The following is a 70628-nucleotide window of genomic DNA, read 5'->3' as shown; positions in this document are numbered from 1 at the left end:
ACGTCGGTCTGGAAGAACACGTACTGTGGGTTCGTCGAACGAACAAGCTAATCCCGTCAGTGACGAGGTTTCGACGTGGACGGCCTCAGAGCATTCGACTGACCAACGTGTCTAATCGAACTGTGTACCTACCAGCACACGACTCGATCGCAATGTGGATTCCAGATGGGGATTTGCCACGAGGTGACGGCTATGTGCGTCTGGAGTCCAAGAAGTACCAAGACTGGCAAGTATTGGCCTACGAAGGTTGTAGAGACCGCGAGCTCTTTCAGCGTGAATGTGAAATCTACGAACAATGGCTTGCAACTCAGCCTTCAGCAGCTGATCGACCGAACTATCCAGAACCCAGTGGGGTGCTAGCACGACCTCTAGAAGACTCGCTATTGGATTCCAGTGATCGTCTGACGTGTGCAGAGCGCTGGGCACTGATCCGGGAAGAACGTGAACGAGTGGAAGCCTGTCTGGCGTCTGGGGTGACAGCCGGGGATTCGACCGACGGTCAGCCTTCCGCAGAACCTTTGGACACGTACACGACAACCCATGGCGGAGGCAATAACGCGAACAAAGCCTCGGTAGTGCGTACACACGAACTACTGAGTCCGGTAAACGTAATACATACGCCAACGAGTGTTAGTGTCCAGTCACGGGTGACCACGGAAGCGAGAAGCAACGGCACTGGATTGAATGGAGTCACCCGTTTTGACGAAGCTGTCCCGGCCTTGTGTCACCAAATCTGCGAACGGGCCATCGGTGGTTGATCCAGAGGATACAGGCATCGCGCAGAAGGTGTTGAGTACGGCACCGAGTATTCATTGCAAGATTGGTGCGGATTTCGAAATGTCAAGACAGCGGCAGAGAGGAGCGGAGCAAAAGTCAACAACCCAATATGTCGGCGGCCCACGCATTCAATATTGCGAACGACGACTCGGCAGATGGCCCAGAGATGGGAAACCAGGATGGGAAGGAGATGGACCAAGTACCGACTGTTGAAATCAAAGCGGATGCCAATGTTGAGTCAAGGGAAGAATCCGTAGCGGCGTTGGACGGAACATACATCTCGGTTGCTCGAGTGTTAACAACCGAGGGAAATGAAGCAACGGAGGATACGAGAAATGATTTCTACGAACACCCAGCTAACAACATTGGCTTGGACGACTACGCGAAGAAGCTGGCATTCCTGCCGGATCTGACCGAAGAGATCAACACGACAATTGACTACACTGCGCCTAATGTTGCTGATCCTGAGCTGTCGGCTGAACGCCGAGAACGTCTGGTCGCGACGCTAAAGAACCACGAGCACATCCTGATTGCTAGTGGTAACGCACTACCGCCGCCAGCCTACGGTGCGGTATGCGATATCGACACACAGGGGCACGCCCCAATTAAACAGCGTGCCCGGCGCGTGCCGCTACGATTTCTCGGCAAGCTGTACGAGCTGCTGCGCGCTTTATGGCGTGCGGGACTGATCGTCTTTTCAGACAGTCCATGGGCATCACCGATCGTGATTGTGATGAAAAAGAACGGGCTGGACATCCGGCTCCAAGATGGTGAATGCTATCACCGCGATCATGGAGTATGCAATGCCGCTAGTCGACGACCTGTTAACAGATCTCGAGCGCTACCTATGGTTCTGCTCGCTGGATGCAACAAGCGGCTTCTGGGCAGTCATGATGACCTTGCGAGCACGTAAAGTATCTGCGTTCGTCTGCGCACTCGGACATTTCGAGTGGTTACGCATGCCCTTCGCATTAAAGAATGCGCCGATGATCTACCAGCGTATGATCGACAACGCACTCTGGGGGTTCGTTCAACCTAAAGGAGGTTGGCTTGAATACTCGGAGAAGATGCGTTTAGCTGAAGAACAGGCCAAGAAAGGTCGTGGGCCAAGCGCCGAGGGTTCGTTTCAAACGAAGTTCGCGGCAGACCGCGAAGCACCGGTAGAGACCGACCCTGTACTACAACTCGTCAACAGCCCCGTCGCTGACCTGTTTACGAACGGGGAACCGGACGAATCATCGCTGGTACCGGTGTTTGGTCGACGGTCGTTTTTGGATGATATTTGCTTCGGTGGCGAGGATTTCGACAGCTGCCTGGCGACGCTAAACCGGTTGCTGGCAAGATTTGCACAGTGTCGGATCAGCATTAGTCTCACCAAGAGCATCTTCTGCCAGCCCAAGGTGGACTTTTTGTCGCATAAAATATTGTCAGAAGGAATCAGGGCTGTACCAGCTCAAGGATGAAGACTTTGTCGTTGAAGGTGGCCTTTCTGTGGCACGTCGTTCCTTCAAAAAAATTAAGACGAGTGTTTCACATCCACCCATCCTCAGGCACTTCGATCGGTCGAAAGAAGTTCACGTCATGCTCTTTGCGAATGAATGGGCGTTGAGCACGACGCTAATGCAAGAACATGAAGGCAAGTTACACCCCGTACGGTTCCTCGGTCGGGTGCTCAAGGAGGCCGAGATGAACTACCATCCTGCTGAGAAGGAAGTTTTGGCGTTACTTCTGCTGTTGAAGATCTGTTACGTCCAGCTGGCAGGAAAGACGCTACATGTCTATACACGATTCTCGACGTTAGAGTGGGTGCATAAGTCGAAGTCTCTCTTCGGACGCGCGGTCCAGCTCGCAGTGCTGCTATCGCAGTGGCACCTAAAGGTGCAGCGCGTGAAGGAGAAGGATGTTGCCTTTGTGCAGCTACTGCAGTCAAGCATCACGAGCTTCGTTGACCTGGAAGACTCGCTCGCGCCGGTGGCGCCTCCAAACAAGGGTTCCCCGACTATTCGAATGGACCCCGCGTTGCTGTACGCCAGGCTTTCCCGTAATTACAGCGGATTCGTCATGTCTTTTGACGGATCAGCGAAGACAGAGAAGTACGGTGGCTACGGGAGTTGTTCATGGGTGCTGTGGTGCCTTCCTGAGTGGAAGGTAGTGATTGCTGCGAACGCTTACCTCTCGGCTACCACGGTGAATGAGGCAGAGTATACAGGTATGATAAACGGTGTCAAGGCTGCTATTGCGCACGGTGCCGAGGATTTAGTCATCGTTGGGGACTCAAGGCTCGCGATTCAACAATCACTAGGGGTGATCGCATGCAGGAAGGAAACTTTGCAAGCGCTGCTGAATACTCACAAGGAACTCACGGCTAAGCTTCGATCAGTTAAATATCTTCACGTTGTACGAGAATACAACGCGGCCGCGGATTCGTTAGCCACTGAAGCGCTGGAATCAAAGGTCAGTCGGGTAATCTTGGCTGAAACTCGCAAGTCGGAATTGGCATCGCTGAACCGCATCCAGGAAATGATCTACGAGCCGGATGAAGACTCGGTAGATGTTTCGTCACAAGGAGCAGAGCGTCAAGTACATGTACTGTCAGGCAGCGAGTCTTCAAAGTGGAAAACTTTCGAAAATTTCGTGGTTGATTACAGCTCACCAAAGTGCGATTATGGTAACATAGCAGTGATGACTCGGCGACAGACGAAAGCCAAGAAACGCGTCAGGTTTGCAGATGAACACTCGGAGGATGTCTCAAAAGCTGAAGAAGAGCATGAAGAACGACGAGGGACGTCCACCGAAGATTCATTCGGCGAAGATTTGCCAGACCATCCTCACAAGACTGTACCATCGGCATTTCCCGATGCGGAAGATTTTGATCCGGTAGCGATACAGCGGGAACGACGCAGACGGATACTGGTGGCACAAGACGAGGAGCAGAAGTGGTTTAACATCAAGAAGGTGCTCCAGGGCCAAGCAGAAGAGCTGAGCTACAAAGAAGCTCGAGATGCCTGGAAGTATGCTGACCGGTTCGTATTGTCTGAAGACGGCGTGCTTCACTATCTTGGATTGAATCGTCGGTACGACCACGGTTGGCAAGAGGAGACCAAGCTGCGGCTTGTGGTACCAACAACGATGATTCAAGAGGTCTTGCAGAATTGTCACGACTCGCTGGAAGGAGGACATCAAGGTGTGGTGAGAGCGTTCCAACGCGTTAAGTCCGATTATTATTGGATCGGCTTGTACGCTGACGTGGAGAAGCATGTGAAGTCATGTCCAGATTGCAGCTCGAGTAAAAGCCGTCCACAGCTTCGTGGATACTCACCTGGCAACGTACTAGCCGAACGACCTTTCCAGATCGTCTCGATGGATTTTATGATCCCACTACCGAAATCTCGTAGGGGCAACACGGCGTTGCTCCTATTTCAGTGTTCGTTCACGGGATTCGTTATTGCCAAGGCTATGTCAGATACGACTGCACTGAGTGTTGCCCAAGTGTTCGAAGAATGTGTGTACTGACGGTTCGGAGCCCCATCATTAATAAGGCATGACCGCGACCCACGCTTCATGAGCGAGGTGTTCCAAGCGTTCGCAGAGATGATGCAGTCAAGATCAAGAGCGACTTTGAGCTATCGGCCACAGGCTAATGGACAGCAGGAACGCTCGGTGAAGTCAGTGATGGGGTCCGTACGGGTGTACGCGGAAGACCCTCTACAGCAAGATTGGGACGAAATCGCATAGAAGCTAGTATTTGCTATTAATACTTCTCAAGACACTACGAGGAAGGAAACGCCGTTCTACCTCGTTCATGGTTGGGATGCGCAGTCGACGTTGCGGGCAATGTCGTCATCACTCAAACGAGGACTCGGCAAGCAGTCTGACGCACTCGCGTGGCGGCGTGAGATCAATCGACAACATGAGGTCGCCCTCACTATGGCCAAGGATTATCAGGCTGTAGAAAAGGAGCGAAGGGCTAAACAGCATAATGATGCTCTGAGTAGACTGGAAAAAGCTGCTGTACCTCAACCAAGTGGAAACGAAGACTCGGCGGACCCTCCAGAAGCTTCGGAAGAGATGGAAGATCCTGCAAGAGCCCCACCGAGATCTCTTTTCGAGATTGGGAGCCAGGCGTGGCTGTACATGGAACGCGTCAAACCGGGCTTGACGAAGAAATTAGCTCACCGATGGCATGGACCTTTTCGGATCAAGCGCAAGGTGGAAGAGTTTGCGTACGAGCTGGAACTGTCTGATCGAAGTGGGTATCGCTTTTACCCAGTAGTGCATGTGTCAAGACTCAAAGCTGTCAACGAATTCAACAGTCGACCGAACACTCGGTTGGTACTTGACGCGACTAATGAAGCAAGCCTCGACTTCGATGAGGAACTACTGCCTGAGGACAGCTGGGAACCAGACCAAGTTGCCGGTGAATATGAAGTCGAGGCCATCCTCGACGACAGAACACCACTAACGACGAGCATGGAGCGTGCTGTACGCGAGTTCAAAGTCAAGTGGGTGGGCTATGAAGATACAACTTGGGAACCATCATCAAACTTGTCTTGTGGAGGTCTGCTGTACGACTATTTGCGAGCCAAGAAGAGCGAGAATCGGCTGCAGATGGCGCAAGTGGCGGACGAAGACTAGCGTGACTGGATCACGTATGAACTGTCCACAGGGCGATGCAGCCTGTGGTAACAGACGAACGTTACTGCAACAACAAATTGTATATGCATTTGAAGAACAACATGAACATGATTACGCTGTGGAAGTGGATTAAGAATAAGAAAACATGAATGCCGACCGGAGAGCGACCACTGAAAACGAAGTCACGCGGGATACCTCAACAGTTAACTGAGATGCTGGAGAACGTCGTGGAACACGCAGCGAGGAAATCATCGAAACCAACAGCAGTCTCGAGGCGACGCTGAGTGTGTATATTGCCGTGGAGAGGAGGCGCAACGCTGAGCTGCACTTGGTGACGAGACATTACAGTCAAGTACGGGATTATCGAGGTCATCATGTGATCGACCGATGCCTCCTTACTTTCAGCCAGCATGGCGCGCAGCGAAGCTTCAATGAGTAGTGGTGGACCACCAGCTGGGGCAGGAGGAGCAGCAGGAGCCATCTCCGCGGATTCAGCGACGACGGGGAGTGCTGCAGGAGCTACCGCAGGGAGTGAAGAGTCCGGGGCAGGAAGCGCCGAAGGACCAGCTGATGACGCCGCTGTCGGGGGAAGTGTAGCAGACTGAGGGACGTTCGAACCCTCGGCCTTGCCCTCCTGAGAAACAAGTCGAGTAATGCGAGGTGATGAGCAAGGTGCAGATGATTCAAGAGAAGGATGAGCTGACGTACCTCCAGCTGTTCACGTTCGCGACGTCTACGAGGATTGAGACGCTATGAAGCGTCGGACACGGCTCGATTCAGACGCTTGGACATACGGTGGCGAGATGGTGAATTGAAGAATGAAGAAATGTCACAACGGGCACCAGTACCGTGGCTTCCATTGCGACAGGGGCAGTTGTGGTGTAGTGATCTCTCCGAAGTTGCGGATTATCACCCGTCGACAAAGACGTGACACCGCCCAAGTTGTTCAAGCGACGAACCCTCGGTCAGGAATGTACGGAGACGCTAAGGTGCAAGGGACTCGACGGCGTCACCTCCGAACGTTCAACGAGTATTAGATACGGCCCTATGTCACTGAATCCAGGCTGTCCTTATTATGAATAATGGACTGGCCGGATTCGCATTCAGCGGACCATCTACGGTACGAACCCTCAGTGGCGGTTGGGATGAGTTTGCAGAAGACTCAGCGACCCTTGGAAGGCACTTTCACCGTCTGGGACAGGGCGCGGACCGTTAAAGATGCTCATGCGACGGTGCAGACGACGCTTGGCATGCAAGAAGATCCATAACGGATCATTGTTCACTTGATATTTGTATACTTTATTAGGACTTCTTATTAGGAATAGACCCGAAAGGGTAAGCTTAAATACAGAACAGAATTTCCACTCAAGCACACAGAGCGACGTCCGGCTTCAAGGTAAGCGTCAGGTCAAGCTTGTTTGAGTGTGTTATGCCTGTCGGTGAACTCGAAGCTCTGTAGCGAGGGTTCATCCGGCAAGGCCAAGAGACTTTGTGTATTGGCCGATTATTATCGGGAGGTTTTACGTGACGGCTTATTGTTGCCTATTTGCACGACTGGGAGTGCTTGAATTGCCTCCCTTTTATTTCTTCCAGCCGAGTGTTGAACACTCGGTGATCTCGTAAAAGGCTTACCCGTGCCTGGTACCCTTCCGCTGTTGGGACCACGAGGATTCAAAACACCTGCTAGCTTTGCTCGTGCTAGTAGCGTGTTCTTATTTTACTGGTTGGCCTATATAAGTAGTTTTCTAGGTCCAGTTTGTCCCGGTGCAAGGGCAGAACTGGGGTCTTCAGGTCCGCCCGAACGATCGTTTACTATCCTAGTAGACGTATTGTTGTGGGAACATCCTAACTACATCTGTAGCTAGAGTTCACGTGGGATTTCCAACACCACAGTCCGCTTTCGCACCTCTCTTTTCAGTTTCAATAACTCTCTCACCAGACCCCCCTTGAAAGCGTCCCATATTGTCGCTGAGGCCACTGTGTCTGCTGTCTCTAGTGTCCCCCGTAGCCTCGTCAACCTTGCAGGAATCAGGCTCGTGGTTGCCGCTTGGGCGCATACTGGCGCCGGGTAGAATTTGGGTCTTTTCACCACCCTTGTGGCTCCGCTGGGAGAATGCAATTCCAACAGGACCTCTCTATGATCTGCCCCACACGGAGACTCTTCTGTCACCTGCCCCCGCACCAACCTTTTAGCCTTTGCCGCCACATACCATCTGTCCAATCTTGATGTTCCGATTCTCCCTGACGCTGCTTTGTGCCAATGTGTGTGGTGAGTCTGAGCGTACGACTCCACCTCTTGGCTCTGCTTCCTTCCTGGCATGTTGTAGCAACCCGCATCCAGGAGGTCATTGCGTTGCAAGAAGGCCGATAATTCCACCGCACCAACGTCGTATTTTCCTGATACTCCTGTTCTGTCAATGTCTGTTTCCACTACGCAGTTAAAATCCCCCCCCCACATACCAATATCGCGTCCTCCGGGAAGACTATGTTGCGCAATTGTTTGAAAAAGGCTTTTAGTGCTTGTGGATTGGACGGGGCGTAGATGTTCACGAAGACAACCTGTTGATCGCCCATGTATCCTGAGATTATGATCAGATTCTCAGACCATAGCTCTCTCCCCCAAGCTTCAGCATTCTTAACCGCCCCATACGGGTTCACTAGTATCGCCACACCTGCACTTCGTGAAGTTCCTGAATTCCAGAACGAGAGAGCGTCCGCCGTGCCCCTTTTTAAACCCCCACATTGCCGCATATTGGGCTCCAGCTGCTTCATGTTCTTTCGCGTAGAGATGCGTTTATTGTAGGAAAACAATATCCCGGTTTCCTCTCTTGTGTTGTTCCGTAATACCCTTCAGATAGATGCCAAGTTGTTGTATATGCGTAACCAATCCTCTCACATTGACCGTCGAAATGCCCACAGTCCGATCATCACGGTGCTGCCTGCTGCTTTTCCTTGAGTGTTCTCTGTTTGTGTGTCGCCTCCCCAGTCGCTTTATCTTGGTTCCATATCTTGCAAATTCTCTCCTTATATTATTGAATCGAATCTGTGTATGGACTTTGTCGTAGAAGTGTGTCAGTTCCAATTGCCCTTGTCCACCCCGTCCTTCCTGTATGTTTCCTTGCCTATAGAGAGACATGGTCATGAAATTGGGTCTCCTCGTTCTTCGCGCCCTGCTCCTTCACCCGTCCAGTAATCCTTTTTCGCTCCGCCGAGACAGGCAAACTAGGCTCAATTTGGACTGTTAACGGCTCTGCCAACGGGCCATCATGCTTTCTGTTTGCCTCTCCAGCGCTCCTTATCGTCGTGTTACGCTCAATTGCCGGTTCCGCCTGACGCGCCTCCGCCAGGTTGACGCTAAACTTGGCAGCAGTAGGTGGCCGCTGCCTTACTTTCTGAGAGTCCTGCAGATTAAAGTCTCCCCTACCTGCCCGTAGCCTCCCTTCGTTTCTTGACTGCCTAGTTGCTTCCTGCACGTCGGGGCTAATTTCCTGTTTTCACCTTGCCGTGCGATCGCCACCTCCAACACATCTGTTGCTCCCGTTACATTTCCGTCTTCTTCCCCACTGTCTTCCAGTGACATTGAGTCCTGCCATAATTTACTCGCTCTGCGGAGCTCTCGAAGCACCTTTGCTGTCGTCGCTGTGAGCCTCTCTTGGTCGCGCTGTATATTGTCGAGCGCCGCAATGCCATGCTTTAGTAGTATTTTGCTCCGTCGAAGTGCTATCTCTACCATTTGTCCGCTGTACCGTTCAAACCGCTCCGGCCCGTCGTTGACCGCCTGGAAGTGATTGCCCTGCTCTTGCCATCTTAATATTAGTATCGCCGGGAGGATACCTGCTGTCATGAGATCTTGTAGCATCTCCGTCGCCACAGTCGTTGTCAATGGTTGAACTACTCCTGAGTCGAAAAGGTCACCCGCTCTACCTCTCATTCGCTTGTACGAATATGCTTGCATCCTCGCTCTTCCATCTTCCTCCACATCGAGCACATATTAATAGATCGGTTGTCTTGCATGGATGGCCATGCCTTTGAGGTGAGCCGGCCTAACCCAGTAGTGAGTCGAAACTGTCGCTTTGATCGATTTATTTCGTTGCGCCACATAGTGATTCGCCAATCCGCATGCTCTTACCTCAAAGGGGGAATCCTTTGGAGTCCTGATGCCACTTTCTTCTAATTCCGTGTCCAGATCGCTGGGCTAGGCAGCGAATTCGTCCTGGAGATTGGCCAGCATTCCATTGAGTACGTCCTTCTTAAACAGGTTGATGTCATCCGCCAGTTTGAAGCCTGGATGAAGTAACCCTTCAGCTATATTCTTCAGTGCGGCATAGCCTGCAATCCATCCGCAGTGCCCTGTTGCCGCAACATCTACAATTGTACCCCCTACCAGAGCCATCCACGCATTGATGTGTTTGCCTTCATTCGTCGCTGGCAATAGTTTTGTAATTCTGCACTCTTCTCCTTTGTAGCTGCGATCTGTCAGCTCGGCATCTGATTGGTCCTTCTTCAGAGTGCTGCTGTCACTGCTATTCCTCCGTCTTCTGCGGTCATATTCTTCCATTCCAATTCAGTTTTGTTCAGCGTTTTCTCCAGGAAGAGGTGGATGTACTGTTGTCGGCAGCTCGAGTCGCCACTACCTCTTCGAACGGAGCTGCGTTTGTTTGGGGATTCTGATCGAGCCTCCTGCCTGGTTATACCCTGCGGGATTCGGGTCTCCTGCCTTCTCTCCTTGGAGGGGCGATCCTCTGCCTCTTTCGCTGTTGGCAGTTTTTGTTTGGGTGACGTAGTTCGGGATGTCGTCGTTTTGGCTGCACCCTGAGCTTGAGCCTTCTGCTCGGTGTTTGGGAGTCTCTCAACGGCCTTCCGTCCATTAATTTCCTGCTCCTGCTGTGGTCTAAGCACCAGCTTGACTTGTGAACGTTGGACTGGCTCGAGCTTAATCTTCTTGTCCACCTTTTGCCGATCGTACGCTTCTTGTTCAGCCCCACCTCCACTGTCATGGCCCCATTTGTCCTCACAGTCCCATGTATCAGCCAGCCTTCATTTGGGTGATGGTGTTCTAGCCGCTGAGCGAAGCTGGTCGTTGTGTTCCTTCTGTGACTGACATTCCCAACCTTCGCTGGTACTAACCCGTAGGGGAGTCTGTTTTGCTCGCGGAGTCGTCGTCCTTTTCTCGTTTGTGGACGAGCCCAGCCCTTCGCGCACTGCCTGATCTGTGGTGTCTCCTCGGTGGAATGCAGCCCCATGGTCTGCGGGTTGCATGTCAATGTCGTCGTCAACTGCTGTCTCACGGACCATTGAAGCCGGAGACGCCTGCTTGTCCTCCAGCTCGTCATCTTGCTCGACGTTGCTTTCGTGACGACATTGTTCCCACTCGCTCGGTAACGACGGGCGGTCACCTTCTCTGTCTGTGCTGTTCCTCGTTGTACTGGCCGTCCTCCGCCCTGCAGTCTTTTAAATCTGCATTATCAGCTCCTCCACTGTCTTAGGCATTGTCTCTGGCTGGTATTCTCTTCCTCCCTTTCCGGTCGTCGATGGGACTTTGCCGTCCAGTACTAGGGTGTGGTTTGCTTTCGTTTCGTCGATCTGCTCCATTGCTATCTTGCAGTAGCGTGCCGGGTGATCTGGTGCCGCGCATAGTGCACAAGGCCATCCTTGGTACACCGTGTGGTGGAAAACCACTATAGTGGTGTTGGCTAGCACCACCTTCGCGACACGTCTTAATTGCTGAGGGCAAGCTGTTGCATAAATATCCACGTCCCACTGTTTATCATTGATACTCGCTCCTGCTGCTTCCGAATGTGCTAGTGCCTGAGCCTTGAGTCCCAATTTGTTGGATAGCAGCCAGTACATGTCCGTGGATGTCATCTTTCCGGTTGTAACAAACATTTTGAAGCTGGAGAGGTCTAGCTGCACCACCGCATGCGTGATCTGCGCTTGTTGCCGTTGATGTTCATAGTCAACAAGCTTAATCATCTTCATCGCCAGTGGGACACGCCATCCCACCCATTTCTGTGCTGAACGCTTCCCTTTGAAAGTGACTTTCAACACTCTCGCGTCTGTATCGACTTCAATTCTGGAGATTGCTGCTTTGAATTCCGCAATCTCCTGCTTCTGTGGAGGGGCTGCCTCTGCTCCCATATTCACGTGCTGCAAGATGGCTTGCTTGGTCATGTTTGGTCCGAAGCGATGGCCTGGAAGCAAATGCGCGTAGAGCGGGTATTCGATGGCCATAAATATGTCTGTGAAAGCCGCCAATTCTCTTGCATCCATCGACTGTATGAGAAAGCGTGGAGGTACTGGCACTTCCAGCTGTCCCTTGATGATCATGTATAAGGCTTTGTCCTCTTCTGCAGTTCTCATTCGAAGTCTGGTGACCTTTTCTGCGGTCTGCATGCAGAGTTGATACAAGCGCTGGTATTCCCGTCGTTCGTTGAATTTGAGGTGGGTGTACCCACTTCGTTATTAGTGACAGCTTCTTTGTATGATTAAAGGGTTTCATCTTGTTCAACCGATCCGACTGGCTCAAGTGGAATGTTCTGTAGTGTGAAGTACCGTAGCCGCGTTTCCAACTCAGCCTGCGTCATCCTGTCTTTGAGTATCCAGGTTTCCAAGAGCGTTGATAGACGTTGTCGGTGTTCCTCATTGGCACAGTCCCACTTGCAAGTCACACCTCTATATTTCTCTTGCTCTTCCTGCGAAGACGTGTCGTCCCATGTCTCCCTCATGAGCGCCTTCTCCTCCTCATTAGCATAATGTTTCTGCATCTTCCTGAGATATGCCCGGAACCTCCTCTCCGTTGCCAGTTCTCGTAGTCTCGGCACCGTGTGCAGCACGTAGGTGCTTGGGGCTGTGTTTAGAAGATACATTATGAGCTGAGCGTAAACTCTGGTGCCATCGCCTTGATCTGCTTCTCCAGCTTTGCGCCCACTGAACTTAGCCTGAGTGCCTTCTTTCCCTTGCCGTCGAATCGGAGAAAAGCTGCGTCCTCCCGCCTTGCGGTGCGGGTCTTCCTGTGAGGTTCTCCGGTCTCCGGATCGCTCTGTAGTCTTCCCTGCCTTGTTTTTTCTGCTTGCTGTCTGCCATCCTCCGTCGTCTACCTTGGGCGGGCCTCCCTGCCAGTTGCGGTCGTGTCCTTCCGCATCCTGCTTGAGCTCCGTTTGTTGGACCCTCACCTCCTGCTCTTGGTCCTTGCTCGTCTTCATCAGCTTCCTCGCACCTGTGTGCTCTCCACTAGGCCGTGTTCTTTCCGCCGATTTCTTATCAGTCGTAATTTGACTTGGTTTGTGTATGGAGCCGGGGGTTTCAACGCACTTCCGGGCGCCCCTCGACTCTGTCTGCTTTCAAAATAAACAAGCTTTAAGAAAATGTGGTATCCATGCTCTCACACAAGCCACAAGACAGCCACACTTATTACAGACACCGTCTTGGCACGGAAGAGAAGCTGGAGATCTTTTCCGATGCGCTGCAGCTCCTCGTATACCTCAGGCAAGTGGAAGACGCTCGGTTCACACACAAGTCGACTGCTCGCTGCTAGCTCAAGTCCGGAGTCCTGAGCAGTCGCTGGCAAATTGGGAAGTGTGCACCGCGTTGTAGAACGCAAACTCAACAACTGGAAGCCCGTCGACCACGTACGGGATGCTTCCGCACACACACACACTGCGCAGAGTGGCCTCGAGCACTCGATTGACGCGCTTCGTCTGGCCGTCGGTCTGTAGATGGTACGCAGTGGACATCTGCAGACGTGTTCCGACTAAAGGAAACAGCGTTTCCCAAAATGCGGCCGTGAATGGCGGGTCTCGGTCCGAGACAATCGTCTCCGGGAGGCCGAGATAGCGGAACACGATATCGACGAACAACCTCGCAGTCTGTTCGACTGTGACGGTAGCAGGTATCGATACACGAGCACCTAAATCCCGCTGTTGCCGTGTCCGTCGGCGGAAAGCCCAAAGATGAAGTCAAGACTCATCGACTTCCAACAGTCAACCGGAACGGACAGGCTCTGTAAAGATGCCGAAGCGTGCCCTGCGGGTTTAGACCGCTGACATGTTTGGCATGTCTTCACGTACCGGGTGACCCACTTGTACATGTGGGTCAACGAGAAGGCCTGAGAGACCGACAGGAAGGCGACCCAAGTGGCCGCAGGGGGGGGGGGGGCATCGTGCGCCTCCGCGAGGGTGTCGAGCTTCAGATCCTCGTTGTAACGGGGTTACATGGTGTGGAACACACAGGGGTACGAAGTACCCGGAGAGCTAACAAACTCTCAGTACATAAGTTGGAGAGTTAACAAGGTCTCTCAGTACGTTGGCCGAAAGCCACACGTTATGCATTTGATTAGGTTTAACTATGCTAGATAGTTAAACAGATACATTTACCCCTAGGCGGCTTGGCCGCAATAATAGTAAATAAAACACTTCTGGTTTTGAAGCATAAAAGTTAAGGTGTTAACTTTGAGCCCTGGTCTTGGGCTGTAAGTTCCTTTGGACAAGGAACTTAGTATTAGTGACTCTTTGAGTCGAACGTCTTCCTCTGACGCTAAAGCTACGGCAGCCCCGCTGCACTCGTCGCTGGGTACAGCCACCCGTGGAGGTTCACTAGGCTCCACCCGGTAATAGAGGAGGTTATCCCTCAACTCATAACGGTGGAGCTGGATACGCTGTCTCGACGAAAGCCAGTCGGACCTTTCGTTCGTTCCTGCTGCAAGGAGCTGGACGATAGGCGCGACCACATCGTCCCGATACGCCATGCGTATCCGATCATATAGATCCGTTGTCACCCTTGTGATGTGAGGCCCCGGGTCCTGACCGAGGTGGGAACATGACTCACCAATGCTCTGTCGGACTTCGCAGGGCGGCTGGAACCAATTGCCTTGCCTCGCCAATCGATCCAGGGCTCGTGCTTCTCAAGCCAGGGCATGTCCAGGATCATATCATATGGATCCATGTCGAGAAGAGTGCACTGTTCGGGGCTGTCAAAGTCGTCAAACCTGACGGCCAGATCCACTTGGACGTTGGGGACAGTGACGACCTTTCCGTCGGCCAGTCGCACTGACACCGTCCCGTTGCCCTTGCTTTTTCTCAAAGCATCGGACTACTTGTTGCTATTACGAGCAACCGTCTCGCGGCGTGCGAAATTCTTCGACGCCACAGATTCCATCAAGGTTCTAAAGGGGTGATCGTATTCCCGAACACATTCGTGTACTACGAGCAGCCCGCCGCTGCTCTTCGCCGATTCGAGAGTGCGAAGCCTCTCAGGGGCTAATTCTTCGTAATACGCGCCACCCGCGCACCCCTCACGAAGCCTCAGTCCTTCCCCAGTAGGGCGCTTCGCCCCTACTGGTCTCCGACGTCCCCTTGTCCCCGGGATCCTGGCTTCTGCCAGCGACCCTTGAGGACGGGTTTGGGGAAAGTCCGCCTGCGGTGTCTCTCCGCGGCAGAGTCACGCTTGAAGTGGACCAGCTTCCCGCAGCCGAAGCAGCGAATATCGCGCTGCTCGGCGGACCCCAGTTTCATAGGAACTGGTCCGGTGGGGTTTGCTCGGTCGGGATTCAACACAGAATTCCCTGGCCATACTGAAGCCGGTGTGCGCGCCTGGCTATGGTTGTACTCATCTTGAGGAGCCACTTGAATCGCTTCTTCGAGGGTGCTTGACTGCACCAGGAATAGCTGAGTGCGCGCCGGGCCCACTCGAAGGCCGTCCATGAACACAGACATCTTGATGTGTTCGCTGAGTGGGCTGCCAACTAGGGACGCCGTGTGCTCCCACATCTCTTGGGCGTACTCGCTCAGCTCACGCCTCCCTTGTTTGCATGCGAGGAAGCGCGAACGCTGTCCGTACTCGTAGCTCGCCAGGAGGAACGCGGCTCAGAGCTGTTCGCACAGCTGAGCCCAGGATGTGAAACATTCAGGCAATGTCGCCTGCCGCGTGTACGCCCAACTCTTAGTACAACCGCTAAGGTTTGAGAGCGTAAAAGCAACGCAGAGTTGCTCGGTCGAGATCAGAGCCGCGTCCATCGCGAGCTCTACCTCTCGAACACAGAGTGAGGGTTCTTACCTTCTTTCCCTTCATACGGCTTCACCTTCAGCCGTATTGGCTTCGGGTGTGGCAGACTTGTTTCCGCCGCCGGCGTCTGCAAGTTTTCCCGCACATGTGCGATGAGCCCTCGCTCGTAGGCGTCAAACGCATTGCGGTCGGTGCTGACGCCACCAGGCTCTGTAGGGCCTCCATCCCGAAGATACCAGCCGTCTTCCGAACCGACTCGAAATGTGAGTCGTTCAGATGGGATAAGTCGTTCCTATCCATGGCGACGAACTTCAGAGAAGCTCAGGTAGTCTACGCGCGTTGGCATGGAATGTCCACAAGTGCTATCAAGTGTGACGAGGTCACACAGCACCTTGCGCTAGAGGAAATTGGCTCCGAGAGTATACAAACTCTCAGTGAACAGTAGTTCACAGGCCCCTTTTGTCTAAGGGAGCGAAGTGACCAATTTAATGTAAATTGTAAACTGAATGTATTTATAGGTATGCCAAGCTTGAGTTAAATAGAAATACTATAAGCTACCTTTAGTAAAGCTATGTCATCAGCCAATGGTTGGCCTCTGATGACCCTGGTATCATGCACCAGATATCAACTAGGGGTACACTGGGGGTTACGAACCCCGTTACATCAGAGTGCGTGGTACCATGTACCACACGTCGATGACGTGGCGGTGGTGTGTGCTACACCACATGTAGGCATTCCACCCGAACTTTATATTTAACATCATCTTCATGAGTGCTACAGACAACCCCCTCGGTGGTAATCCGTGGCACGTTCAATACCAATAAATGTGCGGCTCCCGATGACCAGCAGCATAAAACTTAAATTAAATTTCTTCTCTCATCCCTCAGTTGTAAAAGGATTACAATAACATGCATTGTGGGATGATTAACTATGAGTAAGTCCAATAATACAGGACATCGGAATGCCAGCATAGAATAGTTGCAGCTCCAATCTTTACTCTCACGAACGTTTCTGGTCGTTACCGGTATATCACTGATCTCCTCACAAGGTTCTTTATACCCGCCCACGGAGCAACCCAGCCCCTGACAACGTGGACACAACAGCTCGTTCGCAAGATTAAACTTGGTGGCTGCGACGATGGCGAACGAACATGCCAAGTTGTTGGAAGCTATTGACACGTATGACCAATTTTAAAGGTTTGACAGTCTTCATAGTACTATTTACTGCTGGTTAGATTGTGGCGAGTTATTATTAAACTATGATCCCTTTTTATGGTACATCCCGCGGTTATGAATATAGGTCCCTGAAATAGGAATAACTGCGAGCTCCCGACGCTATGACTTCCGAGGGAATTCTCTGCATTACGCTCGTTGAGTATCAGTGAATAGCTCTAGACCTGGTCGAAAACGGCTATAAGTAGATGACCGTGAAGTTCACGGTGAACATTACATGCATGTGTCTGTTCCTTCTTACAAATCTGAGGACGTTTTTTAAAACGTGACAGGAAATACGTCCGGCATGGAATCCATGACCATTCCACCCAAGCCCGCGCAGTCTCCACTACAACGCCGTTGTGAGCTGCTACCAATCGCCAGTTCTCACCCTCCTTCGCTGCCCCGAGGACACGTGCACGAACGTCTTCAGGGTAAGTGCTACCCATTCTGCCAAAACGAAAGGGGCGCGAGGCGAAGCGATGAATGGATGGATGCCTTTGAGTTCTCGAATGGTTTCGAAATGACAAAAGCTGGTACTTTCGCAGTAATTGGCAAAAAAAAAAAAGAGACACCTGTGCGTATTGAACTCAGGCATTGGGTGTTTTGAACTGAGATTTGCCCGGTCCTATGTGCAAGTCGGCTCTGGGGTGGTTGTATCGAACTCCTGCGGTGGGAAGAACGAACCTAAAATGGTGTAGTGACGACTGGAGACGACACGGGCGTACTGCATCGTGGTCAAGAATTGGGCATTATGCAAGTGGCCATTCGTAAGACTTTTTTAGTATACATTTTCCAACACCAGCATCAAAATTCTCTTTGTTTAGTAGGTTTCTTTTTCAGACAACACTTCCACATAGTTAGCAATCCGTGTTATTTGACGATTCCAACTTTCGACGTCAAGATTCCAGCTATTCTCTTTGTAATCTGTCAATCGTCGGACGCAAACTTGGCGGTTGGCAAGCGATGGCGGCGATGCAGCACGTTATTTACTTTACCTCTCTCCAGCCTCGAATGTTTCTGTAAACTCGATAGTCCTGGACGTAGTTTACTAGCATTTTTGCAACGCCTTCGTTGTTGAGCCTTTCTTGACCGAGTTTCAGCTTGATGTCCTCCATCCTGTATTTGTTCCATTTCTTAAACATCTCGCGCTTGAATGGCTCATTTTGACGCATTTTATCGACAGTTTCTGGGGAGACATCGTTAGTCAGCTCCTTAGTTGCCTTCTCGCGTCTTATGTCTGGTACCAGTTTTTGAACATCGTTTTGATCCATTGTTTGGCATCAGACAAGTTGATAGCTCGTTCTTCGGTGTTGGTGTTGTCGCCATTGTTATTGTCGCAGCTCGATAGAGGTCTATCGCTGACATTCGTGGAGGTCGCTTGCCCAAGTAGTCTGGACTTGTCAGAAGGCGCCAATGTGGCTCTGACGCTTGCAACATAAACGACTATTAACACCACGAGAGCGTTTGCTAGGCGCATTGCTTGGTCTCGACTGCACTTAGCGAGTAGAGGAGAGTGTGCTCTCGAAGACAAGATGGAAACTGGAAGACCTGATGGGAGTTTTCAAATCTCACATTTATCCGCCCAGATTGATCACTTTGAATTACTTGACGTACCGCATTGCCCCTGTCCTAAGCGAAGTTTTGTCCTAAGCGAACTTCGATTATGGCCAATAACAGCGCTGTATTCATAACAGATGGCTGCCCATTAAAGGGTCTTTTCGCGAGCTAATTATAGACAGCAGTCTGAGTCAGACTCTGACCGGGGTTGATAAAGATGCAAAAGGAAGAGCGACAGCGTACAAATAGCCTGAGGTGTTCGACCGAAATACTATTAGCAGCTCTCACCAGCGGACCACTTTGGAATTTATGGAGGCAGGTCTTTCACGAACGGAACGTTCAACTGGAATAGTGTCGGATAATTTTTACTTTTTAGCTCTCATTATGAGATTTGCAAGTAATCTTACCCGTAAACGTCGAACATAGGCGTTCGCTTAGGACAGGGGCAATGCGGTAATAATGGTTATTTTGTCATTCGTGCTACGTACCGGTACAGTAAATACTAATGATTATTTTGTCATTCGTGCTAAGTATACCGCTTTTTATTCCCATTTCAGGGACCTAGATTCCTATCGCGGGATGTCAGTTGTAAAAAGGAGTACAATAATATTGTACGGCCAGCATGGTATACTTGCAGTTCCAAGCTTTACTTTCATGAACGTTTATTGTAGTTATATTACTGATCTCCTCACAAGATTCTTTATACCCGCCGACGGAGCAACTCAGCCCCCTGACAACGTGGATACAACAACCCGTTCCGCAAGATCAAACATGGTGGCTGCTACGATGGCGAACGAACATGCCAACTTGTTGGAAGCTATAGACACGTATAACCAATTTTAAAGGTTTGACAGTCTTCATAGTACTATTTACTACTGGTTTGATTGTGGCGAGTTATTGGTAAACTATGATCCCTATTTATGGTGGGGATTATCTTAAATTTGTTTGCAGCTGGTCATCGGGAGCCGCAAATTTATTGGGGAAAATGACACCAGGTGAGTGGATACAGTACTGCACTCCGTTTTCGCGGGAATGAAATATATAGGATTTGCAAGTAACTCATATTTTAGATAAAACGCTTTACTTCATTTGGATTTAGAATTATAACATCCGGAAGTTTATCAAAGGTCCAAGGGCGCGAAAACGGGGTGCACTTCTGTACATGAAAGTAGTGACAGAATGTGTAAAATGATCACAGACGAAGATGGGGAACACAGCTTTCGTACCGACTCACTTACTGTCACAACTTGGCATTTAGCAAATCCCGTTGTTGGTCGGTGGGAGCCAATCCCAATTGGGGAACGATACCGGTAATCACAGAACCCCCAGTCTAGTTTATCTCAATACTGTTTTTTTTCATCCCCGCAGGGTAGACTCCTTGACGTTTAGCTCTCGCGAAGCGTCTGCTATAGTCCATTCTGGATGGGCTTTCCACTTTTTTCAGCAGCTCTATATTCTCTCTCGGTCCGCTGGGTGCACTTGCGCTTGGACATCGCGCCCCTAATTCGAGATTGGCCACCGGAACCAACCGTTCGAAACGAATCAGACTCAGATAATTCAGATCAACTCGTGCGACTTAATCTGAATCAGGGAGAAAGTCAGGTTAACTCGCGCTAATTATTCTGACTCAGGGGAGATAACCCGTGCGAGTTATTTCGACTCAGGGAGATATATTACAAACATAGCCACGTCGTGTAATAGGCCTGCAGATCGCTCACTGCAAACTCATCCATTTCCTGCTCAAGTACGAGCTGGGCTAGGTGATCCGGACCTGTAGCTGTGAATTCTTGTGGCTCACCAGACACTGGTATTGCATGATGCCATGTTATGCTGCAAAGGTCGCAGTACTGAGTGTAGACACGCACGGAACACTCGTACTGTACAGACCTCCCATGAGATAAAGCGTAGTCTTGAACAGCATGACGAGCATGTGAAGCAGTATCAAAAGTCATTCCGACTTGAATAGTGTTTTCCTCATCACCGCTGCTCAATCCATCAGCGATGTTGTCGATGTCCTCCGCCATATTGCATCCCTCAGTCGTAATAAGTTGTTTTGGGACTTAAGAGTGTACGATTTGGGTCTTCATACGCAAGGCGAACATTAGTATACAATGGTTATTTGGATTTAAGTCCGGCCCACTTTGTTTCAGCCATTCAATCGATTGGACACACATTGTGACGTTTGTTCCCTGAATTTCTCACTTACTGACGCGGGTTTCACTTGGTACACCTACCGGCGATACCGACCCCACTTTGCTCACGTTTTGGCACACCTTAAACTTTTTGTCACAGCTTTAGTGTATCCACTCACATTTTGTCATTTTCCCCATTTATTGTGCATCCCTGTTCTAGGGATTACTACCGAGGGCATTGTGTGTACGTTTTTATCGAATGAAAGTTAAATAAGTACCATTACAAACTTGCCGGCTTGAGTAAAGAAGAATAGAACGACGTCGAGACATCCCGTGGCACCTCCGATGGTCGCTCCTCCTAACATCGGCGTCGCGTACATTTTTTTTTTTCGATATTACTGGTACATGTCATTTACCAGTAGTATTACAGGTACCATTTACATGTAGCTAACATCATTGTCAACCGGTAGTGTAGCAATACTGAGCTACATGTAGCACACTTCCAAATCAGAGGCCGACTGCTCAAGCGATCGCCCGAAGACTAAAACACGTGGGGACTGGCAGTGATCCACAACGAAGAGACAAACGAAAGAGTATTTCAGCTAAGTACGAACGTTTCACTGGAGAAAACTAAACTGACCTCTATTCGGAGCACAGCGATCTTCCAGCAGCACTCGAACGGATAAAAAGCCAGCAGGAACCTCCTGCGGGAGGAGGACCCAAGGGGCCGATAACGGAGGAGGACATCAGGAATGCCATCTCGGACAGAGAGATCATTGATGTCACGACTCCAAGCGATGGAGAAGAGGCAGAGACTGAAGCTAGAGCGACACTAACAGCCAAGAAACACACAGAAAACAAAGAACAGGAAGCAGAAGTGGAAGCTATGTCGGACACCTCCGAACCACCACGGTTTGATGAAGCCACAGCAGAACCATTATCGTTTACAGACATGTACGAATACGTGCGAGGAGAAATCAAAGGAATGACACTGGACCAAGCCCAAGTGTCGAGAGCGTAGTAGCGTTTATACAAGACATGTTCGCGGACGTGTTTCTAGCACGACCGGCGGAACCACTAGCACCGAACCGCAATCACTACCCTGAGCTGGAGGAGGAAGAAACACGGCGAATGTTGCAACTGTTTCTGACGGATATCCAAGAGGAAACAGCAAATGCACGCAAATGGAGAGCACGGATGTTGGATCTAACGCGGATAATCTATAAATCAAGGAAGAGTCTGAAGGAAACACTGGAGTTCACGGAACAAGCGGCTAGGGTAAAACCAAAAGCGACAACAAACCCGTGGCTCGAAAAGCTCGTGCTACCCTCAGAGAAAACCCGTGGCTCGAAAAGCTCGTGCTACCCTCAGAGAAGAACACGGAAGATGACGAAATGAACGGTAGAGCGAAGTTTTCCACATTCAGGTTCCTTCGATCAAGTTATCAACCTAACGAGATCGAGCAACTTAAGAAATTATGCGAAGATCGCTATGGGTTTCAAGACGCACTGAGACAGCCAACCGAAGCAGAATAAAAGGTATGTGAAAGGCATCCTTGAAGGCACGATACTCTGCATGGCGAAATTCCCTGATTTTCTAAAGAGAGTATGCACGAACGAGGCACTCAGGATGATTCAGAACACGATTAGGGCTCAGGTGAAAGGGGACCTAATGTTCATGCTGTCACCACAATTTAAGGTGTATCCGGCTTTCGATCGCGAAAACGACTCACAAATGAGTTCTTCATGGGCATCAAGAATAGCGCAAATGACCCTAAGAAGGTAGGACAGATGCTGCAAGAAGCTAAGCAAATTTGCTATGACCAAGGGCACCACACAGCTCACATCATCTGCTGGACTAGAGAGATGGCAGTAGAATGGAGCAAGGAATATAAAACCCTTAGCTTTAGAAATCGCCAATTTCCACTCAAGGACGCGCATCAAGAAGAGGAACCACTGCCACAAGACAACACACAACGAGCAACTCAACTGTGGGTCAGACAAATAGGATTGGATGGCATCAGAAATGAACAACCTTAAGACAGATATCATGTGCGCCTCATGAACATTTCGAGGCTCCTGGATGAAGCTGCCTTCGATGCCTACATCAAACAAAAAATTTCCGGGATTAACATTACATGGCAAGAGCCAAGTGATGACAACAAAACACTTCAGACAGACACGTGGGATATTCACTTCAGGAGTCCGCATTGTCCGCAGTTCCTGGAAGAAAAAGGGTCATCAACTGATTAGGAACAAAAATATTGGTGCATCATGTCAGCAAGAACAGAGCATCACCTTGATTTTCCTGTGGAGACAAGCACATGGTACGGAGTACACTCGAGGGATGGAGAGCATATGCTTATTAGCCGCGTCTAGGGCTTATTAGAACGAATTCGCCTTAATTTTTTGGGGGGGATATATAAAAAATATATGGGGTTTTTTCGGGGGAAAAACAGAGAGAAAAAACCCCCCGAAAAATATACATTTCCCAACCAGGCGAGAGAAATCTGGAGAATATATTTTTGGGCGAGAGGAGAAAACCCCAAGAGCGGTGTGAAACCTTCCAACAAAACTTTGGCCCCCGGCCAAAACTTTTGGCCAGGAGCACAAGCAAAACAACCAGAGACGAATGGAATATGGTAGGAAAAGGAAAGACGAGCCGACACCAGAGAAGCCAACTACAGGAAGGGAGAACACAAGCTCAGCAAAACGGAGAAGCAAAAACAGAATCTACAGCAAAAAAAAACAGAAACAAAGACAAAAAAACAGGAACAGAAATACAAGAAGGAAAAGGAAAAGCGATTACAGAAGAAGTGAAGGACAGACTACGAGAGAAATCTCAATCAATGGAGAAGATACAGAGGTTGGTAGCCAAACAAATCAAGGCGAAAGCAAAGAGCACAGATTTCAAGCACGATGCAGATTGTTTACATGTTCAGCCACAGGAAACGGAAGGATGGACCGGGAAACAAGTGCTACAGCGGACAGGGCTCAAGGAAATAGCAACACCAGCAACTGAAAATTGTCAATACTACGCAGTAGCAATGGCCCTATTACAACAGACTTTTGACACAATGGAAAACAATAAAGCGATTGAAATCCTGACCACCAAGCTGAAAAAAGGGATGGTAGCAGCGGCAAATCATTTCTTTGAGCAGGAATTCCCGCCTGACATCAGGGAGGCTATTTTGACGACACTTGATGACGACAACGGAAAACTTACACCACTTTAATCAGGCAAAGCACTCAAAGTATACCTAAAAGCTCTTGGTCAAACTTTCTCTAAACAAGCAGATTACGTGGACCACAGATACTGGGGATCGGAGATGACCCTAAGAATGCTAGCAAAAATTCTGAATCGAACGATTTACGTAGTGGTGTCACCGGGAGGCCTGAAAAAAACGTGTTATCAGATTTTTTATCCGGCAGAACGAGCAGTGGAGGGAGAAACGTTTCGAACGGTCAAATAAAAAAAAATCAACACAGGAGCAGCGGCAGGATGGATCGAAAGTACTCAACAGAAACTCAGCCAAATTAATGAGAGTAACCAAGGACCGATCATCATATTATACCAAGCTTTACATTAGAGCTGGCTTCAAATTGCACCACACGAACAGAAGCAAAACCAGGAGATGATAGACGATGAACCAACCCCAATAGAAGTGGATGACACAGAGTACAGCCACGAACTTTCAAGCGGAATCACAACTAGTGGCAACTCAGGTACAGATACCGAAACAAAGACTACATGCACGACCGATCAGCATATCAAGAGAAAGCCAACCACAGAAAAAGAGGCAATTGACAGCTTCGGAGGATATCGGAAATTGGAACTAGAAGCATTCCCGACAGCAGGACTGGAAGAGCTATCGCCCGGAACAAGGAGGGAGCTGCGAGAGCTGGACTGGGGGGATGAAACCAAGGTAAAAGAGTGGATAAGGTGTACGAAGTAGCGGACACCACCCTGCACCAATGGCAAGCCGAGCTACAAGCAATTGGGAGCACATCTACATACACAGAATCGCAAAATTCCAGTCAGGTAGAGGAAGGATCGAAGTGGCTGTCACAAGACACGATTATGGAAGACACAACGGAACCTGAACAGGAACCACCGAAGAGCCAGCAAGATGCGGCTACAGGCAGATTTCAACAACTCGAACAGCAGCAAGGACTTCACATGAAGCTGATCAAAACAGAGTGGAACCAACTTGAAAGGCAGTGGCAAGGCCAAAGCCCGTTCCCGAGACTACCAACTCCAATCGCGACGTGGAAAAGGGTAGTACATGCAGACTCCATAGCACTGCTAAATAGCCTGCAGCGGCTCCAAGCCCCAGGATACATCTTAGCGGAACTGACAGATGCAGTACTGGAAGAATGGACTAAAACGGCACGCCTAACGGTTTTCCTGCATTGTTTGGATCAAATTGAACAAGACATTCCCGACCCAGAACGACGTACATGGATACAAAAATGGATTGAGGCTCTCAGACTACAACATCAAACAAACCCAGATAACACAAACTTATACCCCAACGAGCTGTGGACACCACTGAAGAAAAACCATTTTGAAGGGATGGAGTTGTTGAAACTCTGTAGGGCAAATAAAAAAGAAAAGCTGGTGAAGATGGTTCTAACGGCTCAAGTCTACTACGAAGGACTCATGATTGTGGCGGGACAGCAGTCGCAAGAGCCGTCCTCGATTTTGGAGTACGTGGAAATATTATTGGAAGCAATGGGGAGCTCACCGGAGCTCCAAGCAGCTCTTGAACAGAAAGAGACAACAAGGTACTGGTGAAACCATACTTAGCCAAGTCACGTCGAGGGCTAAGAAAGGAGGGAGCAGAAACGAATTTGAATGAAGGACAATAAATCAAAGTTTAGAGAATTTCCGAGAGGAGACTACTACTCGGACCTTCACAACATAGCAGCATTATTTGAAGATACAAGAATCCGTGAGCAGATAAACATCGATAGACGCCAAGCAAAATTTACAATAGCAACACAGAATTTAAGAGGATTCGCGAAAGCATCCAGGCGAAGGTGGTTAAATGGATGGAGGAGAAGACGAGGAAACCCAATACCGGATATGATATTGGTTCAAGAAACTAACCCTCACACCACCGAAGAAAAAGAGGAAATTAGAAAGCAGTGGAAACGGGCATGGTAAGTGGAGAAAACGAAAAACCCGCTGAGGCACTGGCAACTATCACAAACTCCATTTAGTGGGATGGGGATATTGGTATCACCAACAATCAGTGATAGAGTGAAACCATGGAACCAAGCGTCATGGACAGAAAGGATCATGGCAGTTGAAATGGACGAATGGTTGATAATCAACGTGTATTTCCCAGCCAAAAAAGAAGAGCAACCACAATTGTTCAAGGCGGTACTCCTGCTCCTTGAAGAATGCTATTGAATAATTTTGTTAGAGATGGTATCATCATTTCTGCAAAGTCCTTATAAAATTCATGGTTGAGTCCAGTCGTTCCTCTCGTTTTGTGTCGGTTGAGGTGGTCAATGGCGAGTTTCGTTTCTGTTTCCGTGATTGGGGTCATCCGATCTGCTTCTTCTGTCGGCGTTAGTCGTTGTTGTGGTGGTATGTTCATGAACTGCTCCATCATCATAGGGCTGCCTTGGTTGCTGTCTGCATGTGATTCCCCAAATATATGGCTCCACTCTGAGGCCATCCTTTCCGCAATGGGTGGTCATCGCTGTAGAAGTGGCCAGCGGAGGCTTGAATGTCCGTGATTGACTGGTCTCTTTGCCATTCGCTGTTCCTCTTAAAGAAGCGTCTCGTTTCGTCATCTCCTCCTTTTCGTCGTGCTCCAAATAAGCGTGCTGCTCCTTTTCTGGCTTGTCTGCTGTTGTCGGCTAATATTTCTCCTCTTGTCGTTCTGGGTACTCTTGTTTCCGCCTTTAATTTCTTGTAGTAATGCTCCGATGGTCTTTGGTCCGTTTTTCTGACTTGCTGAAGGAGTTGTTGGATCTCGGTTACTAAAGTGTCTCACTGTGTTATTGGTTGCTCCGATACATCAAACACCTCAAGGAGGGGCAGGAGGCCTTCTGCAACCATTGCTTTGATTCTTTGTGGTCTTCCACTCCGAATAGGGTCGTAGAATCTCCTGGTTGTCCTGTGTCTTATTGCTTTTCCTGCTGCTAATTCCAGTCGTAATTCCTGGTTATCTGATTCATGTGCTGCGTCCATGACTTTCACTGCTTGTGTGGCTTGAAATGCGTCTCCTTTGACGTAAAATCGATCTAACCTACTGGCTCCGTTCTTGCTCCACCGTGTGAAGTAGCGTAGTGCTTCAATCTTCTCATCTTCCTCTTCTAAATCATGGTGTAGCTCCACTCCGTCCGTCATATCATATTTATCCATGAGGTGCTTTAAAGGTAGGCTTTCACATGCTGCTGTGCTGGGAATTTGCCTGGTGATGCGATCCCGGCTAGGTTTTCAGTTCAAATCTCCTCCCAGAATTATTGTGTCATGTTGTGTCAACCACTGCTCCAAATATTGAGGTCAAGCAGAAACTAGGATTGACACCAGCAGGAGAATACGGTACAGTTATCAAACCACCACTTCAAGCGCAGATCTACAAGCTTTGTCAACACAAGCAAATACTCAGATGGAGCCGAAGCTTATTACTTGGTCTGCCCAAACGATGCTGGAAACCCACAAAAAAAGAGTTAGAACCATTCACGGCCCCAAAGCTAGAAGAAAAATTAAAATGGGAGATAGATAATGTAGACAAAGCCGTATTAATAGTAAGAGCAAGAAGGGATACAGCGAGGGAGGGACACAGGCATGACACTTACAAGAGCATCCAATGGATGGGACTGGCAGATCACGTCGGTTTCAAAAGAATATGGGAAAACAGCGGACGCAGCAAACTGGGCAGCGTGGGAGAATCGAGAAGGTATAGCGTTCAAGGCCAGCCCCAGCATAGCAAAATTCCCATGGAAAGCACCTGCAGCTACGAAAGCGAGCCACCTGCAAGAAGCAATACGAAAACAGAGATCGAAGAGAATCAAGAACAACCTCAAGCATAACTTAGCAGCAATGCTGAAGACAATTCAAGGCCGCCAAAAGAGGTCAGCTTAGAAATAACACGCAATGACCCAAACTACAACTCGGATGTGGAACAATGGAATATTCTCAGATTACCAAAATCGGACCATATACCGACTGGCAATTGGAGCACTTAACCTGTTTCACGAGGGATGGCCTAGCAATCGCCAATGCCCGGAGCCACAATGCATGGAGCAACAAGAAACAGCGAAACACATCATCTGGGAATGTGAGAGGGCTCAGCTAGCGTGGAAATCGTGGATGGAAAGTTGGTTAGCGAAGACAACAACACCGAACGAACGAACAGCACAAATACCACAGGTAGCTGCTCGACAAGCGCCAGCCATTACAGCGCAAATTCTCACGAAAGCACAACAATGTATTCAAACCATGAAGCAGCAATGAAGACACTATGGAGGATTTGGACCACGGTAACACCCACGATTTTATGGAGACTTCGGAATAAGTACATCTTCGAAACTTTACACACCACGTCCAGTGAAGTAGTACAGATAGTCCGGACAGCAGGAACCTTCCAAGTGAAAGCAGTAGTGAGTGCATGGACATCACAAGAAAAAAACAAGAGTGGCTGGCTACTGTTTGGAAATCTGTCAAGCAATGATGAACCAGACATGGGAGACAGAAAACCAGACAATCATCGCAGTATGGCAATTACAGTACCACACGATGAAAACCAAAGCGTCAAGTGGATGGCTGCTGTATAAGCTGGAGAATAAACAGGAATGGCAGCTGCAGGCAGCAAGCAGCATAGCCTTTCCAGTGCAAATACCACCAGCAGAATACAACGACAGGATAATCCAAACAGGAAGCAAAATCATCAAGAACCAGGAATCAACGACGCAGGTATTACTCCAAATTGAAGCAATCAGCACAACACGAACACGAACCAGCCAACAGAAAACAGTTCTGAAGCGAGATACTTCAGACAAGCCACAATACAGCTTTTTCGCAGTACAGATGATAAAACCAACAAGGAGATCGCTCGCAGTTGCAAGATTCCTTGCACAGAGACAAGAAACCAAGAAGTACAACAAACCAGCAGACATCAACTTGGAAAGGTGGCCAGACTTCCTGGATAGAGTGGCAGTCTGGCAGCGAGCGACTACTGCAGAACAGATCGGAAAGACAATCACATTGATTGATCGTCCCAATACATATCAGGCTTCTATAGGAAAAAGATTAGCAAAATAGAAGGCCAACTTACCACCAAAATACTGAGTTAGCACTTGTAGCAGAAGTTGGAGATAAACACTATATGATACCTGATACATGCTGCGATTCTTGTTCTTGGGCTTGCGCATTGCTAATCGTGTGGGTGGCGCGCGCGAAACTGTAAATAATGCGCGCGCGTCCTGTGATAAAACCTCATAAGGTTATCTTTTCAACTAATGATTCGAGCAAATAATGTTGTCTCAATCCGGCCGTATTTTACGGTATGATCTGCCTTTGAGTCAAGGACTGTCTACGGCTGCATTCCGCAGGAGGCAGCCTCATACAAGAGAGGCGTGGCGTTGGTCAGATGCAGACTAACAGAAAGATGTTGAAGTAGGATGAGTGGATGGCTGCGTGGCAGCAGCCAGCCCTAAATAAGTAGGGACTCAGTCTCGAAATGACAACAGTCTACAGCTCTGTCTACTGCTAGTGCTGGATCGTAACAATATCGAATGCCACTTTCATGAATGATTTCCCAGACGACGCTCTACATGTAATTGGTTGCTTTAACAAGAGAAAATGCGAAGCCGATGAGATTGCAAAATGCTTATTTACAAAAGGGGGCAAAAATTCCGGCCAATATATTATCAGACCGTGGAAAAAAAACACTGTACATACCGTTTTTTTAAGCTTGACGAAACTGTAAATGTCGAGGAAGGGGAAATGTCAAAAGCGATGACAGACAAGAAACTCTACTCAGAATGGAGCAGAGGGTTTCTACCTGATAAAAAGGCTATCTTTGAAAAATGAATTGACTTGGAGCCAAAGCAACTGTGAGTTTTGAGAAACGTAACAATCTGTGCTATTTCAAGTTGCTAGTCGGGTCAGCAGAAACGCCAACTAATAAGCCACTTTATTATCCATTTGATGGCGCTCAATGATCATGACACAGCCCCATCGCCCCCGGAGCGAATCTTATCGCTACTGGGTCTCGAAAAATCGTCGATAGCAGATGAGCTTCGCCTCATGGTAAGCAGTCGCTTCCGACAACCCCAGCAAGCGCAGCTAGCAGACACCCTGAGCGCCATGCAACCCACTCCTGCTCTTTCCAACGTGGCTTCGTGGTTCTCGTACCAATTCGACCCCACCGACGACGTGGAATACTATCTACAAGATCTTACTCGCATGCATCACTATATAGCAGCACACGATCGTCAGCGCCCCCTACGTAGCAGACATCTCGACAGTTCTGAATCTGCTGCTGACGGTGCAGTGACAAGACAGCTCCTACACTTCTACGCCTCGTTCGCAGACAGCAGAGACCGCCATCTCCTCACGAAAATCTACCAGACTCTTGGGCTATCAAGAGCCATCACGTACTGCGTCGTGGCCAAGACGTTGCCCTTCAAAGTCCAGAAAGAATTTCTAGATCTCTTCGCTGACGACCTACCGGAACTTCGTGAGTGGATCAGCTGGCTAGACGAACTAGAGCACGCAGCAGTCAAAGTCGAAGGTGACATGGCGTGCAGACCAGGCTATGAGAGCGCCGTAAACTTTGTGAGTAGGGCGATCAAAGAGCACTGCATGCTCACGTGGCTTGGACTACTACGACCACTGGACTCTATGAAGAGACTTTCTCTTATCGACGCTATCCACAGACTACTCGCAGCTTCAAATACCAGCGGCTTTCTACCCACCACAACGAGTACACTGAAGAAACTGGGTCGATTCTACGAAACCACCGGCATCTCGGCAGCCAAACTACTGGATCTGGACGTCGCTGTGCGTTGTGAGCTCTCCTTTCTTCTCGAAGAGTTTCCGACCATCATTCTCATCACTCTGTTCACTAAATTCAACAGCGAGAAGATGATTCACTTGGTAGTCAAACGTGGTCTGCCCTACTTCCCGAAAAACGACTTGTTGAAGATGCTGGACGCTCTCGCTCCCGCCGAGATTAACGCCATCGAAGTGTTCGTGACAACTTTGTTCGCTTTTGGCCGGAAGAAAGCTGATTTTCTACTGCGTTTTCTGACTTTTTCTCCTCCAAGCCAACTCCGATTTCTCGATCTCATGATTACAGCGTCGAGCTCTCCTTTAAACGCAGATACGTCGAGCTACGAAGAAGATCCCGAGGACGCATTCGCGATTCCAGCTCTTACAACAGGAAACAATTTTCTGATGAAATTCTTCCTTTACGCTGGTCTGAAATCTCCAGATCTAGTTATCCAAAAACTGTCGTCTTTGCCTACTGAAATGATTCATCAAATACTGTACACTATCGCTGTTCACTCAGCAGAAGACTTGGCGGTACTGGGTCGGGGTCTAGAGACTGTAGAGCTGCCGTGTCTGCAGCCTTTTCTACGTTTATTCCTCGCTATCCCACTCGGTTGGCGAGAAGTGTTAGTCCCGCTAGTCGAAGAGATGCCAGGAGAGGAGGCACAGCCACTTTACGACACGCTACTTCACCTGCAAGCCACGTGTGAAGACAAAGTCACGACTGTTCTTCAAATGCTCGGAGCTCTCCATAAGAAAGACAAGACGATACTTTGTCGAGATATCCAAAGCCATCACGAAGCTCAGCTCGAAGGGCACTCTTCGTCCATCGGAATCCACGCCAAAGTTCTGCTGTATCTCTGCGAATGCGACCTCGCTCGTCATAAAGTTCTTCGCCTGCTACGCACGATCCCATTCGACAAATACGATAGTCTGCTTTACTTCCTGCGTACCCAACGGATGCCGGAACAAGTCGCGCTAACGCGTCTTATGCTGAGTATGCCGAGTGGTGCGAACTGTCGATTATTAGCCAAAATGTCTGCGTGGCCATTAGAAGCACTCGATGCCTTCTTCCAGCTGTTGTTGATGCTCGCCAAAGTCGAGTACAAAATGTTCGCCAAGTTGATGGGGTCCCAGTACGTTAGTGCAGAGCAGCTACAGGTTTTCATCACTGTGGCCGTGGACATGATGAACCAGGCTTCTAGTCGAGAACTCGTCATCTTCGCTGCTGGTCTGCCAGTTCATATTCGAGATCTCTTCTTTGAGATGCTAACGGATCGTCCGGAGAAGGGGGTTCTGCTCCGTATCATCGGCTATTCCACGCGAGTGCCACCGGAACTTATGCACCTCTTGATTGCGATATTCCATCGAATGTCGTGGGAGATTCGCTCGGCTTTCATCGAGCAGCTTCGAGCGTTGGAAGGCGTTAGCAACGTCGAAAACCTGGCAGAAGTAGCGTCCAATCTCCAAGACAACGAGGCTTTACGGCTGCTGATTCTGCTGCTAAGCCCGCTTCAAATCCACATTCGAGTGAGTCTTGTAGCGCTCTTCCTGCAGCTTAATGTCCAGGCACGCACGCGGCTTCTCGCTAGGCTTGTGAAGATGCCAAAGAACTCTGTGGGGGCTTTCTGTACGGCGATTTGTAGCTCGTCCTGTGAGCCCGTGAGCGCTTCCTTCTGTCGCGTGATTGGCCTGGTGGATGCCAGGTATCACACGTCTCTCCTCCGCTTACTAGCAAGCGAACCGCTGTGGTTCTTTCTGCGTCTAATGGCTGAGCATTGCGACGTAGAACAGCGTCTGGAACAGTCCACGGAGTTGCTGAACCAAGTGGCAAAGACCGTGTGTTTGTTCTCTCTCGACGACAATTTATTGCTCTTAAAAGATGTGATCCGAGAAGCACTGGGCGACGCTATGCCCCTGAGTGATACAGTCGCCGTACTTGCGTTATTCCCTGAAGTATCGAAGCTTCTTGACTTCCTCCGATACGTCATGGGGTTCGCAAAATGCGCGCGTACCAGCTTAATTTTCCGCGTTCTTGCAAAGTATCAACAGCCAGAATTTATCTTCGAAATGTGCCGAATTCTCGACTTGGACGACGCCATATTCGCCTTGAAGCGACTGGATCGAACGTGGCAACGGCGACATGAAGAGCTAGACAGAGCGATGGAGTCTCTATGTCGACTGTAAGTCCTCGGCTGTATCCCTCTGTTAACAAATCTAACAGCATATTGTCGTGGATAGCTGTGCTCGAGGAAGTGTTCAAGTGAAAGACGACTTCTGTGACCTCATCGTGGGGTTTAAAAGTCTATCGGCGCTTGACGTTGGGGAATCCAACGAATCTACCGATCGTGTAGTTATACCACGCGTTGTGGAGAGGGCTCCACATGAAGTCACAAGTGACGAGGTCGATCGCCCCCTTCGATTGCCCAGTGCAACGCCTCCATCGCACCAACCGGTCGCTCTTAATCGTCATCTACAGCGAACGAGACCAGGTCAAGCGTTCTTTCGAAAGCGAACCGAGAGAAAGGCATGGTGGCAAGATCTGGACGACGTGTCCTGCCTGTTTCTTCCGAGTGATCGACAGAGCGAAGCTTCACCTGAACGTCGGGAACAGCAGGAATCCTCGCCGAATACACTTCCTTCCGTCTTCGCTCTAACCGAACAACCTCTCTCCGTTCGTATAAGCGAGGACACTAAAGCACTCGATCCAGAAGACACAACCATGTCACTGGAAACACTCCCACACATCGACCAAGCTCCGGTAATTAGCAGTGTTACCTCACATCCCCACGCTAATCAACACAGTGATACCTGCCTCAATCGATCCGAATCTGCGCCAACTACGCTGTCGTACGAGAATGATTCGCAATGGAGCAAGCAGAAGCGATCACGCGGCGTCGCTGCAGCTCTCAACCGCCCTCTGGACTTCCACGTTGGTCGAGACAAAGGCGCCGATTTCCTACAAAGGCAACGCGAACGTGTATACCACGAGAAAGGGGCATCAAGCATCCGACACGCCAGGACATCGGCTGCTCAAGATAACGTTATGGAGGCTCGAGTGTGTCGAGCTTTGGGCAAGCGAGTACCGACTTCGCAGACGATCTTGTCGCCTCTTTCTCGACCAGATTCCCAGACGGTAGAAAACGCCGTTAGCATGCTAGCAAAGGCTGCTCAGCTTCGCGATTCCAGTCCACAAGGATTCGTCTCGGAAGCCCCAAAACGCAACCAGACACCGGCAAAGCATCACATGCGTATGCTCCCAAGCAACCCAAAGAATCCAAGCATCAAAGCGGAGACGGAACTAAACTGCGAGCCTGTTGCTCCATGGTAGTCACTGACAAGATTGATGGAAAGGGGGAGGGGGGTCGAAAGCCCATTTTTCAACATTGCAATGCAGGTACGCCTTGATTTAGCGCTCTAGAATATCTGTTCCTTAATGACTGACTCCTAAAGCAGAGCGAGTCAAGCCGGTTGAGCCTCACGGAGTTGGCTGCATTCGTCAACGACCACATTTTCACTCTCTTGAAGCAGAACGAGGAGTTTCTCGCAATAGTGGACGCAACCGGCGAAGAACTGACCGAGAAAGATGTCATGCACACAAGAGACTTTGAGCAATTTAACGACCCACGCAAGCTCCACGAGGTCAGCCCCCGACTCCAAGTAATTATATCAATAGCGACTCGGTTAGGATACAACGCGCCCTGCGGAGTCGTGGCCACTGTTGCTGCAACGACAGCGAAGGCGTTTGTAGAACGCTTTGGGTCAAAAGACAAAACTCAACCTTTTACCTGGACAGAAGATCAAATAAGGCTTCAGGTCGGTTCACAGAAAGTCCGTACATTGGTGATGCCAGCACCGAGTTTAACGAGTACGTGTGGACGTGCTGGACAATGTACTGTGAGCTGCCGAACACGTTCGTTGCCCCGTCTGTGGCGGTGGTTCAGAGCTCCGGCTTCGGTAAGAGCCGAATGTTGTTTGAACTCGCACGAAAGGCGAGCGGGGACGATGCCAAGATGAAAGTAATTTACACGTGCGACCGCCCGCTCACGTCGACGGGGTATCCGAAGGCGACGAAGGAGCTTCGAGAGTGGATGTTCAATGATATGTCAACTCCGGCGAGTATCGCGGATCAATTGAAGGTAATATATACATGTAAATACGCCATAAAGTACTGGAATACGGTTCAGACCGAGTGGATTAAATTGTTTACCGACCCCGCAGGGTGCTGACAAAACTGCAAGATATGTCCGAAGATAAAATTAAATTGACGGAGAATTCGAGTGGAAGGATAGTGGTCTTGGTGATTGACGAAGCGAGGAGTCTGCTTAGTGAGGATGAAGTGAGTCATCTCCGAATGTTGCTACGGGCTCTCGCCAAAGCAAACATGTGTATGCCCAAAAATAGTGGCGTTGTCGCGGTGCTGGTAGATACAAGCCCAACGATCTTGGACGTCGCACCACCGGTATCGTTATCTCAATACTCGACAGGCCAGGGGTTGATTTCGTTTCCGCCTTTTGTTCTCACTCACACGATGGATGCACTTTGGCAAAAAGATTGCGAAGACAAAAATGAAATGTATCAAGCTGATGTGATTTCTAATAAAAGCATGAGATCCGATATCGTCCAATACAAGAAAAATGTGACGGGAAAAGAAGACGCTGCTTGGGAATCGCTATTGAAAATGGGTCGTCCATTGTGGCAGAGCACCGCTACGGAGCTAGTCGAGAGGTATGGAATCATTCCGTGCACGCGGGACGAAGCAGTCGGACTGGCAGCGAATAAACTGTTGCTGGGACTCCCCCCGCGGCCTCGGAACTACCGGAAAGATACCATGTTTGGTGTCGCGTCCATGCTTTGTAGACTAGGTGTGCGTCCGCGTTCGACGTCGCCGTTGGCATCTCAAGCCGTCGGTAATTATATGGCAGTTCTGGCGTATGTAAGCTACGAGACAGAAGGCTTGGTATGCAGCTACGCGTCGGACCCGATACTAACTCTAGGCGCAATGAAGGTGTGGTATGGACTCCGAAACGCTCTAGAGGAGTTCATTTTGCCTCAATTCGAGACGTTAGTGCTTAACGAATCCCTTGATATCGGTGGTGTTGAGGAGGTAGTCGCTTGTATCGTGCTGCTCCTCGCGATGGACAGGTGTGTGCTGAGTACCACTTCCTGGAAATTCAGGGGCCAGTTTCTTCCTGTTTCCTCTTTCTTGGAGATGCTGGGAGCGACACAGATGGGAGTGCGGATTCCGGGAATGCTACCTGCAAACGCGGATGTGGTGGACTCATTTCACAGCTGGCTGACAGGTTGGGATGGCTGGCAAATGGGATTCACTCATTTCGTACAGCTCCGAGTGGAGCCAGACGAAAACACGTTATGGTTTCTACTGGGCCGTCGGGCCGCGGGGATTTTCCCTCGCAACAAGAGATCTGGAGCTGATCTTCTCATTCCGATCTTTCGTAAAGTATCAAACGATGGAGTTGGGACGGATCCGGAAAAAATATCGTTAATGTTGGTGAAAGTGAAACCCGATTGTGATTTATCAAAGTTTGGATTGGAAAGACTGTCGCCTTCGTTTGTATTTGGAAGCGGTGAGAGCTCTGAAAAGAGCCAAACAGAGCAGGGTCGTGGGAACTCTTTGAGTGAGAAGCTTATCAGGGACGTAATCCGAATCTCCATGAACATGCAAGATCGTAACCAGAACCAGCGCTTCGTTTACGCAGCTGGGGATGGCGATTGCACGGGATCAGACACGAAAGAGGCTGCTGCTGCATCGTCGGACTTTGGCTTTACGCTATGTTTCCAATCAGTGAGCAAGAAGACATTTACATTCTTGACTGAGGGCGTGGCTTGTAGATTAAGAAGCCTGCTGAAACCTGCTTGGGATCCCATGGTGGCTGTCATTGGCGACTTGGAATATCGTAGGGACGAGGAGAAAAGGAAAGCCGGTGATCTCTTCACGCCAAAATTGTCACAAGCGATGACAGACAAGAAACTCATGATGATTGCAAGTCGGGGGCTTTTGGATCCACCTGGATTAAAACCCAACACTGCGAAACCAGCTCGTGAGTTTCCAAGAGATGCCTAAGCATTCACTTTTGCTGGAAACGATGCTGCGCACGTGGTTCTTACAAGTACCAACGAGGAGTCTTTTTTACAAGAGGATGAGTTGATGTCAACTCGAAAGACGATGCAAGGGCGGGTAGTCTGTCAGTGCACCCACGTGATTTACTCTATTTATCTGGTATTAAAATGATACTATTTCCGTGCATCCCAGTATTCAACTCTTCACTCATTTTTATTTGCAAGAGTAGTCTCCCCTTAGTCTGCGACGGTACTAATGCTACCAATATCACGTCCCGCTGGAGCCTGAGCGTCTTGGGTCTTCAAGCTTTGAAGTTCAGATTGTCCTTCGCCTTCAGTTTAGCAGGACTTGACGTCCTTCGTGTTTCTTCCAAGTGGTCGACGGATCAAAATTTCACAAGAACGGCAAGAGCATCAACAATCTCCACCAAGCAACTCTCCTTTTTGTGTTTGTTCTACCGCTCACTCCGTTCGACAAAAAACCAACGACACTAAACCACTTCCACGTTGGTCGAGACCAAGCCATTGAATCCCTCCAAAAGTCACGCGAGAAAGGGGTCTCAGGATGCCAGGACACCAAGATCATGGAGGCCAGACGACCTTATCGCCTCTTTCTCGGCCTGCTTCACACTCGGTAGAAAACACCGTTTGCATGCTAGCGACGGCTGCTCAACGCCGCGGATTAAGTCCACAAGGTGATCCCAGTAACTCCAGCGAATCCAAGCACCCAGCCGGAGACGCAACTTAACTGCGAGCCTGTTGCTCCGTCGTGATGCGTGTGTCAATGTTCGACCACGTGTAATGAAGCGGCAAGCGAAGCTGCGTGATCCGCGTTCCATCCCTCGCGTTCCTACTAGTCGAAATGACGGCGTGGAACTGGCAAACATCATGCAGTAGCATCCGGAAGAAGCTGTCACGCATCGCCAGTGTAAGTGTACTCGTCGAGACCTCCCACTTCCGGAAGTGAGGCAGCTCGGCACATGGCTCAACATCGTGTTCGAACACGGCGATCTGAGCTCGACAAGCCTCCGTTTTACGCTGAGCAAAGAGCACCACAATCTCTTCGAGGCAGAAGAGGAACCGGCGATGGAGGAAGCGCTCTAGATTGCGAGTGACACAGCCAGCGGTTGCAGCAAACCCATCAACGGTTTTCTTCTTCTTGGGTCTCCTCTTTCGAAGTGAAGGAGCAGCTTCGCTTCGCTGTCGTTGCGCTTCTTGCTCCTTGTTGAGCGTCTCAAAGAGGGTTTCAAGTCGAGTCGAGTCGATGCATTGGCGCAGTAGCAGAGACGGTTGACGCCTTCGCTCTAGAGCTGCGTCGGAAACTGGTCTCTCTCCTGGTGCGTGGAGTTCGTCACACGCCTTGCTGTTCATAAACACACGGGCTTCTCCCACTGACTGCATCATCGCCACTAGCGGCTCTCTCTCGGGGATTTTACAGGGTTTAATCGAAGCATTGAAGTCATTGTCACCTGAGAATGCAACGTCGTAAAGCATTGTGCAGATGACGTTAACCAGCACATTACTGGGGCGATTTGAGGGCGTCGAAGTGGTCGCGACGGCACTGTGGAAGCCCACGAAGGCACGAAGAGTGTTCGCTAGTCCATATTCTTCTTGCAGTCGAGCAGCTTCGTGCTCATTTCCCTGAATTAGCTCCGCGATGCCCAGAGAAACGGCACATTTCGCCAGATTCGCTACCGAAAGAACACGTTGTCTCTGTCTCGTGAGTCTCGCTGGCGTCACCATCTCCGACTGTTTGTTGAGACGTAGCGACACGTGTGGTAACGCTAGTGATAAACTTAATCTCTCGGACAGTACTGCCATTCCGTACACCTTGAAGACTTCAAAAATCTCCCTCGACGTTCGTAGAATGTGCTCTCGATCCAGCTGCTTCATAGCCACTCGTATAGTATCTTCCTTAATCGTATCATTTCCTACAGCAAAATAATGATGTGGAGTAGTACTATCCTTACTCCCCACTGCTTCGTATTCATATTCATCCTTCTCTTCCTCATCCGCCTCGAATATGTCGACCCCTTTAGTGACGATCAGCTCCCCTGTAGTCTCGTCCAGTTGTTCCTCGGGCAAACACGCGAACGGGTTGAACGCCACACTTAGCGGTCCTTTGGCTGCCATCACCGTCTCCCCTTTCTCCTTGGCTGCTTGACTTCTCTCTGTAAAGTGACAATGCAGCATCGAGGCCAATACCGTGTCCAGGTGAGCTCGATAGCCGTCCGCGTCGTCCTTGCGTTGGTGCAACTTAAGCACCAACTCACCCACTACCGCTTCAACCACATCTGCACGTTGCTTCAACTTAATCTTCTTCCAGCTTGCATCTTCCTGGAGGTTTCGACGCTGAACAACAGCGTACCCCATGGCACCGTACACCTGCGCTAGGTTGCGGTTCGTCACCACTGCCAATCTTAAGTTGCGGAATACTCGCGCACTCAATGGCGCTTGGTGGAACTGAGACAACAGACAGCGGCCCACCAACTCGCCAATGACGGCGTCTCCCAGCCACTCGAACACGTCGGCGAGAGCGGCACTGGAAGAACAGCTCTGCAGCGCGTGGAAATGGGCCACCGCGGCCGCCGACGTGGACACAGAGATGTCCTCTTTGTTGTGCTTGGCTTTCTTCACTCGCGCTTGCACATCGCTCTCCGAGAACGAGCGGCGGCGCGTATGCCCATTTCGCCGTTTCTTGGTCATGCTTTTGGGTCTCCCTGTAGAAAAATAACCAATTTCTAGAGTACCGGTAGTACTGCAGTTTGAATTGAAAATATTACTCGTAGTACATGTAATACGGTGAATACCCCACTGGCAAAATAAACCAGAAGTTGGTACCATGGCGTCCTGGGCGGCGCTGAATGTGTCTGGCGGCGATGCCCGAGTCAACCTCGCGGATCAGCGCGCCACAGAAGAGGCTCAAGATGCTGACAATGCCGCGGTGTACGAGCGAGCGCTGCGCTGCCAGCAACAGCGACAAACGGTGGAGGCCAAGACCCTCTATCTGCAGCTACTTAGCGGCCATGTGCGCGTGAGTCCGCGCCTCGAGTATCTTTGCAACAAGAACGTGGCCACAATGGAGCAAGAAGCACAATCTTTCGAGCACGCTCTCGAGTACTTCGCCGCAGCGTTAGCGCTGGACGCCACAGACGTCGTGGTTTGGTATCAAATGGCTACAGCTGCCTTGGAGACAGGTAAGCTGTGGCTCGCGCGGAGGACTTTGGAGGAGGGACTGAAGGTGGATGCCACATACTGGCCTCTAGTCGAGACATTGGCTCAAGTTTTGAGCCAAATTGGAGACGAGGAAGAGTACCAGAGAGTGGCGCAGTATCTGCGTAAGAACGACCCTCACTGTGCTACGTTGAAGGCGCTAGACGGTCCGAAGAAGAGAGCGAGGCCTCCCACGACAAGAGATTTAAAGCTACTTAAGAAAGCGAAGATAAAATTGCAACATTTAAAGGAAATTGCAGACGATGGCGTGACGAAGAGGAGACTACTACTACAAGCGATGAATGACGAGTTGAGGAGTAGGATGCAGCTTAGGAGCTACGAGCTGCAACAACCGTCATGGACTGCGTTAGGGAAACTACTATTGGAAGTGTTCGAGGAGATTAACAGTAGTGAGCACGCAGATGTCATGCGGACGGCGGTGGAGATAAAGGTGGCGTTCGATGCGCAGGAAGTGGAGAGGGCTGTGGAGATGGAGAGGGAAGAGAAGGACGAGACAGTAGAGAAGGACGATACAGACAAACACCCGACGCAACGTAATTCTCCTCCCGTAAAGCGTGCGAAACATAAAGAGACAGCGAGAGTCTCTGCAGCGTTGGAGAGCGCTCTGTCGACAGGGATCTCTGATAACGACACACAAGATAGCAGTACTTACTTAAGTGAACTATTGGCGCTACAGCCCAGAAGAAAGTCACGTCGTAATGAGGAACGATTGCGGGAAGAACATGCTGCGGCAGTGAAGAAAGCTCGCGAACAGGATCTGGCTTATCAGCTCGGAGGCTTCCTCCCTGACTCTATGGACAAGGAAGACAGGGACTCTACCCCGGAGGCAGTCGCGATCGACTGGCTGGCACCTCTGAACGTTGAGCTCGTTGATACCGAGTTCATTATCTCGGACGCCAGCAAGGAAACCCTGTTAAAGACGGCGTCGTTCGTGCTATCGTCTACAGCAGGATATGCGAGTAGTACGGACCTGCAGTCTTCACAGACGTCGCCACGAGAGCTGGCGACACCGACAGTAACGGCACGTGTCGAGTGTGTGACTGGGAGAAGGATTTCGTCTTTTATCAGCGACTACGACGCCCAGACAGTGTCACCTCGTGGCGTTTTGCACTGGATACGGCACTATCTCAACCACTGCGGTACGTGGTCCCACTTGAAGCTTGATAGTGACGAAGAGCTGAACCAAGTGTGTACGTGGCTGGAAAAGGCTCTGAACGGAGAGCTAGATGTCGCTAAAGCGACAACCTCGACGCCGTCCTCTGTAATTACCGTTGCCGATCACTCTCTTAGCCAAAACAGTCGCTTCCTAGGGAATGGAATAACGCTCGGTGCTCAGCTTTTTCTATTGGAATTGCACTTCGATTCGATTCTGCAGCAGCCAGTTCATAGGAAAAGGCGACGCCGGATGAGAAAACTAGTGGAGACTCAACTAGCTCAAGCCCAGAAGCTGCTGTTCGAGTTTGGCTGGCTGGAGGACTCGGAGGAGACTTCACGCTGTCCAACAGGAGGTGAGTTTCTGCGTTTATTCTGGCTCACAGCACGTATGTACGACCGCTGCGGGAACCCTAAAATGGCGCAGCATTACTTCATCAAATGCAGAGAGAAGCTCCTTGAAGTCAACGAAGGAGACGACGACAGTGCTGCCTCGTTTCGAGTTGATTTACCCAATCAAAAAGCCGAAAACGAGATCAGTTTGGCCATTTTGGACGAGAAGATCTCCGGTCTGCGTTTCTCGGACGTGTGCTCCGAGGCTCGACGTTCGTTCGAAACTGGAGATCACGATGGCGTCGTCTCGGTCCTGATAGGACACTTTTTCCCTTCGAATCAAGTCCCTCGGATGAGTGACTTTCTGAACGAATTCGAGACTGACAGTGACGAACTCCCGCGGGGCGAGAACAGCACAAAGCTGTTCGAATTGTTGCTAGAGTCGATTGGCCAAAGCTCCAAGTTCTCGGATGAAGACACGGTGCTCTTTCTACTGACTTCGCTTTACTATGTGGTCGAGTTTTTGGACGGATTGGAAGTCAAGAAAGAGCCCTGTACGACCGATGACTCGATAGACGAAGCGTGTGCGAATGCGCTCGCTGCAATGGACTTTTTACTGTCGCATCTAACCCAGAACAACTGCGAACGGATAGCTACCCGTGACCATGAGTTGTTGCTGCGTGGACTGTGTGTGAGGTGTCTGAAGCCATCGATTTTGCTACGATTCGACTCGCCAAACGACATCTTGACGAGGATACGAAGTGTGTTGGACATGGAGAAGTCGGCGGATGACGAGAGAACGCAGCGGAAGGTCGGAGTGGATGCTATGGCGCGATTACTGTACGTCATCCGGTCGCTATCGTGTGAGGAATTCCGGGATCTGTTCACACTGGTGCCTCATCCTGTCAAGAGGAAGCAGCCACGTCGTGATCGCATCCGGTCGGTTCTTGTGGAGCTGCTGCGCTTCCTGAACAGAGCCTTCCAGGCCGACGACAAGCTCGCGATGTCGTTTCCACTGCTGAAACGATCTGCTATAATGACCTTGTGCTGCACGTTGATGAAAGAGGAGGAGGAGACGATGACACGGAGCGATGCTAAGACCCCAAAACAGCTTTTCGGCAACGGAGCCATCTTGTTCGTGCTCCTGTTTGAGAGTTTCTATCGCCCCGACACGCCTGCGTTGCCTACTCAACTCATCAAGTTGGTTCATCTTCTTCACGAAAGACTCGGACAGCGCGGCATCTGCGGCTTGACGTTCTTTGCTGAGACCTCAGGAGATTCTTGTAAGAGCGCGTGCTTCCTCGAAACGTGCACAGTGCTGTTGAGCAAGTTTGTCCAGCAGAAAGCAAGTGTTCGTGACACAGCAAAGTCTCCGATTAAATCCGACGATGACAGCGCTGAAGAGGACGAGGAAGAAGCTGCTGATTGGTTCCAGAACGAGCTTTGTCAGTGCTATCGTTGCTTGTACGACGTGCAAATCGTACCCGGGTGTGAAGACCACAAAGCAGGGACCACTTTCACGTCTCTCCAGAGCGCACAACAGTCTGTTCGACACGAGGACGCGCTGCGTTTGGCTCGCTTTGCTGTGCCAATTCTATTAGCCACGAAGCCGAAGAATAATGGACAGAAGAAAGAGCGACTCAAGCTCCTGTACGCTGTTCGCGACGCCCTCTCCGACTCGAGCTTCGCAGCTCTATCGGAACACCCTGCTACGGTCTCTCCGCTGTTAGAGACATATCTAACCCCACGTGGTCTGCTTCAAGGGAATGTTTCTCCACCGCTCCCTCTTGATTTCAGCAGCATCACAACAACGTCACCAGATGAAACCTGCTTGGGCCACTTGTGGTACCTCATGGGGGCGAATTTCATCCTCGGACGCGTCAAACGACGAGGAAATCTAAGCGAGTTGACGGAGATGGAGCAACATGTTCGAGAGCGGGTGGAGTTCTTGATGAAGGACGTTTTGTACTATCATCCGGATCGCATTGACTCGTGGATTCGTTTGGGGAAGACCATGAAGGAACTGTATCATGCTGCCACGGATGCGTTCGCGGCGGTGCTCGGACGGAAGCTCCGGATCCAGGCCTTCCAGTGGTACACAACCAAGTTCCTCGCCCGTGACTCGTTGGAAAACACTCGAGGACAGACTGATCTCGACACTTTTTCGTTCCGGAATGTGGTTTTGGGCTGGGATTTGTTCAAAAGGATCAAAGAGTGGCAAGGTAAAGACGCGGACGGACACAAAACTGGCAGCAAAGTCGCGAAGGACTCAACGGAAGAGTCGAAAGAGAGTTCCTTCCAGGACCTAAATCCTCAAATCAAGGTCTCTATTGAAGAGTTTGCCACGACATATATCATGCAAGTGATTGAGTTCGCTCGACGCTGTTTCGAGATGGCTGCACGACTGGCTGAAGAGGCTGTTGAGCACCACAAGACGAAGCTGAAAGAGAAGCGAGACAAGGCTGCAATGGAAGAAGAGACCGACTTGGACGAAGAGCTGGAAGATCTGCAGAACAAGATGATCGAGTGTAACGAAGAGAGCGGTCTACTGCTGTATAATGTGTTGCAGGAGCTCTCGTTGATGAAGGAGATGAACGTCGCACTGTTCCCTCGCGACGTGTACTCTCGCTTGGTCACCAAGACGCTCGCGTATTTCCAAAGAGGATTGGAAGTCCGCGAGGCCAACGAAGACGCCCATGAAGATCTCTTCCGTCTACTGTACATGATCGGCAAAACGTTGAAGAAGAGACGATGGTGCGAGCTACGTCGACACGATCGGACAGATCCCGAGGCTTTAACGACTGCAACGGAAATGGCTGACTGCTTTTCTAAAGCCGAAGCTGCTCGTGAAGAAGGAGACCGAGAACACACTCTCGTCCATGCGTTTTATTCCCTTCAAGCGTTGCGGATAGATCTCACTATCAGCGAGTCTCCGTCGACATCAGCGTTAAGGCTGGTATGTAGCCATTTCTACGAAGAAGAAGAAGACGATGAAGAAGAAAGCGCTGATTCCACTGGGGAGGACGAGAAGAACAGCCAGACGTCCACCCTCTCTGATACCGTGGAGGTCAGCAGCTCCAAGACAACAGAAGCCAGCGAGGCCCAAACCTCCAGCTTCACCAGGAAGGAGGAGATTCTGACGCTGCTGGCGGATGCTGAACGCGATGCTACCGTGTGTGAACTACACGTCACTCTGGCGCGAGGCTGGCTTGCTCTAAATATCGCCGAGGCTCTCGAGTCCATTCCAGACGAAGATCGATACTTCCATCCGTCTCGTTATGTGCTGGCGCGTCTCGTGTACTGGCTGTCAACTTTTTACTCGGCTCTCGAGCAGAGCTCGTACAAGAGCGATAGTATTAACGCACTACTCGAAGCTTTACGAGCGCGTCGAAGCGAAGACCAAGTGGTGGGTCCCTCGGACGCCGCAGCTAGAGCGTTGAAGGAGATGGCCCCCATCTTCGACAAGAGACGCCCGCAGGTGGTAGCGATCTGGTTTTCCGAGTATATTCCGACCGCCAAGAAGTTCGAAGAGCTGAATCAACGACAGATGAAGTACGACTACTACCGACTAAAATATTGGCGCTTCTACGTCGCTCTGCTTCGAGAAAACGCGGCGTATGGGCGACTGAAGGAGGTGGGGGCCTGGGTGCTTGCCTGCAAGGAAGAGCACGACGTGATTGATATCATGCTCGGTATAGTACTGGAAGCAAGAGGAAAGGTGCTGCGTAGTCGACTCCAAGAGTTCCTGACCACAACGGCTGCTGAGAGACCGACGACTGTGATAACGTCGACACAGTTGCCAGAGACTCGACCAGTAGACGCGCTACTTAAGCAGCTAGCCAAGACGTACACTTACTATCTGGAAGTGCTGAATGCGCAGCAACGTCTAAAGCACGTGGTGGACAACTGCGAGTTGTTGTTGGAGAACGCCGAGCTGCCAATGGTAGCTGTGTTCTTCATGGGAGTTACCACGTACTCGACCGAGATGTCGTTATTGGCGAAGGACGCGAGGATTCTGGATGGCGATTTCAACGCAAACGTTGCAGTTATCCTGAATGCTCTACGTCGAGACGAACTGCCTCCTCGTATCTACGACGCACAGGGCGGCGCAGCGTGGGAAACGTACTTAGATGCTGCTCGGTCGTTCTGCGAAGACAAGTGGCCAGAACGTTCAGGCAAAGGCAAACCTGCCAAGAAACACGCGCGCCCAAAAGCCGCTGCTCCAGTCACTCCCGCTCCTGTCTCAGCAAGTCCGTCAGTAACGGACTCAGTTCCCAGTAACATTGGTGCAAATTCAAGTCAGTCGACCGGATAGGAAGAAATTAAAGTCATGTAGCTAAAAAAAACTGATCGTGTAGTCGCAAGGTGTTGCATTCTTTGTAGCGAGAGGTGTTTCTCGTGCAATACCTCACTTCCTGTTTTGCCAGCTACGACGGTCCACCATGCCGCTTATGCTCTCTCAAGTCCAGCGCAACTCACGCAGCTTGTATCGCCGTATTCTTCGCGAGAGCCGCCAGCTAGAACCCGACACGCGTGAGTTCTACCGACGATATGCACGATCCGTTCAGGTAACGTCAATGACACGTTAGTCTGTTGTACGGAGTACTTCAGTACGCGTTGCTGATGCTCATTGCACTGCTTTTTACAGGGCTTTCCTAGCCACGCGGACAACACGAATCCGACAGCCATTCAGAATCACATTCGCCGCGTGGAGCAGGACATCCACTGCGTACTAACGGACCGAAAACTGCAGAATTACATGTAAACGAGAGAAATATCATTGTCATTCCAATTCTCACACGTCGCATAAAACTTTAAATCTTTAGTTAAGTTGCAGTGCGGAGCAGAGTGATGGTCCTGTTATGCATTTCATCCAATCGTCTGCCCCAAAATTGGCGCCAGATTCAAAGTCAAAAGCTGCCGCCAAAGGCCGCGATGGGTGTGACGGGTCTGTTGCCGGTGCTCAAGAGCGTCACGGACCAGGTGCACATATCCAAGTACACAGGCAAGACTTTGGGCGTGGACGCTTCAGACTGGCTGTACAAGGGCGCGTATAGCTGCCCCGTGGACCTCGTGCTAGGGAGACCGACAGACGCGTGCGGAACGAATTAACCTCATTTTTAGTATTTCAAGTCCTTAAATTAGTGCTAAAAACTGCAACTACACGTCACAGATACCTGAACTATGCCATCCAGCATATCAAACTACTGCAAACGCACAACATCACGCCCATATTGGTGTTTGACGGAGCTCCATTGCCGTCTAAAGCCCAGGAAAACGCTAATCGTGGCAGGTCAGACAGTTGAAGTTTCAGCTAATAGTAATCTTCACATTGCTAAAGAAATTATCGCGGCAGATCTCGTCGAGACTGGCAACTCAAGGCCGAGAAGCTGCTGCAGGAGAAAAAAGAGGATCAGGACCCTCGCGCAGTCTTCTCAGCGTGCGCCAGAGCTGTGTCGGTGACCAACGACATGGTCATGAGACTCGTCGCTGTGTTGCGACGGATGAACATCACATTCTACGTCGCCCCATACGAGGCGGACGCTCAGCTGGCGTTTCTATCGAGGCAGAAGATCGTGGACGTGGTCATCTCGCAGGACTCGGACTGCGTGCCGTATGGGGTCAAGACGGTGCTGTTCAAGCTGAGTCCGGATGGATGGGGCAGTGAACTCAAGAGACGAAGTCTGGGCGCCAACGAAGAGCTGTCGCTCGCTGGCTGGACCGAAGAAATGGTGCGTGGTTTGCTGAATCATACTGCTGAGCCTTGAAGGCGGGGTGGCTAAAGTAATGTCGCGTAGTTTATTCAGCTGTGTGTACTCGCTGGATGCGATTACTGTGCGTCGGTCAGTGGCGTCGGCATCATCACAGCTTACAAGCTCGTGAACACGTACAAGACGCCAGCGGAGGTAGGAATGCAGCACCTCGACGTGCATGAGGCCAAAAACGCTGACAAAGACCGGGATTCTGCAGGTGTTGGTAGCATTACAGCAGCAAAAAGGCTCAGCGGTGTCTGAAGATTATCCAGAGCAATTTTACTCGGCGATCCTCACATATCGCCACCAGCTCGTGTTTGATCCGCGTGATGCTGTGCGTCCCCACTCGTTCAATCTGAATTATATCGTAAATTTTCTAACGGTTATGCTTGTTTGATCTACCAGAAGCTGAAAATGTTGAGCCCTCTGGACATTTCCAAAGACATTCTGCCACATGTGGATAAAGGTCTTCACTTCCTCGGCAACGTGGAGCTTCGAGACGACGTTGTCGCGTCCATCGCAGCAGGTGAAATCCATCCAACAACGCATGAAAGTTACGTGTGGAAAGACGCAGCTGCCGCTGTGTTACTTGATGCACAGCAGACAATTTCCAAGACGAAGACGAGCAGAACGCGGTCCTCTACGTCATCGGAAAGCAGCGGCATGCTACTGCCCCATCGACGAGATGACCGAAGCACGAACACTCCAGCCGACTCGTCTCAAGAAGATCCGGTCAACACACGCACAGCGATGCCACGTCTCCTCTACGAGAAGCCACGACCGTCATCGCAATCATCCTGGACGCACCTTGACAGCGTCTTGGGCTCTTCCGACCACATCGTCAACTTCCGTAGTCCAAAGGTAAGCGAGAACTTCAAGCCGCTCCCTGCTTTGCACGACCGTCCCAGCTCCAGTATCAACGCGCAAGATTTAAAGGATTTCGTGCGACGTCCTGTACGGGACCACATTAAGCGTATCCGCAACCCAGTGAACCGAAGACGAGATGGCAAAGGCAGCGGCTTTAAAGGAGAAGTTCTATGCAAGGTCGACCAAGGGCGCAGGTCCAGTCTTGGCGACGTCTCACAAGCAATCGGCGATACCGACCGCTTGACGGATGAAGAGAACGCTCCTCCTCAAGCCAAGCGATCTAAGCTTTCAGGCTGTCCCTCGTCGACCTCGTCGCTGTCTTCAAGGGTATCGGAAGCCGGCAGTCAGTCGCAACTCATCCGTCCAACACCGTTCGGCTGCGGACGACCATCCAGTCCTACAACCAGCACCCAGTTCAACTGGAAGCTGCCACCTCGACACTCTCAGCGTAGCATACAGCAAGTGGTAGCTAGACATTCTCAGAGCATCTTCGCTATGTCGGCAGAGGAGAAATGGGACCGTATTCTAGGCGGCGAACTCGAAGATACCGACCACCAGGTAGGTGACCAAGGAGCGAATAGTGAGTCGCCTCAAGCTCCGATGAATGAGGTGCGCAGAGACCCTAACTAGACACTCAACGCCACACAAATGGAGAGAAAAGTCCTAGCAGTCGTCATTCCTACGACATAAGCGCACTACATACCTCCTCCTGTGCTACAAGGCCAAGCCTTCGGTGGCCGGTCGAGCTTCGTCGTCTTTGCCGCCTCGTGCCGCTTGCAACGCGAAGAGCCGTCGCCTCCGAATTGCGTCCTCGTCTGCAATGCTGAAACTTGGAGAAGACGAGATGCCGACCCCCATGACTGCTACGGGGACAGGTACGAAGCTGGTAGGTCTGCGGTTGTCCACGGGTAGAGGCACGGGCGCCACTAATGCCGCACACGTGGGCGCCTCTCGCGTCACGAAGCTCGTCTCTTCCATTGACTCTTCTAGCGCTCGCATCCAGAGCGAATTACCTCCTTCCGCGGCGTGTGGGGCGCCGCCATCGACGCCTCCACGACGTCCGAAGCGGTCACGCTGGTAGTCCCGTAACGGGGGCATTTTCTCTAGGAATCGTAGATTAGCGGAGACCATCGCACGCTTACGACGCGGCTGGTCGTCGAGCTGGCTGTCCACGAGTCCGAGTCCCGCTTGGCGGAAATACACGTCGTCACAACTCACGTGCTTGGCACTGGGCGACGTCTGCGGACGCGCGCGCTTGGTGGATCGAGCTCGAAGCGCCATGTTTGGATAAGGGTTAGAGGGCTCAGCTGGGTCTTAGTCTGTTGGTTCGAGGAGCGCTTGAACGACTGAGTTCTGCTGCTCAAGAGGCGCTTTGCTTGATCGTTTCACGCAAAGAGACGCGATGTGTATTTTGATTCCAGGGGCTGGTCGCCGTATGGGACTGGATTGTTTCTGCTTGCTCTTGCTCGATTTGTCTTTGCACCAGGTCTTGGCAGAGGCCCCACCAAAAAGCTGGCGACGGTTGCAGTCTGGAAATATAAAGCATCAAGCTGTTCGTTTCCTCTGTTGTTGGCCATTAAGAAGGAAGCAGACAACCTTCGCACGTGCGTTGGAGAGCGCAGTGCACGCCCATGCGTTGAGGGTATTAGCTCGCTGCATTGGCTTGAGGCTTGGCCTCCCTCCTCCAAGCCCAAGATTCGTGTGTCCGACTCCACTGCCCAGCTGTGGATCGTCCGGTTGAGCGATCTGCCACTGGAAACACACCCATCGAGAACTCGAAACGAGTCGATTGGGATGGCCGAGGATCGACCGCTGTGGGTTGAGTGTTAACTCCTCTAAGCTTCATCTCGCTGCCATTGCTTCGGTAGAGGTGTCAAGCGTCTGTTGGCGATCCACTGCATGAATCCTATTAGGTGAAAAGTAGCGTTGAGACCTGGTGTCCTGGATGAAACCGAATTTCAGACACCTTATCCACAAGCCCGGGGCGAAGAGCTCCGCTACACTGTCGTTGCAGTTGTTATTATTTCAGGAACTAGCCGAGCGCCGCCGCTACGCGGCGGTAATTTAGGTTTTACTCTAGATTTTTGCCTTCCCGCCTTCGCTTCGCTTTGGCGGGATAATTAGTCCAATCCCCCATGTGCCTAAATCGACTTCTTTATTTTTATAAATCTGCGTTTCTTTTGCTACAAATTGCTGAGCTCCCAGTAAGCCGTGTAAATATTCCTACCGGTACAAAAGACTGAGACCCTAGCATCATACTTACCATGCTCATAAACGATTACGCTAGTGATCTTGGCAAAGTCTCTTTGTTGTTGTTGGCGATCACTGTACCTTAATCTTCCACCCAGAAGCACCTGCACTTCAGTCTAAAAACGCTAAATAATATATTTAGTTTAGCGTCGTGATCGATTTCACGGGCCGTTTCTGAAACCTAGATTGCAACAATGCAAAGAATATCTGTCCAGCTTGCATCAAATACCCGCTTGTACTGCCTGGTTAAGCTTGTAATAAACTGACTATTTACCACTTCGCATCTACTTTGAAAGAAAATTAAAAGTGTAACAGTTTGAATATTTAATAAAAATATTCAGGCTGTAGCATTTTCTTATGCATTGAAGTGTGTTCATTTTGTGCTGATTCAGAATTAGTCATTAGACACTCCAATCTGTGCCTGTTATGGTTATACTGTAGCCTTTGGATATAACGATGCGTCGCACGACGCCTTTTGTTGACGGCGGTATTTTTATTTGATACTTAAACGATGATTCCAGGATGGTTAAACGTAGATTAGGCTCTAAGTTGATTAACGTTTCTTTACGGGCCTACTTATAATAACCATAATTTACACCTCTCATGTTGTGTTGTTATCTTACCGCTGCATGTAAAACCTTATTCTACGCCTTGTCGGCAACGCGTCTGCCTATTAAGGAGTATCAGAATTTTGTTGTCTAAATAAACGCTTAGGAAACAATACAGTAGTAATTGTCATCAGCACATATTACTTCTTTTCCACGTCAATCTAAACTATCTATATTTGTGGATCTAGTGACAACGTTTATAAGCACAGCTTTGTTCTTACGGCAAGCCCACACGACCGGCTACTGCTGTACATGTAACATGTACGATTTAGCAATACCAGAAATAACTTATTATTAATAATGCTAATATCTTTACAATAAAAAAGTGAAATTATCATTTTAGTCAGTGTAACTCGCAGGTACAGAGTATTTAGTATACTTATACCATGTCCTCGGAAACACGCATGCTTACGTGTACGATAGGCACCCTGCCCTCCGTTTAGTACTCAAATATCAATAGCAACATGCATTATAAAAAAGTATATAATATTTAAACGATGCCTTTGGATAATGTATAGCCTTGTGCAAATCCCCATATGTAAACTGGGAAACACATGCATTTATTGATGGTAACTACACATTCTAGTTTTAACCAATTAAAGCCACCTTCGCTGCGCTCGGCAGCCAGTAGAAATATTTAAATTATTTTATCCAATGATTTGTCCGGAAAAGCGTGACAGGCACGACAATTTAGTGTGACGGACAGACAGGTTGCTGCAGTAGATGTTTAAGACTAGCCGTTCGCCGCCGCTTCGCGGCGGAGGTGGCAGGCTGTAGTCCCAGGGGAAATGGGCTCACGCCTTCGCTGCGCTTAAACATGTTTTATGTAAACGTTATGTATTAAATGCATTTGAAGTTGAACATTCCTACTCCGAACCAAAGATCTGTCTGTAGACAATATTCTGGGCGTAGACCCCATCCTCCTCCTCCAGCTTTGGGTACTCGACCAGCGCCTTGAATCTTGATCTTGAAGTAACTCGCGACATCGCAACGTACAGCTGCCCGTGGGAGAAGCAAGGCGTAGCAAGATACAGCCCCAAGTACTGCACCGTTTGTCCTTGCGCCTTGTTAATCATCATCGCAAAGGCCGGTTGGACAGGAAACTGCTTGCGTCTCAAATGAAACGGAAAGCTCCGAATGTCTCCGTCACTGATGAAAACAATGCGGGGAATCAACACATGTTGCCCTTGTCGCTCACCGGTCATGATTGTGGCGTGGATGACATGTGGCTTGAGGGCCACAATTCGAAGCCGTGTTCCGTTGCACAGCCCTAGATCTGGATTCAGGTTCCGCATCATCATGATAGGCATTCCTACCTTGAGGGTCAGCTTGTGGGGCGGCATTCCACTGATATTCATCGAGTGGAGTACCTCCTGCTCGAAGAAATTGCCATCACCGTCGTCTTGTACAGAATCGGAAGACATGTATTCCCGCGCCTGTCCAGTTAATCGATCGGTCACCGCTTCATTGATGCGGTGCACGATTGCGTTCGTGGTCGTGAGGATCGTTCGGTTAGCGAAATACTCGTCGGTAGCAACCTCGGGGTTATTAATCTCGCCATACATCTCGTCGATGATCCGATCCATGCCTCTTGGAATAACGCCCGGACGAATTTCCTGGTCCTCATCCTCAGGCACAGGTGGATTCTCAATCAGCATATCGCGCGGGATCTTCATGTAATCGTTTCCTAGAGAAGGGTTTACATCATGCCTTCCCTCCCCGACTTGCAGCAGGAACTCGGAGAACGCAGCCATTTCCTCAGCAGTGTCTGCAGTATCAGCTGTGCGCACTCGCATGTTTTCCGTAAGACGGAACGTCTGAAATTGGGGCCACAGCCTAGACGACTTGAGGCAAGCGTCAATTGTCTCGACGGGTGTTCCATTCTTAACGACCGGGAGAATCTGGCGGAAATCTCCCGAAAGTACAAACACTTTCCCCCCAAAAGGCTCGGTATCGTTGTCAAGTATGTCCCGCAGTGTTCGGTCTACTGCCTCGAATGCGTGGCGATGGGCCATAGGTGCTTCGTCCCAAATAATTAAACTTGCATGCTTAATCAACTCCTGAATATGGGAGTTCTTCCTGATACCGCACGTCGAGCTCTCGTTCAATTTCAAAGAAATCTTGAATGTAGAATGAGCTGTCCTACCACCCATGAGCAAGAGCGAGGCAATACCGCTAGACGCCACAGCGATGGCGATTTTCCCCGAGAGTCTGACTTTGGCCAGTATGTTTCGAAGCAATGTAGATTTTCCAGTACCACCCGGGCCATCAACAAAAAATAACTTGTTGCCTTCCTCCGGGCATTCAACCGCTTCAATAATCTGGTCGTAAACCACCCGCTGACTTTCGTTTAGCTGATCTTCTGTGCTTACAATTGCCTCCAAAGATGACGCGTCGTATCCAGTCAGCTCACGTCGTAGTAATCCGTTTTGGCGAAGCGCTTCACGAATCAATGTTGGGAACGACCCCAACTGAGGAAGCTCGTCGAAGTCAGCTACCGCATACCCACTCGCTTGAAGTAGTTCTTGAATGCTCATCAGCGTTTCAAATTCGACCAACGCCGACTTGAAGGGGTTCATCAAAGCCTGATGTTTGCGTGCGAAGTCTTGGGAAAGATCCGCGAAAAACCGATCCCATAGAACACCAACATTTGCTGGAGCTGAATACACCAGAATGGTGACGAAGAGCTGGCGTAGTTGATACGGCATTTGGAACTCAGCCGCTTCCGTCAAACACGAAACCCACTCGTTGTCATTCTCCAAGTAGCCAGCCTCCCGCGCCGCAATTTGGAATGTTGGGCAGACAATTCCGTTAACCGTTCTCAAGTCTTCAAACGACGTTGGACCTCTACGCTGACAGAGCAGTAGCCGAAGGTAGAACCGCTCCATATCTCGAGGAGACACGTGAATCATGCGACCAACAGCTGCTTGATACTGTTTCCGGCGAACCCACCTTTTCGGTTGCCCTTTCTCCGGCGCTTTCCAGCAGAACTCTTTGGGGATATCCTGATACAACATCGTCTTGGCAATATGATTCTCGGGCACTTCGCTCGCACACAACTCAAAGAATCTGGTCAGCATCGTGTGACTACCACGTTCCAAAACTGCCTCCGGGTTTTCCGTCTCGCGAAAGCAAATCGTCTGGCCTGACTCGAGATGAACCGTTAGCTGAGTAACCGCATGGGTTTTTCCCTGAATCGTGAAATCGAGCAGGCGCATGCAAGCTTCCACCGGAGAAATGTACCGGGCGCTCAAGAAACGTAGAATCTCATTTGGTTCTCGACGCGCACTCTGCTGCCCTCCTCGGACTTCTTCCACAGTGAGTATAGCCATGTCGGGTCCTTTGTACACATACTTGTACAGGTATTTAACCGCAGTAATATCCGTGCACACTTCCACATTGATGTGGCAGTTGTACTTCTGGGATAAGTACGGGTTGTACGGTACAACCCACTGGTTGATCGTAGCATTGTCGTATTCTCTGCCTATGAACTTTAGAACACCTTCTTGCCGTCGACGTCGTCTGTACACTGGATATCCGTTGGCATTGGCTTGTGTAACTTCTGCTAAGGGCTTCGGATATCCTTTGGTGCACTTGCCGTCCTTCATACACGCGCAGGAAGGGTTTGCAGGCCCACATGGATCATGGAGCATGCATGACATGACCGTCTCATACAGCTGAGGGTTTGTATCCTTATCTGGGATCTCAGCGCATACCATCTTGTCTACGATCTCGCGCGTTCGAGGTTTGTCTTCGTCAGCCAGAATAATCAATACGTGAGCGTGGGGGAGCCCTCGTTTTTGAAACTCAACAACGTAAATCCGCGCGCGCACTCGCCCCAGGACGCCTTGGTTTAAATCGTCAAGCGTCGCTTGCAGTTTCTGCTGCCACACGCGAGCCACGATGTCTGGTCGATCTTGAGCTGTCTGGATATCGGAAGGTATCGCTTCAAGAATCTCGTCCCACTTAGGGTTGCACGTTTCCGTCAAGAAGACGTCGGGCCGTCCATACTCCCGAACAATTGCCATCGAATCTTGATACGACTTGTACATGGACCGCGGGCTACCCAGGTGCGAAGCCGGTAGTATGATACGCTTGCCAACCTGATTAAGAAAGTGGGTAGGTCGTCCTCTGTTGCCTCCGTCCTGGTCCGGGTGCACCAATCTGTTCTGGACCCGGTCGTATTCCGACAGCAGCACTTCTCCTTCCGCCAGAGCCAAAGTATCTTCGTTGAGCAAAGCGTCTTGAACACCCCTGTATTGATCGGCGCGAAGTGTTTTCTGATTGTCGGCCACCCAGCGAAGCTGTTCTTGCTCACATTTTGCACGCTGATCTACACACCACTGTTGAAATAGACGCCCGCCTTGGTGGAGAGCGGACTGGTCATCCACTTTCTGATGAAGGCGGAACGCGACGTGTTCACGAAGCGACATCGCCTTCTTGTTTCGATACTCAGCACCATTCGCGAACTCGTCTGTGTAGGTCCAGCCCTTCTCTCCATATGGAAGGAGAAGCGGGTATTGGAGTGGATCGTAATCGGCGTGAGTCTCATACAAACGTAGCAGCCTTTGATCGCGTGTAAAGAGCAGTAGATCCCGAGGCTGAGCCAGGTTGCCATCCTCAATGAGAGTCGCAGCCACTTCAGACACAGTGGGGCGGTTATGCGTCCTCGGTCGCGAGGAGTTATCATGCAGACGGAAGACCAAATCTACTGGAGTCTCCGTGTTGTGTTGGCGCACTTGCTGCCCAAAGTGGAGGAACCGTTGCGCTAATGGGTTGTGCTCTGCCATCATTTTCTCGATGTCTAGTAGTGCAACACGATCCAGATCCGCGAATATACCAAGACGTCGCTCCGCGCGGCGTTGCATGTCTGGATCCACAATGTAGATCTGCGCAAACTTGGGTGCTACTCGCGCGCCTGTCCGACGGTCTATGTGGGGGAGGAGAGATCCTAGGTAGTGCCCCATAGCCCCTTGAATGCGATATGTGTACACCCCGTGTGTACCCGCAACGCTCTCGTCTTGATGCACATTTTGAAACGATCGGTTTGAGCACGAAGCACCAATCGACGTAAATGCGAAGGCTTGAATGTAGGCACGAATTTGACGGCGGAACTCGGGATCTCCGTACAGCTGAAGCAGTTTTGGTGGCGCGGGGTGCAGTGGAGGCAGATTTACCCTGCCTGCGAGACAGCATGATATCGCAGACTCCCCAGGCCACTTCCAAGCATTGCAGATCGGACAAACCGTTGTTGTCGGAAGCTTGTGCCGGCCGCTCACCACGTCGTCACCCGTTATCATGGACGCATCGAAGTCTTCGAGGGAAATAAGAGCGTGGCCATGTCGAACGCACTGGCGTCGAGTGCGCACCCGCTCGAGTTCCTGCTGGCGCTCTTCTGCTGTCTGCCCTGCTCTCCGATTAAATTGCCGTAGTCGGTCTAGCTCACGTTCAGCATCTCGTTGTTCCTCCGAGAGGTGTCCTCGCCGATTCGCATGTAGCTGGCGGTCTAGCTCGCGTTCAGTATCCCGTTCTTGCTCACTCATCCCCACTCTGTGTGCCGTTTGGTGCTGCCTGTTCTGATATCGGTGCTCCTGAAGCTCCTCCCCGCGCATCCGAGCTCTACGGGCGCGCTTGCGCTCAGCGTCTTTCTTCCGGGCACGATCCTGCTGAGAGAGTGACATATTAGCTCGTCTCGTGCGAGCTCTCTGCGCATCACTGGTACGGTCGCGATCTTTCTGAGAAAATGTCCTGCTAGCTCGTCTTTCGCGAGCTCGTTGCGCTGCTGACACCGGAATCGTATCTTGAACAGGAGCTGGAGGTATTGCAAATGAAGCCACCTCAGCGGCTCCCGCTTGATACGCTGCCTCCATCTGAGCTGCAAAATGGCGCTGATGTACCGAAGGATCGGACTCTTCCGTCTTCTCCTCCTGATCTTCAATACGATGAGGCGGAACTCTCGTCGCTTCTGTGACGTCTGGCTCGTCTTGGTGTACGCTGAGGGCCTTCAGCTCTTTGTTCAAGTCGTATCGTTTCTTTCTGCGCTTGGTCTGACGTCGTTTTCGCGCATCCTTTTCCTCTTGAATGGGTGTCGCGTTAATGCGTTCGTTCTCGCGCTGGGCCTCCTCGAGTTCCTCGCGCGTCCTCTTTCGCTTACTCCGAGCCATAGTTCTGCGAACACGAAAACGTGACGCGTTAGACAATGTCTAAGTACACCGCACGTAGCAGTAGGTTTTCATAGAGTAGTGTGTGGGGATATGCGTACTACCCGGGATTGCTTGCCCCCATCAAGGTTATCTCCGATCACTTATCCCACAGTCACGGGCCGTGAGGCCCGGAGCGGTTTTAGTTTGCAAGTTGTGCAGTCGAATCTTCAGGGTTGGGCCCCCGGATAGTACTGTAGCTTGAGGTGCGATATCCTTTTGCCAAAAGGCGGCCGTTAATTGCAAAGGCTGGTTATTGATAGGCTATTACAGCCCCCATCCCATCTGTCGGTTAAAAGAGACCAGTTACGGTACTCCTCCTGACCAACTGCACGCACGCAATGTGCGTGCCCATCAATAACCATTAACGACCGGCTCAACTGGTTCGCTGTCGGTTTTGCGGTCAATGGACCAGGTGCCAAATGTGCTCTCGCGCAGAGTGGGCGGTGGGATGAAGCCCCAAGAACTTAGAGGGTTCTAGAACTAAATCCCCTTAGCACGGCTACCTACTTGCAGGATAGAATCCCGCAAGTTATAAGCTACCCCCTAAGCAGCCCCAGGAACCTCGGACTATCTGTGTATGTGTGTCTTGCTAGCTACTAATGCAAACTAACATGCATACACGCAGCGTACCTTGAGTAACGTGGCGTTCCGCGGCTTCCGTTTTGAAAATGGGGGAAAAATGAAATTTGAACGGTGCATTTTAAGTACGATGTGTATACCACATATAATATGTACACCACATAATGCGATTTTAGCCAATTGGAGCCGCCTTCGCTGCGCTCGGCAGCCAGTAGAACGCGCGTATCTGCGTTACATTAATTAACCCTAGCCCGTTACGGACGGACTGACAGACAGACACCAGACTCCAGTAGGGGGGTACTAGCCGTTCGCCGCCGCTACGCGGCGGAGTGGCATGGTTTGTTGGAGATGCGGTGGCCGCCGATTTAGATGCTTCTTGGTGTCGCGTACTTTGTTAGCGTCGTTCACCCCAGTAGATCTTGGCTTCGTATACTTAACTATTTGCCTCTTTCGTGGCCGTTGGCCTCCCATCGCTGGCACTCTGGCCGAAGAGTGCTGTTCCGTGGTTTGGCGCATTCACGCAGTCGTATTATTCCATCACCCGTGTATCGTGCTCTCCTGGCGAGGTTCCATCGACCGCAATATCACGCTATCGTGCAATCGCGGTGTGGTAATGCTGTCTATGGTATTGTGCTCGCGTAGTGCACCTGCGTTGCCCGTGCTATTGTGTTTTGCAATGGCATCGTACTCCACAATGTGGAATCGTGGCCCCCCTAAGAGCCCCCTCGTTTATTTCGTGGCTGGTCCACCGTCCGTGCAATCGTGTTCTCATGTACTACTGTCCTTCGTGGCTCGGTAAGCTCAGGTTCTACACTGGTATGGTGTTCCGTGGCTTGATGGTCTTCGGTCTAGGGTGCTATTCCGTGGTTTGGTGCCTCCATGCAGTCGTGTGGTTCCGTCGCCCGTTCCATCGTGATCTCCTGATGAAGTGTCATCGACCGCGGTATCACGCTATCGTGCAATCGCGGTGTGGTTATGCTGTCTATGGTATTGTGCACGTGTAGTGCATCTGCGTTGTCCGTGTTATCGTGCTCCACGGTGTGTAATCGTGGTCATACCAAGCCCACCCCCTGTGCATTTGGTAGGCGGTCCGCAGTCCGTGCAATCGTGTTCTCATGTACTGCTGTCCTCCGTGGCTCGGTAAGCTCAGGTTCTACACTGGTATGGTGCTCCGTGACTCGGTGATTTCGTGTGGCAGCGTGTTCTCCGATACTTTAGTGAGTAACCAAGCGTCCATGCTGACGTGTTATCTCTGGTGTCGGGGATGGGCTGTCGTCTGTGTTATCGTTAGCTACCGTAGTGTCGCGCTCCGTGGATCGGTGAGCTCAGTTTCTACGTTGGCATCGTGCTCCCAAGACTGATGATTTCTGATTTTCCGTATCTGGCTTACTGTGGGCTCAGGTTTGGTCGGCTGACTGTGCTCCATGTTTACCCGTGGTGTTGCTGGAGAATTGTTTCTGTGCATTCTCACCGGTACGTGTTCTACCGTGGCTTCGAACGTGCGTGCTCTTCCGTGGCCCGTGCTTTTCAGCATGCTGGGGTGTGTATGTATTTAGTTCCTTTCCGTGGTTCGTACGCTCCCGTCATATTCTTGTCCCTCTGTTCTTTTCATAGCTGCGTGCACTTCCGCCTTTCACGCTACGCATAAAACTTCGTGGTTTGCATCGGCTAAGTCTTCTATCATCGTCCATGGCCTTCCGTGCTTCGTGTTGCTCTTCTATTCCATCATCTACATAGCGTGGGTCGGTGTTCCTTCGTGTTTCGAGTTCTTGCTGAGTCACGTGCCTCCACGCTAGATTAATCACAAACGCTGTTCCGATTTTGTTTGATTTACGCAACATATATTGTTGGAAAGCTCACACAATATCTTGAGGTCGCACAATACGAGCGCAAATACAAAGTAAGATGATACTTTCTCCCGGAGGCAGTGTGGGATGCAGGGGTGTGAGCCACAATAGTCATATTTTAAAGTTTTCACATTATTATTAACAGTAACACAATTGCTATTCATTATTAAACGCTAATATAATTATTATCTATACTACTACTACAAATGACTGCAAGCAAAAATATGAAAGGCCTTGATAATAGTACTAATCAAAATAATATTGTAAGTTAAATTAGTACAACAGTGCTACGAAGCCTAAAACATCATTCTATATTCAATAAGTACTAAAGTTTCGATGGATGCCGAAATATAAGTCACCAAAGCCTACCCTTTTTGTCAGCATCTCCTACGACGATATAGTACGTGTGTGCTTATCGGCGCCTTTTAATTATGCTAACTAACGCGTACACAGGTAGCGCCCTTTGCGTGGCCTTGCAGACCGCAGCTGAAAATGAGAGCAAATAAAATTTAAGCGGTGCTTTTAAGTACGATGTGTAGTCCACATATAGTGTGTAAGAAACACAATACCGATTTTAGCCAATGGGGGCCGCCTTCGCTGCGCTCGGCAGCTTTTTAGCGAATTGAGGCCGCCTTCGCTGCGCTCGGCAGCCAGTAGAACGCGCGTATTTGCGTTACATTAATTAACCCTAGCCCGTTACGGACGGACTGACAGACAGACACCAGACTCCACTAGGGGGGTAAGATTGGCTTCGGATTTCGTGAACTGTAGAGATCCCCCCATTCAAGCGTACACTCGAAAATATACCCGCTGTTCATATTTCAGCAAAGTGTCAGTCAATTTGCTGGGTGACTCGCTAGTTTATAAAAATACGTATTAAAACACAAAAAAAACTTTTTATTCAATCGGAAACTTATAGCTACTGTGTACCAACTGTAGGGCGCGCAAGCACAGTTTTCATTAGTCGAAAAAGGTCTTTTTTCTTAAGTTTTGTTAAGGGCTAATTTATCATGCGATGGGAAAACGGGGATTTCCTTGGCAAATAGATGTGCTCCACGGAATCATCGCAATCGTGAGCTTTGTCGCACGGCTCTCGTTAATGAACCTTTATATCGGCGCCTTTCAGCAACTTCCCTGTTAAATTCGAATGCAAACTATTTTTTGACTATTTCTGTGACCCGCGCACCAGGATAGAGCGGTCCGGACCGGTCCATTCGCAAAGACTTAGACGAAGATCGATAGACGCCAAAAGACGATCAGGTTGCCCACAGGGGAGGACGCGACGGCACTGGTAACAATGCTAATCGCTAACCCCAGCGACAAGGTCTCCAGGCGAAGTGTGACTGCGTCGAAACTGCTGTGGAGCCGTGTCTCAGAGACCAACTTAAGCTGGTCAAGATGCAAAGACTGCTGGGAAATCTGCTAAAGCTGCACGAAGGAATCGCTGCACGCCTCTCTGAAGACATGAACGAAGCTGTGCAGACGGCAACTATAGGCGTCGAGCTGCGTCAGAGAGTGGGTGAATCATTTTCGAAGGTTCTGAGTACTGCTATTAGCAATCACCAAGTGTAGTAAGTACAAGAATTTTCTTTTTAAAATGAATGTGTATTGACAGAGATGTTATCGCTTTCTTGACCATCTTCCTGATCTCCACCATTTTTGCCCATAACGCAGCGTCTTAAGCTGCATCTGGCGTGACTCCATCATGAAGAGTTTCCCACAAAAGCCGAAGTCGTATAAGCTCTAAGTCGCTGTTCGATACTCTTTTGGCTGCCTTAATGAACGCTCGCCTGTGATTTAGTTGTAGGCTTGAGCCGCACACAGAACCCCACAGCTGACACCATCTACCCGAGTCGGGCGTGTCATGTTCACTGCCAAGACAGTCGGAAACTCCACTTCAGTAGTTGAAGTTTCATTTCTCTGTGTACAACCGCCCTTCTTGTGTTTCTTTACACGCATGTTGAAGGCAAGGTTGCGGAACTTTTTGCGGTCCTCATCTCGCTTAAACCACGCTTCCTGGAGAGGTAGTGTAAATGACGTCCACTTTGCCTGACATATTTCCAGATTCGAATCCACACCGAGTGAATCGTAATACGTTGCCCAGATTTTGCGCTTGAACGGCTTCATGTCTGACATTTTAACATCTACTATCTAGATCATCTAATGCCTCAGAGCGATCATGTGTACCGGCACCAGCACAAACTTGCAGCTAGAGAGTGGATAATCCGGGATAAAAACCTTCTCGTCCGTCACAGAAATGGAGTCGACAGCGTAGCAGATCGGGCTGTACTTCGATACGTCTACATCGTTCAACTGCTTGTTGCGAGCAGGTCTTCCCACCATCTTCCCAAACGTAGACCTGATGGAGTGTCGTGTTGAATGCAATCCACGTAAAATAGTTGCAGTGCGATAAAGTTGCGCAACTTCGCTTGCCAAAACGTCAGGCGAGGCTTGGATTTTGGCCAGAAAAGGAAACTTCAGCTGTCCAGCAGAGCTCCAGTCTCGTTCAATCCACGCGATATCCTTGCGGTACTCCTCGATGACATTTAGCACGTCATAATTGGCCCGAACCAGCCCCACGTAGTCGCTTCAAAGGTTATACACACATTGGTTAAATTTACCCACAATACAATGCATGGTCACTCACCTTGAAAAGCCTCCAAGTTCAGCTACCACGTAAGCTGCGGCCACGACGTCGTCAGGGTCATCGCCTACCAGCTCGTAGTCCTTCTCCTGAACTCGCGCCTTAGCGTACTCAACTAGAGCAGAGTTTACGCGCTACATGGGATCACGTAGCTGGCATCAGTAATGACAGAGCTCCTAGAGCGCCGCAAAACAGTAGAGGCCCTCGACAGCATGTTACCTTTCCCATCGATAGCCCGCGCAAAATCTGCATCCAGGGTGAGGTGGTCTATTGAAGAGAGCCATAGCGACTGTCCTATAGATTTAGGAGCTTTCCTCAAGTGGATGATTTATACCTGTGACCTGGACGTCGTCGGTAGGACGGCATCAAAATATACCGTGCGTTACGAAAAGCGCTAATCGCAACATGGGATTCGACTATCAAACAGTGCCTAGAGTGTATTCGTGCTATAACTCAGAAAGAACGGCGCAGACGACAAGACTTCAAACACCGGAGCAATGTCCAAAACAGATCTCACCTTATAACAAGGAAGGAAATCATGGCCGTCTCTGCCGAAGAACAACGTGCACAGCATCTTATTCAAATGGGAGAGCAACTGGAACGAAATACAGAACGGCTTCGTTGGGTATTCAAACGAGCCTCTTACTGGGAGCGTGATCAAACCATTGTGGTGTAGTGATTTCTCCATAGTTGCGGATAATCGCCCGTCGACAAAGACGCGACACCGCCCAAGTTGTTCGAGCGACGAACCCTCGGTCATGTGATTTACAGTGACTCCAAGGTGCAAGAGACTCGACGGCGTCCGTACCGAGCTTTCAACGGATATTGGATACGGTCCATATGTCACTGAATCCAGGCTGTCTTTATTATTAATAATGGACTGGCCGGATTCGCATTCAGCGGCCAAGAACTGACCATCTACGGTACGAACCCTTGGTGGCGGTTGGGATGAGTTCGCGGAGGACTCAGCGACCCTTGGAGGACACGCTCACCGTCTGGGACAGGGCGTGGGCCGTTAAAGATACTCATGCGACGGTGCAGACGACGCTTGGCATGCAAGACGATCCATACCGGATCATTGTTCACTTGATATCTGTATACTTGATTAGGACTTCTTATTAGGAATAGACCCGAAAGGGTAAACATAAATACAGAACAGAATTTCCGCTCAAGCACACAGAGCGACGTCCGGCTTCAAGGTAAGCGTCTGGTCAAGCTTGTTTGAGTGTGCTATCCCTGTCGGTGAACTCGAAGCTCTGTAGCGAGGGTTCATCCGGCAAGGCCAAGAGACTGTGTATTTTGGCCGATAACTATCGGGAGGTTTTTACGTGACGGCTTATTGTTGCCTATTTGCACGACTGGGAGTGCTTAGATTGCATCCCTTTTATTCTTCCAACCGAGTGTTGAACACTCGGTGACCTCGTAAAAGGCTTACCGTGCCTGGTACCCTTCCGCTGTTGGAACCACGAGGATTCATAACACCTGCTAGCTTTGCTCGTGCTAACAGCGTGTTCTTATTTATACTGATTGGCCTATATAAGTAGTTTACAAGGTCCAGTTTGTCCCGGTGCAAGGGCAGAACTGGGGTCTTCAGGTCCGCCCGAACGATCGTTTACTATCCTAGTAGACGTGTTGTTGTGGGAGCGTCCTAGGGAATTCCAACACCACTACTGGTGCCGCGACCCGGGAACAGATTGTGATCATTGTGAGCTGTTTGTATGGTCTTCCAGTTTACGAGCTACCAAGAGAAGAAGAACAAGAAAACGAAAACAAGAAACATGGCGAAAGGACAACCGACGGTACCAGTTACGCCTGCCAAGTCTGGCGGGGCTCGCAACGAGAGTTAAAACCCGGCTGCGCGCTTTGCAGCCGCCACCGAGCTTTCAGTGAGCTTTGACGACGAAGCGGACAGCGGTCCTGACGCCCACGAATATGAAGATTACGAAGACAAGACACCGGCTCCGGAGCCAGGCGCAGCGACGCCGGAGACGGTCACGCTATCATCGGGGCTGAGCGGGGCGACCAGGTCCCTTTCGAGGAACCTCGCCGACGAGCTCGATGATGTTGCGGGACCGGATCCGGCCTACGAAGATTATGACGACGGGACCGAGGGCTCTAAACCTTCGGTGGCGAGTGCAAAGCATTCAGCACTGCTGAAGGCACCTCGCCCACCCTATCAACGGTGATACACCAGCCGCCAAGCGCGATTTCGACCGCGTACGAGCGCTGATGCAGAATGGCCTTTCAGTTTACGAGCTACCAAGAGAAGAAGAACAAGAAAACGAAAACAAGAAACATGGCGAAAGGACAACCGACGGTACCAGTTACGCCTGCCAAGTCTGGCGGGACTCGCAACGAGAGTTAAAACCCGGCTGCGCGCTTTGCAGCCGCCACCGAGCTTTCAGTGAGCTTTGACTACGAAGTGGACAGCGGTCCTGACGCTCACGACTATGAAGATTACGAAGACAAGACACCGGCTCCGGAGCCAGGCGCAGCGACGCCGGAGACGGTCACGCTATCATCGGGGCTGAGCGGGGCGACCAGGTCCCTTTCGAGGAACCTCGCCGACGAGCTCGATGATGTTGCGGGACCGGAACCGGCCTACGAAGATTATGACGACGGGACCGAGGGTTCTAAACCTTCGGTGGCGAGTGCAAAGCATTCAGCACTGCTGAAAGCACCTCGCCCACCTATCAACGGTGATACACCAGCCGCCAAGCGCGTTTTCGACCGCGTACAAGCGCTGATGCAGAATGATGAGTGGTTGCAGCTGTTCAAGCCCATCCCCAAGAAAAAGGCCGACTGGCCTGCGCTTGCGCAGGAACTTCAATAACCAGTCAACTCGGTGTCGACTAGCCAAGTTGCCAAGGATTCAGTCTCGCTACTGTTGTCGCTGGGCTTTGAGAATGAGACATACCCATCGACGATGTCGCTCCACGATTGGAGTCCACATGAAGCCGGAGCTGCTCTCCAGAAATGGAAGAAGAAGCTTCGGAAGGCGTTTGGCGCTGTGGGCATCAACGCTGGAAAGCGGCTTGTGAGTCGACCGATCGTTCAAGATGAAGATCCGTTCACGATTCCGCTCCCGCAAACACCCCAACGACTTGACCGTACTCCTCCGACCAAGCGTGGAGCTGAGCGTGGTGCCTTTGGCACTACCGAAGCTTCACCGTACTTTCAAGACTCGCACATGGTTACGCCACGTTCAGAGAGCCATATGCAACGTGTTTACGCTGGTAATAAGGGTTCGTTCGGTCGCCGAGGCGGTGCGCAAGCTCCCAAAGGTGGTACCGGACGTCGTCAAGTCGACAGCGATGGTTCGTCCAGTGACGATGACATTTTGGTGCGTACATTCGACGAGGAAGACCCTCAAGTCGAGTTGATGCGTCAGATGAATGAGCTGGCGACGCTGAACGACGAGGACCCGACACCGAGGATTGAAATGGCATCGCACCGACCGTTGAATCGCATTACGCCGCTCTCAGACTCTCGCAACAAGAGCGAGAACTGTACGCAGTGGCTCCGTGGGTTCGTCTACGAAATGACTGGAACCCACACAGATGCCGACAAATGGTGCATTCCATTTGAGCTTAGTCTCCGGGACGAAGCCATTTATTGGTTCTGTCAACTTCCGAAGAAGACGAAGCGCAAGTGGAAGCTGCTGAGCGATGCGTTCATCCGCTACTACTGTTCGCAGTTCACGCAGACAGCACTATCACGTTACTACTCTGCAAAGCGGGAACGTAACGAACATCTGTGCGAATACATAAACAGGCTGAATGGATACGCTCGGACCGCCCGTCTACACTTCGAGAAGCGTGGTCGCGACGCGAAAGAACACGTACAGCAGTTTTTGGCAACATGCGATGATGACAAGTTGGCGGAACGTCTCTACCACGCTCGAGTCGCCGACATTCACGAGCTCGAAGAGATCATCGAAGATGTTTTTAAGGGCAAGGAGAGAATGGCTAAGCGTGACAGTGAGTGTCGATACTCCAAGAGTCGTGACGCGCGGCGTGACGATGGGTACGCCCGCAACAATCGGCGTGATGACCGTCGCCGCGATGCCAGCCGCAACAAACCAAGAGTGACACTCATTGAAGCCACGGTGGATGACCTACTAGCTGAATTAGAGGGTCGTGAAGCTGCTCAGGGGGGCACCGAGTATTCAAACGAAGATCCGAACGCTTACAACGATGTCCAAGACGGGCACAACGACTTTTAGCCCGATAATACGGATGGTGATTTCTCATTGGATGAAAACGACCGATACCTCGCCGCTGCTAACGAAAATGAGCGCCGTGCAGCTGCTGAAGGCACCTACGCACGTTCAGACAACCGTCAACCGTGTGGAAACACGCCTGATCGCGATAATGACTTCAATCAAGATCGCCGAGGTGGTGACCGTGGGTTCAATCAGGACCAACGCGGTCGACGTGTCTTCAACCGCGACAGCCGACGCCCACAGTACGGACCGTGCGCAGTGTGCGGTGGCATGAGTCACTCCGCCCACTACTGTAACAAGCGATGCAAGTTCTGCAAACAACTCCTCGATGCTGGACAATGCGAACTTTTTCCGCAACTTCCAAGACCTTGCCAAATTCGTGCGCACTAAAGGCACGAAGGAGGAACTCCCGCCAGAGCTCAAGGCCGTCGTTCAAGAACATCATTTAAACTAGGCAGCCCGCCAACTACAGCTGGGTTGGTCCCTATCGGGCTGTTACAGTTAACCGAGCCTTCAATGGAAGCAGAGTATATCTTTGCTTTCATGGGGCAGAGTGAATGGCCTGATAGTTACATAACAAGTGTGAACGCGACGGAAAATGAAAAGGAGAGAAGTAGAATCCTCGGTGGAGGTGTTGGAGAGAGAGTGTCACTCCAAGATGATGAAGTTGAACCCTGGCGAGAGACAGGGGTGGTGGTCGGCCAAAAAATTCGACCGACGGATAAGAATGAGAGCTCTGGTGCAAGGCACTGTGAACGACCAGCGAACGAGAATCCTCCTCGACACAGGAGTGAACGTTAGTGTGATCACTGACGCCTTTGCCAAGAAGTTGCGGCTCCGAGATGTACCCGATCACGGACGCCGCATTGACATTCAAGGAATCAACGAAGGCAAGGTGTCTGCGACGCGACGAGCGTGCGTCAAGATTACGCTCGGATGAGAGATGATGCCCGAATTCGAGATGTGGTTACTGGCGCATAGTGCAGCGGGGCTGCCGTAGCTTTAGCGTCAGAGGAAGACGTTCGACTCAAAGAGTCACTAATACTAAGTTCCTTATCCAAAGGAACTTACAGCCCAAGACCAGGGCTCAAAGTTAATACCTTAACTTTTTTATGCTTTAAAACCAGAAGTGTTTTATTTACTATTATTGCGGCCAAGCCGCCTAGGGGTAAATGTATCTGTTTAACTATCTAGCATAGTTAAACCTAATCAAATGCATAACGTGTGGCTTTCGGCCAACGTACTGAGAGACCTTGTTAACTCTCCAACTTATGTACTGAGAGTTTGTTAACTCTCCGGGTACTTCGTACCCCTGTGTGTTCCACACCATGTAACCCCGTTACACTCTCCCCTAATAAGGTGAGAGCATTCCGTTCTCGAAACTCTCCTCAGCGAGGTCACGTCTTGTTAAGACGGCGGAGGTTACTACACCTCACACCAGCGTTGTACAGCTCCGTGAGCTCACAAACGCCTACGCATCGTTGATGCCCAACTTCTCGTCGTCGGCCCACGGCCCAATGCTCCAAGCGCAGCGCGCATCTTGCTCTCAAGCGGTCTCAGACCTACGCTCGCGCTCCGCGCCTACGCCAAGAGCTGCAAACCGCTTAGAGCAATGCTCTTGACTCATTCGAGTCGTCGACAACAGCTCAGCGGCTGAACACTCGCTTCACAAGCGATAGGTCGGTGGTTCGAGCCCACTAGGGCACAGCCCTCTCGTTCCATGAACGAATGTTCACGCTTGGACAAGCTTAAGGGCAACGCCCTTTCAGCTCAGTGGTCGAGCGCTGGCTTTGAAAGCCACAGGTCGGTGGCTCAAATCCACCCGGGCGCAGCCCTCTCATACCATGAGTAGTCCGTTCTCGGATTGACGTACGGGCATCGCCCTTATAGCTCAATGGTAGAGCTCCGGCCTGTCAAGCCAGAGGCCAGTGGTTCGATCCCCGTCCGGGACACCACTTTCGCTGTTACAGTGCATCCACATTTGGATCATGCTCATCGAGCAAGTTGTTTCAAAACAACTATGCGCCTATCGAGACGCTTGTGCCTGAACCTTGTTCAGCACAACACGAAGCACCTGCTTCCTTCGGGACCATGTCCCTAACACTACGAGGTCTCTCCACCTTCTGCTCCCGCTGCGAGCACCGCTCATACGTACGAGCTGGCTGCTGCAGCCACTGAGCTCAACTACTGACCTGATCGCTCCCCACTCTAGTGGGAGGCGCCCACCGCCTGGCGACGCTGTCGCACGTTATGGTGGCGCTTCGGCACATGATGTGCCCGGTCGTAAGCGTCAACGACGTCAGAGCAATCTTGCCGGAGGATAACCTCAAACTCCCATGAGTTCTGTGAGTGAGGGTAACCCCTCCACTTTACTAAGTACTGGGTACGACCCTGGCGTCTACGCCACGCCACAAGGCGTTCCACGTGAAAGTGGAGCTCACCATGCTCATCGAGCAGAGCAGGAGGAGGCCTTGCCTTAGCTGGGCTCTCGCGGGGAGAGTCAGCACTTGCCGGAACGGCGTCTGCGTCCATACGACGTTGGCGTCCACGACGCGAACGTTCACGTTCACCGCCCATCGGTCGATCTCGAAGAGATGATCCACCTTGTGGATAGGTTAGAGCCACCACTGTTGACTCACAACCAGTTCTCGGACCTTGAGCGTCCAGTCGCTCGGCTGAACGTTCAGCTTGCCTTGCTACTGCATCTCGAGCACTTCGCTCCGCGACCTGTGGCTCTGCCACATGCTGTTGATCAGCCATCTGTAGATCCACCACTTGCTGTCGTTCAGCCTCCCGTGGCTCTACCACCTGCTGCCCTGCAGCTGTCCGTGGCCCAGCCACCGTTGGTGCCAACGCCTCCGCGCTCACCTGAGCAGGTTCTTGATATGGCTTAAGCAAGCCAACATAGAAGACCGGATGCGTGCGCATCTTCTTCGGAAGGTTGAGCGTATACGCTAGGCCCTTCCTGGCCACGACCTTAAATGGTCCTATGAACCGAGGTCTTAAATTCGTTTTGAAGACTGCAGACACTGCATGAGTAGGTAGGTTTTTAGCGTTTAATAAAACTTGGTCTCCGACCTCAAACCTCTCAACATTGCTTCTGCCCTTGGCATCTGCATGTTCCTTCTGCGTGTCTTGGCTTTCAGCCATAGCGTCGCGTACTTGACGCATTACGCTCAGTCTCAAAGAGACAAAGTCATCGACTTGCTTGCGAACCGCAACAGGGCTGCCATCAGCTAGCCGCTCGGCTATCCCTCCCCCATCAAGCCCTGAGCCACTGCGTGGCGGCGTCAGTGGGACGCGAGGGTGAACCAAGCCGTTCACATAGAACGGAGTGTAGCCTGTCGAGGCGTGCACTGCATTATTTAATGCGAACTCAACGAGTGGGAGCATCTGGCTCCAGCGTTTTGGCGCGTCAGCGCATACGCTTCGGAGGGTATCCTCCACAACGCGATTCACGCGTTCGGTCTGACCATCGGTCTGCGGATGGTCCGCTGTGGACATGTCCAAACGAGTGCCGAGCACTCTGAAGAGGGACGTCCAGAACTTCGCGGTGAAGCGCGGGTCTCGATCCGAGACAATTGCCTCAGGCAAGCCATGTTGGCGAAAGACTCGGTCTAAAAACAGCAAAGCTGTACCTTCACCATCAATGGTGTCCGGCACTGCCGCTAAATGAGCCATCTTGCTCAATCGGTCTACAAAGACCACTATACCCGTGTTTCCCGCCTTATCCTTGGGAAGGCCAAACACAAAGTCCATATTCATGGACTGCCAAAATCCCTTGGGGACAGGCAAACTCGCCAATGCCGCTGCCGTGCTCGGCGCGGACTTTGTCCGTTGACACGTCTCACACGTGCGTACATAGGTGCCGACCCACTTATACATCTTGGGCCACCAGTACATCGAGCTCACCGAGCCATAGGTCTTCTCCCGACCTAAGTGCCCGCCCACGGGCGTATCATGAACCTCATAGAGGATTCGATACTTTAGATCCTCATCATGAGGAACGACTACACGAGGGTTATCCTCAGAATCGGTGCTGTAGTACAGCAGGCCGCGATCGAGTGAGTATCGATGCAGCCTCGCGCGTAAGCGCCCAGACAATTCCTTGTCCGAGTCTTTAAACTCTTCGCTCCCAAGAGCCCGTAGCAGCGCTACGCACATGTCGTCTTGTGCATACGCTCCGCGTATCAAGTCAGGCACTGACGACGTCACTGTCGTGACATGAGCTAACTCGTAGTCCGGCCTGCACGAGAGCGCATCGGCCACTACATTCAGCCGCCCCGGCTTGTACTTCACCTCGAAGTTATACTCGGCAAAGAAGGAAAGCCATCTTGCCATTCTCTGAGAGAGATGAGGCGACTATGTCGCAGTGCGTAGCGACGCATGATCAGTAAAGATCACAAAAGGCTTAGAGCCTAGCAGGTGTACCCTGAATTTGACTAGAGCATACTTCATTGCAAGTAGCTCTTTGTCATGAGCTGGATAGTTCTTCTCTGCAGCTTTGAGCTGGCGAGACTC

The 70628-nt window shown here is 50.7% G+C and overlaps 8 protein-coding genes across 8 annotated transcripts; 5 read left to right on the top strand and 3 right to left on the bottom strand.

Annotated features, from left to right (window-relative positions):
• Nucleotides 1–17856: 17856 nt before the first annotated feature.
• Nucleotides 17857–18102, bottom strand: PITG_06552 (secreted RxLR effector peptide protein, putative; the record flags this gene model as incomplete). Its single annotated transcript, XM_002998599.2, has 1 exon — nt 17857–18102. The coding sequence occupies one exon, from the start codon at nt 18100–18102 to the stop codon at nt 17857–17859; it is 246 nt and encodes an 81-aa protein (XP_002998645.1).
• Nucleotides 18103–20659: 2557 nt separating this feature from the next.
• PITG_06551 (uncharacterized protein) lies at nt 20660–22566 on the top strand (the record flags this gene model as incomplete). Its single annotated transcript, XM_002998598.1, has 5 exons — nt 20660–20688; nt 20972–21226; nt 21606–21715; nt 22013–22095; nt 22489–22566. The coding sequence occupies 5 exons, from the start codon at nt 20660–20662 to the stop codon at nt 22564–22566; spliced, it is 555 nt and encodes a 184-aa protein (XP_002998644.1).
• Nucleotides 22567–25936: 3370 nt separating this feature from the next.
• PITG_06550 (uncharacterized protein) lies at nt 25937–26680 on the bottom strand (the record flags this gene model as incomplete). Its single annotated transcript, XM_002998597.1, has 2 exons — nt 25937–26310; nt 26584–26680. The coding sequence occupies 2 exons, from the start codon at nt 26678–26680 to the stop codon at nt 25937–25939; spliced, it is 471 nt and encodes a 156-aa protein (XP_002998643.1).
• Nucleotides 26681–28003: 1323 nt separating this feature from the next.
• Nucleotides 28004–28589, top strand: PITG_06549 (uncharacterized protein; the record flags this gene model as incomplete). The annotated part of the gene is made up of 2 exons (XM_002998596.1): nt 28004–28249; nt 28578–28589. The coding sequence occupies 2 exons, from the start codon at nt 28004–28006 to the stop codon at nt 28587–28589; spliced, it is 258 nt and encodes an 85-aa protein (XP_002998642.1).
• Nucleotides 28590–29485: 896 nt separating this feature from the next.
• PITG_06548 (uncharacterized protein) lies at nt 29486–33662 on the top strand (the record flags this gene model as incomplete). The annotated part of the gene is made up of 4 exons (XM_002998595.1): nt 29486–32514; nt 32588–32651; nt 32736–32934; nt 33088–33662. The coding sequence occupies 4 exons, from the start codon at nt 29486–29488 to the stop codon at nt 33660–33662; spliced, it is 3867 nt and encodes a 1288-aa protein (XP_002998641.1).
• A 260-nt stretch (nt 33663–33922) lies between these two features.
• Nucleotides 33923–36595, top strand: PITG_06547 (uncharacterized protein; the record flags this gene model as incomplete). Its single annotated transcript, XM_002998594.1, has 4 exons — nt 33923–33973; nt 34141–34470; nt 35034–35476; nt 35891–36595. 4 exons carry the CDS (start codon nt 33923–33925, stop codon nt 36414–36416), a joined length of 1350 nt encoding a protein of 449 aa, XP_002998640.1.
• A 444-nt stretch (nt 36596–37039) lies between these two features.
• Nucleotides 37040–39118, bottom strand: PITG_06546 (uncharacterized protein; the record flags this gene model as incomplete). The annotated part of the gene is made up of 1 exon (XM_002998593.1): nt 37040–39118. The coding sequence occupies one exon, from the start codon at nt 39116–39118 to the stop codon at nt 37157–37159; it is 1962 nt and encodes a 653-aa protein (XP_002998639.1).
• Nucleotides 39119–39491: 373 nt separating this feature from the next.
• On the top strand, nt 39492–48840 carry PITG_06545 (exonuclease 1, putative; the record flags this gene model as incomplete). Its single annotated transcript, XM_002998592.1, has 13 exons — nt 39492–41154; nt 41185–44823; nt 44950–45417; nt 45515–45699; nt 45780–45860; nt 46034–46227; nt 46305–46424; nt 46488–46863; nt 46939–47037; nt 47120–47218; nt 47290–48309; nt 48419–48626; nt 48755–48840. The coding sequence occupies 13 exons, from the start codon at nt 39492–39494 to the stop codon at nt 48838–48840; spliced, it is 8238 nt and encodes a 2745-aa protein (XP_002998638.1).
• Nucleotides 48841–70628: the final 21788 nt, after the last annotated feature.

This window comes from Phytophthora infestans, genomic scaffold (genome assembly GCF_000142945.1).
Source record: "Phytophthora infestans T30-4 supercont1.8 genomic scaffold, whole genome shotgun sequence".
In the NCBI taxonomy this organism is placed as follows: Eukaryota; Oomycota; class Peronosporomycetes; order Peronosporales; family Peronosporaceae; genus Phytophthora; species Phytophthora infestans.
This window is presented reverse-complemented; position numbering and strand designations above follow the sequence as displayed.